Source organism: Colletotrichum gloeosporioides (assembly GCF_011800055.1).
Source record: "Colletotrichum gloeosporioides strain Lc1 chromosome Unknown consensus_89, whole genome shotgun sequence".
NCBI classification, from domain to species: domain Eukaryota; kingdom Fungi; phylum Ascomycota; class Sordariomycetes; order Glomerellales; family Glomerellaceae; genus Colletotrichum; species Colletotrichum gloeosporioides.
Genome location: NW_025544734.1, coordinates 328083 through 395974, shown reverse-complemented (window position 1 = coordinate 395974; position 67892 = coordinate 328083). Strand labels below are relative to the sequence as shown.

The 67892-nt window shown below is 53.5% G+C and overlaps 17 protein-coding genes across 17 annotated transcripts; 10 read left to right on the top strand and 7 right to left on the bottom strand.

Annotated features, from left to right (window-relative positions):
- Window positions 1–7413: 7413 nt before the first annotated feature.
- Window positions 7414–10068, top strand: GCG54_00010703 (uncharacterized protein; the record flags this gene model as incomplete). Its single annotated transcript, XM_045410622.1, has 6 exons — window positions 7414–7512; window positions 7567–7633; window positions 7707–7950; window positions 8009–8173; window positions 8232–8410; window positions 8468–10068. The coding sequence occupies 6 exons, from the start codon at window positions 7414–7416 to the stop codon at window positions 10066–10068; spliced, it is 2355 nt and encodes a 784-aa protein (XP_045258190.1).
- A 960-nt stretch (window positions 10069–11028) lies between these two features.
- On the bottom strand, window positions 11029–14824 carry GCG54_00010702 (Minor extracellular protease vpr; the record flags this gene model as incomplete). Its single annotated transcript, XM_045410621.1, has 10 exons — window positions 11029–11934; window positions 11988–12166; window positions 12222–12652; window positions 12705–12844; window positions 12894–13222; window positions 13274–13413; window positions 13464–13597; window positions 13650–13777; window positions 13833–14577; window positions 14636–14824. The coding sequence occupies 10 exons, from the start codon at window positions 14822–14824 to the stop codon at window positions 11029–11031; spliced, it is 3321 nt and encodes a 1106-aa protein (XP_045258189.1).
- A 4006-nt stretch (window positions 14825–18830) lies between these two features.
- Window positions 18831–19729, top strand: GCG54_00010701 (uncharacterized protein; the record flags this gene model as incomplete). Its single annotated transcript, XM_045410620.1, has 2 exons — window positions 18831–19101; window positions 19161–19729. The coding sequence occupies 2 exons, from the start codon at window positions 18831–18833 to the stop codon at window positions 19727–19729; spliced, it is 840 nt and encodes a 279-aa protein (XP_045258188.1).
- Window positions 19730–20485: 756 nt separating this feature from the next.
- GCG54_00010700 (uncharacterized protein) lies at window positions 20486–20896 on the top strand (the record flags this gene model as incomplete). Its single annotated transcript, XM_045410619.1, has 2 exons — window positions 20486–20544; window positions 20599–20896. 2 exons carry the CDS (start codon window positions 20486–20488, stop codon window positions 20894–20896), a joined length of 357 nt encoding a protein of 118 aa, XP_045258187.1.
- A 219-nt stretch (window positions 20897–21115) lies between these two features.
- Window positions 21116–22809, bottom strand: GCG54_00010699 (uncharacterized protein; the record flags this gene model as incomplete). Its single annotated transcript, XM_045410618.1, has 2 exons — window positions 21116–22634; window positions 22679–22809. 2 exons carry the CDS (start codon window positions 22807–22809, stop codon window positions 21116–21118), a joined length of 1650 nt encoding a protein of 549 aa, XP_045258186.1.
- A 1645-nt stretch (window positions 22810–24454) lies between these two features.
- GCG54_00010698 (uncharacterized protein) lies at window positions 24455–25665 on the top strand (the record flags this gene model as incomplete). Its single annotated transcript, XM_045410617.1, has 3 exons — window positions 24455–24679; window positions 24745–25409; window positions 25614–25665. 3 exons carry the CDS (start codon window positions 24455–24457, stop codon window positions 25663–25665), a joined length of 942 nt encoding a protein of 313 aa, XP_045258185.1.
- Window positions 25666–26660: 995 nt separating this feature from the next.
- On the top strand, window positions 26661–27575 carry GCG54_00010697 (uncharacterized protein; the record flags this gene model as incomplete). The annotated part of the gene is made up of 1 exon (XM_045410616.1): window positions 26661–27575. One exon carries the CDS (start codon window positions 26661–26663, stop codon window positions 27573–27575), a length of 915 nt encoding a protein of 304 aa, XP_045258184.1.
- A 2804-nt stretch (window positions 27576–30379) lies between these two features.
- On the top strand, window positions 30380–32082 carry GCG54_00010696 (uncharacterized protein; the record flags this gene model as incomplete). The annotated part of the gene is made up of 4 exons (XM_045410615.1): window positions 30380–30439; window positions 30501–31061; window positions 31163–31318; window positions 31369–32082. 4 exons carry the CDS (start codon window positions 30380–30382, stop codon window positions 32080–32082), a joined length of 1491 nt encoding a protein of 496 aa, XP_045258183.1.
- A 279-nt stretch (window positions 32083–32361) lies between these two features.
- GCG54_00010695 (putative dioxygenase) lies at window positions 32362–33544 on the bottom strand (the record flags this gene model as incomplete). Its single annotated transcript, XM_045410614.1, has 2 exons — window positions 32362–33374; window positions 33439–33544. The coding sequence occupies 2 exons, from the start codon at window positions 33542–33544 to the stop codon at window positions 32362–32364; spliced, it is 1119 nt and encodes a 372-aa protein (XP_045258182.1).
- A 530-nt stretch (window positions 33545–34074) lies between these two features.
- On the top strand, window positions 34075–38143 carry GCG54_00010694 (putative dioxygenase; the record flags this gene model as incomplete). The annotated part of the gene is made up of 6 exons (XM_045410613.1): window positions 34075–34494; window positions 34551–34764; window positions 34826–35034; window positions 35101–35407; window positions 36175–37505; window positions 37571–38143. The coding sequence occupies 6 exons, from the start codon at window positions 34075–34077 to the stop codon at window positions 38141–38143; spliced, it is 3054 nt and encodes a 1017-aa protein (XP_045258181.1).
- A 4053-nt stretch (window positions 38144–42196) lies between these two features.
- GCG54_00010693 (uncharacterized protein) lies at window positions 42197–43832 on the top strand (the record flags this gene model as incomplete). The annotated part of the gene is made up of 3 exons (XM_045410612.1): window positions 42197–42495; window positions 42554–42758; window positions 42807–43832. The coding sequence occupies 3 exons, from the start codon at window positions 42197–42199 to the stop codon at window positions 43830–43832; spliced, it is 1530 nt and encodes a 509-aa protein (XP_045258180.1).
- Window positions 43833–45646: 1814 nt separating this feature from the next.
- GCG54_00010692 (Nicotinamide/nicotinic acid mononucleotide adenylyltransferase 2) lies at window positions 45647–46772 on the bottom strand (the record flags this gene model as incomplete). The annotated part of the gene is made up of 2 exons (XM_045410611.1): window positions 45647–45751; window positions 45807–46772. Coding segments are annotated over 2 exons (1071 nt in total), but the record flags the coding sequence as incomplete, so codon positions are not given.
- A 3006-nt stretch (window positions 46773–49778) lies between these two features.
- Window positions 49779–51390, top strand: GCG54_00010691 (putative pectate lyase C; the record flags this gene model as incomplete). Its single annotated transcript, XM_045410610.1, has 5 exons — window positions 49779–49849; window positions 49937–50077; window positions 50140–50648; window positions 50710–50770; window positions 50841–51390. 5 exons carry the CDS (start codon window positions 49779–49781, stop codon window positions 51388–51390), a joined length of 1332 nt encoding a protein of 443 aa, XP_045258178.1.
- Window positions 51391–51777: 387 nt separating this feature from the next.
- GCG54_00010690 (Nitrogen assimilation transcription factor nirA) lies at window positions 51778–54344 on the bottom strand (the record flags this gene model as incomplete). Its single annotated transcript, XM_045410609.1, has 6 exons — window positions 51778–52699; window positions 52752–52906; window positions 52955–53164; window positions 53214–53635; window positions 53691–54096; window positions 54216–54344. Coding segments are annotated over 6 exons (2244 nt in total), but the record flags the coding sequence as incomplete, so codon positions are not given.
- Window positions 54345–57046: 2702 nt separating this feature from the next.
- Window positions 57047–57490, top strand: GCG54_00010689 (uncharacterized protein; the record flags this gene model as incomplete). Its single annotated transcript, XM_045410608.1, has 1 exon — window positions 57047–57490. The coding sequence occupies one exon, from the start codon at window positions 57047–57049 to the stop codon at window positions 57488–57490; it is 444 nt and encodes a 147-aa protein (XP_045258176.1).
- A 414-nt stretch (window positions 57491–57904) lies between these two features.
- Window positions 57905–58460, bottom strand: GCG54_00010688 (uncharacterized protein; the record flags this gene model as incomplete). The annotated part of the gene is made up of 2 exons (XM_045410607.1): window positions 57905–58224; window positions 58313–58460. Coding segments are annotated over 2 exons (468 nt in total), but the record flags the coding sequence as incomplete, so codon positions are not given.
- A 2656-nt stretch (window positions 58461–61116) lies between these two features.
- On the bottom strand, window positions 61117–61657 carry GCG54_00010687 (uncharacterized protein; the record flags this gene model as incomplete). The annotated part of the gene is made up of 2 exons (XM_045410606.1): window positions 61117–61285; window positions 61347–61657. 2 exons carry the CDS (start codon window positions 61655–61657, stop codon window positions 61117–61119), a joined length of 480 nt encoding a protein of 159 aa, XP_045258174.1.
- Between the last annotated feature and the right edge of the window lie 6235 nt (window positions 61658–67892).

The window sequence follows — 67892 nt, the reverse complement described above, 5'->3', positions numbered from 1 at the left end:
CTATGTTTTGCTTATGTATCTATACGGCTGAACTTATTGAACGTCCTTTGTGAACCACATATCTTATGGTGGCATGATGGCTATGGCGCCGTTAGTACTGTTCTCAGTTCCGGGTGTTGAGCGCCGGAGATTCGGGGCAGTGGGGCGACGGGATGAGGTTTCGGGTCAGTCACCGGCCCCGGGGACCGACGTTGCAGCGCTTATTTCGTGCCCGCCGTTGGGAGCTTTCGTTTCTTAACTAAATCAAACCCAGATTCCAACATCTAGACTCAGCTTGCTTGAGATGGTTCAGCTTGAGCACTGCCAGCTAATAGAGAGAGAGACAGTGCCAATACTTCACAGCTTTTGCAAAAGGACGTTACGTTACCTCTTCCGAAGACACTGTGAGCGCGGTGAGATCAACGACATGGTCTGAAACTGCGCCCTTGGGTATTCACCACACAATCATACGATAAGTAGCTAACATAAGGGCGCTGGCACCGATTGGAGCAAGTCGTCAGGCTGCGCTGTCATATGGGCAAGCGATGAAGACACGAAACTCAACTTCATGCGAAAGGACAGCGTCACGGGTATGCACTGGCCAGGGGATGAAAACCTTTGTGTTTGGAGCTGGTGTTGATGCGACTTCCGTTGTCTGGTGATTAAAGCCGCGACCTGAATAATGGCTGACAGCCTGTTGTATGTGCGCAATCGGAGCCTTGTTGATAGGCTCTATCCGTTCAGATGCTTGACGCTGTCTAGCGTCGACATCAATTTCGACGGACTGCAGTATCTTGAAACATTCGCTGAGACGTTCACGAATAATACTGAAGAGAACAGTGGTTCCCAAAGCCCAATACGGATAAAGAAATTATTACTCGGGTGTTGGGTGTCATGATATCTAGATGCCTTCGGTCGTCAACGAGGCAATACGAGGAAATTCGGTTTCGGACTCAAGCTCCATGCGCCAAGATATTAATAGTTGCGGCGCGGGGCCTCTTACGTCAGTGGTTCGGGATCTAATAGAACAAGCTTTTTCTGACGGCGCCCTATCGAGTTCGAGAAGGCTGACATACGTGCTCCTCGCCGTGAGCCTGAATCAAGAGCCAGAAGCCATGTGTCTGAACGACGTCAAAGGACTACGCGTGTCAGGGTATCCCAACAGCAGAGAGGTCTGTCGACGGCTTGACAGCTTCGGACAATAAGATTGTGAACGAAGTCCGCGCACTCGAGACTAGACTTTGTCATTTCCCCCGGCTTCTGGGGCTGGAGGAGTTGCCCGGATGACCGGTAACGCCCAAAGTAAGGTTTTAGGCCATAGGGTTGCTTATTTCCAGGCCCAAATGTCAGCAGATTTGCATCACAGCTCTGCTATATGAAACGGACCGGACCTTCAAAGAATGCGGAAATTGTTCGTATACACATTACGAACGAGTCAGGACAATCAGCCGCACCACAAAGCAAGAATTACTGCGGCGATCAGTCAACCTTATCCACTTTTCAGAAAGCTAAACCACATAGTGACCATTTCCGCCGACGCAATATTACAGAGGACCGCTTCATCATGTGTTGCTCACACTTGATCTTACAAGAGTATTTTCTTGATAGGAGAAGAAAGCTTCGTTACTTAGAGATCATAACTATTCAAGCGCGGCGTGCCGAATCTCCATGACATAAATGTAAATTTGTGATTTTGGTCAAGTGTGCCTACATGGAATTAAGTTACATTAGTGGCCCGCAACCCATATACTTCAGATGATAGCTTGCACTTTATTAAGAAGATCAGAGCCTAGCCAGGGCCCACAGTTCATGACATCCGGCAAACCGGCAACTAGTCACGATGGTAATGTTGACTGTGACTGTCAAGATCACACAAGTCTTGTCATGCCGGTTCATTCACGGAGACTTCCATGAGCTCCACTATGAAGGAATGGTCCTGGACAACCGATGTTGACCGTTCTAGGCATTACGAGCCTCGTTATAAATTTAAGCCAACAATTTTCCACCTCTGTTTCTATTGCTCATCTGTGCAACCATCCCATCTTTCCACTCAGTTTTACCCTTTGCCTTCAATAGTTCATCAACAACAGACTTTTCAGTAGTAAGTGGCTCGTCTGGACTCTTAACCTATATTGAACTAACTCCAGGACAGACAATGAAGCTGTCACTTATTCTCTCCGGTCTCTATGCTGCCGGCTTCGTCACAGCCATCACGAAGACCTGCCAACCTTTCACCCTGCACTCCAAGGGAACGGCTTGCACAAACGACGCTGGCGCTTGCATCATGGGCTCATGCAAGGATAAGTTCCTTTGGCTCAGGTGTACCTGCCCCGACGACCACCCTCACGTTGGCTGCACCTCCACCTGCGGCTGAGGATTGATCATCACAGTGGCCAAACGCCTTTGAAGGTCAGCCTGGAGCTCTTCAGCAACTAGTTCCGAGTGGGATGAATCTGGAGAAAAAGAATTGAATTGTACAAATATGGGACGAGGATACTGAACATACTCAGAGGCACGTACATAGAAACGCAAAATCAATCGACGCAACCTAATGTTGATACCCCTCTTCCACACCGGACTTGTCCTCCTGCCCCTTCTCTCATGAATCCCAGAGTGAGAGGAAGAAGTTGCGCTCGAAAAAGGAATGCAGAAGTTGCTTGTTGTGTCTGGTTCACTCTGTCGTTGTTAACGATGGCAATAACCGTAGAAATGGGTGCTCAAACTCTCGGCGTCTAGCCAAAGATTTTACTCTCTCCTGGGAGGTTTCAGAATAACACGCTTGGAGGTCTTGTAGTTGAGTTACCACTATATTTTGCGATCCATCCCGATGACTTTTATAGGAGTTGAATCCTTAGAATTTTGAGTACCTTACTAGATGACCAGCAGAAGAGCAATATGAGGTAGCTGAAATCGAGGGTGCAGTCTCATCCTACCGTCAAACATTCACCTATAGAGTTGTGTCGTCCGGGCGGATACTTCAAAGTAGCCAAGTGGAGAAGTACTCGTATTAGGTCTAATTGTCTATTCTATTCTAACAGTTTTGTTATCCCCGTCGTCCTCATCGTCCCTGTCGTCCCCGTTGTCTCTACCGTCTTTATTCCTTACCCTCTCACTATCTCTATTGTCGTTCGCATTTTTCCCGTTGGTGTCGTTGTTCTCGTCATTTTTTAATGTTCTTATCATTGTTGTTGTTCTAATCATTGTTGTCATTCTTATTATTGTTATTATTATTATTATTGTTGTTATTCTCATCATTGTCGTTGTTCTCGCTATTGTCGTCGTCGTCCCTGTTGTCGTCTATATCCACTACCCGCCCGGACAATTAGAGATATTCCCTCGGTTAGCAAAGCTCTACTCATAAGTCAACACATAATGAGAGGCAGGGTAAGTCGACTAATACTGCCCAGTGAAGGCTTTGACGGGGCGTGCTTCCTCAGTTCATCCTCATTAAGTATGGTTTGAATGAACAGCTTCTTAGTCTCAACTCATCAAGATGCATGTTGGAACTCTTCTCTAGAGATAATTAGATGACGGAGCACGGAGCGGCGTAGGTGTCTAGAGTTCGATCTAGAATACAGGGTCTTGTTGAATTGACGTTGTGGATCGATTCATCCCATGTATGTACCAAATATATCCACGTGAAGCCACTGCTGGGGGGCTGCGCAGTGATACTGGTCTGATCAATATCATGGTACACCAATCGACGCAACAGATCGAAAACTTTATCAATTTTACAGAAGCCTGAGATCTGTTTACTGGCTGATAGCTACTATTGCATTGGCGCCTCTCCGTCTCGTTCAGGCATCGACAGGCTAAGCTACCACCTCTTCACTGGCGTGCAATTTACTGGCCACAAAAACTTTCTATGAAGGAACGACTACCGTTGTTCCTGTCTTCTTGTAACTCTCGCAAATGAAAGGCTCATTGATTCTCGTCTCTGAGTTCAGAGGTCTCCTAGAACAGTATTAAACTGAAGGCCAACAGTATGCGTGCGTGATAATTTATGTACGTTGAGCAAGGGGATAGGTGCACGTGGACCTAACTTCAATGCAGGCCAACTGCGACTTTAGTAAAATTGATATTGCATTTGACACTGTAGTAAATAAAAGTAGCCGTTCATCACCTTCCTGGCCAAATTCCAGATTTTGCAGACGTCCGCCACGTAAGACCGAAGTGGTTAGAACCTTCTTCGAAAACTGTACCAATCAGAATGATGATTTCGGATTGCTCTCATAGGCTATCGGGCTGTCGTGCAATCCCTATGTAAGCCATTTCAGGGTATCAAGCCAGTTCAGTTGGTGGCTGACGACAGCTGTGAGAGAATGCGATTGATCGACGGGATTGCGTATTGTTAAGAAACGGGATTGTCAACTATGCCGAAGACGGGAAGATCAGTGACCACGTCATGCTGATGCCCTGAGTTCGGACCACGGGAGGGATCGTGCCAACAAAACTAATGCAGTCTTCCACATGCCGGTCTCCGACGATGATTTTCGATGGCAGGACCATCGGCAATTGAGACTCAAGTGGAAAGATTCGCCATCTTCATTTGAAGCATATGAAAGCCTGCATCTGTCTGGCAGTCAACCGATTTTAAATTCAGATGGCGTGTCACGAGATATTCAGGTAATGCTAAAAATATCCTCGGACTTTCCGATAAATTACTTGTCTGGAACTCGCAGTTAGAACATGCCTTGTCGAAACCTGACCTGCCATCCCGGAATATGCCGCGAGAGCTTCAACGTCAAAATAGCTCCATCAAGAGAGGTATTCTCCCTACGGTTCTTGAAATACTTCAACCGGGCCAAATCCTGATGTTGCTAGATCTGCAGGTGCATTCACGAACAAAACATGAAACGGTTTCAATGCCATGTCACCCGAGGCAAAGCCAAAGATCACACTGAAGGAGGACTTTGCGGGCACGGCGGCGGTGTGACCAATGAAGATTTATGAACAAACAGATCGCCCCATGAAGCTAATAGTATTGTTTTGCAGATCAAAGTTTTACATGGAGTCTCTGGCCCATTGAGTAATCGACGACAGCAGCGGAAGTTCTCCGGGACGAGTGTCTGCTACCAGACGAGGGTGCTTGTCAAGTTAGCAGGTAAAGCCGTTTAGGACAAAACGAAGATTTGAGTCATCTCCTTAAATTATCGATTGGTTGACGTGAACTTGGAACCAATTCATGGAATTGGAATTCGTATGTGACTACAGACATGACAATCACGGGAAGCCATCACTGTTGCACAATCTTCAAGGAGGGTCATGATGTATCGCACAGTAGGGTATGACGGCAAACCTCTCAGCCCCCACCTAGCAACCGCGAAACGTGTTGTGGGTATGAGAATGTGGCTGTGTCGTGATGCTTGCCAATATGGTCATGAATTCCCGATATCTCGAATCGAGATGGATCGACTGAAGCGTCGCAGCCAGCCCCAGAAACGCAGTGCAACCTCGGCCCAGTGCCAAGGCGGGTTGACTTCAGAATGGATAGCTGGGTTTATAGACCTTGCTTGTCTGCTTCCATTCTTCATGGGACACAATCCCGCGCATCTAGGGTCGTAATAGAGATAAACTGAATGCGACATGACCCAAGGAGTAGTTGAAGTAGAGAGCAAGCATTTTGACGGCCAACCCCATCTTCGGCCCACCGATTACCGTACTCGGAATCCGCGGCGGCTGCGGAGCTAAGCAGCGCCCTACCCTTGGAGGCTGTCACAGAATCGCGTGTAAATAGCCTAGCTCCAACATCGTCTTATCTCTCGAGTGAGCATGTTTGAGGTGTCCTCGAGGCCTCCATACGTATGGATAAAAGCGTTGAAGGTGGAGCTCATCTACCGCAAACCGGGAAAGATCGGCTTTCTCTCACAGACATCGATTGAGCACTGGCTACCCCAGTCTTCTGGCAGTCCTTCCAGCCAATGGTGATCGGTTTGTTCCTGGTTTGCATTGAAAGCTGCCATGGGGGACCCCTGACAACTTTTGTAAGAAGCTTATTTGGTCCTTCGGGGCCGTGTCTCTATCCGCCAAGGTGTCTCGGAAAATCGTGCCCCGGCCTGCCAGCGGCTTAGGATGACAGGTGACATGATGTCCTTTACCTTCTGTCAACCATACGACTGGAAACGAGCAAGATAATTCTTTGTATTCCAAGCCTGTCCATAGATGATTTCAGCGGCAAGCGGTCAGAATTTGCTGGACCGCCAAAATCTGAAACCTCGCTTGAACCATAGCGCGGTCGATGCTCGGTTTGAATCCATTCAGCCCTAACTACGTGCAGATCAACGAGCCTCAAACCGGCTGCTTGGGTCAAGAAGTCGAGGCTTGATCAGTAGCTGCACTGTCCTTACTTCCACTATCTGTGCACGCTCTCGTGTGATTCAATTCCGAGGACAATTTCGCTGGTATGCGCAGAGAATCAGTCCAGTGTGAGACATTTGCCAAGAATGAGCGCTGCGATGTCTATATCGCGTATCGTTCTGGGTTTCCAGAATCCCCAGGCTTCTGTGAGCCCCTTTCAATGGCTGCGACAGCTGCAGATAAATGGCTAACCAACTCGATCTGGACGCTGATGCGACGGCGCGTTGCATTAGCGGCTACCATGAAACGGTCGCTTACCTATTGCCCAGCTGTTTAGAGGTCGACTTTGGGTTCCTGATCGATAACAATCATGATCTACGGAACATGCGGAGAAGAACAACTTGAGCCCCAAGAGCTTGCGAGTCTGAGTAAGACGCCCCTGATTGTGACACAAGGAACCCTAGGCGAGTTCGTCAGGCACCCATAGCGTTATAAGGAGAGCCTAGGCACAGTAATGACTTGCGTCATTTCTTCACCATTCTTTTGTCTCAGTCTGATTCATCTCAACTCGATGGGTTGACACCTTACCACCTTGTCACAAGACGTCAGTTGTCACAGATGACATTTCTGGGCAAGTTCCACCTGCTCTGCCGCCCGCTTCTTTCGGACAACGTCCCCGACTTCAAACTACCGTACCTTACAAAGATAGCGACTTCCTTGCCATATTTCTGCGCATGCATCCCTGGGTCTTCCCGGGCTTCATGAACATGTTTGTTCATCAAGCCCACCCCCGCCCGGCCGTGGTGTGAGACCGGTTTCAACGAGAAATTCCCAGAGACCAGGAAAGCTCATCTGATGTTTCTTCACGTGTAACTAGTATCACAGCGAGGGGTCGAGTATCAACGCCAATTATCCCGCAGCCGGAGCTGGGGAAATCAATCCAAACATGAGTCCCACACGGAAAAGACGGTGCCGGGACGCGACGCAGGGGCTGATTAGTACTCAACTTCGCTTGCGTGTTTGGCCTTTTCAAAACATGAGCCGCACTTAATATCGACATGTTGGCACATCTCAAAAGCGTTTGGGTCTTGGTGGAAGACGTCAGATTCCAAATCCAGCGCACGATATTTTTGCACAATGTCGACCGCCAACAGAGACTCCGAGAGCCCGCAGAACAGCCCGGCACCCAAGACAGCGAGAGGAGTCATGAACTGCAGGCCGTGTCAGATCCGCAAGGTTGGTGATCATAGTTTGGTTGTTAAGCTTGTTTTCTGATCGACGTGCGGGTAGATCAAGTGTGACAGAGCACTACCTGCCTGCGGAGTCTGCCACCTCTACCAGCGGTCTTGCTTCTACGGTATGAAATGCACCTTCGTCCATTATTCACTAAACTATCACATTGATTGTTCTCAATTCTAATCGGAACGTAGAGGGAGTACCTAAGAAGCGAGGACCAAAGAAGGAGTCGTTGAGTGCACTCATCAAGAGGATCGATGGTCTCGAGGAGCTTCTCAAGTCAGACAAGACGCCAACACCACCAGGAACCGACATCATCAACACAGACTTTGCTGAGCCGCATGTCTTTGGAGGCGGCATTTCTGAGCCTTGCGGATCTGCATCATCAGATATCAGCCCGTTCAGTAATTTTAGAGGGAACAATTTTGAGGCCAGTTCGTGAGCATTTCCCTTCTTAGTCCTATGCTAAGCACTTCACATACTGACTGACCTTCAGAGATGTTTCGGCAACTATCAATGCTGATGGTCTTGTGGATGTCTACTTCACAAAATTTCATCGCAATCCTTACGACATCCTGGATGAGTTCACGACGAGGCAAAGGTTAAAAGCAAATCAACTACCTAGATCAGTCCTGTATGCAATTTGCGCTGTAGCCACGGGGTAGGTCATGATGCCATACATTCCAGCTAGGAGGGATTCCTAACTGACAGCTTCAAAGGTTCTCCGAACGACCTGGGAAAGGGCCAAGCAGTCATGTCTCTGGGGAGACGTATGCGGCATGGGCACAAAGGGAGATTGACCCTTGTGACGTATCACTTGACTCCTGCCAGGCCTTGTTGCTTCTAGTAGCAGCCTTTGCAGCTATGGGGGATGGCAAGAGAGCCTATGTTGTTCTATGTAAGCTGCGGATTGATTTGAAATGTGTACCACCCAGTCGCTAACCCAAACCTGAAGCACAAGCAGTCGGCATGGCAATGACGCTCGAGCTATACTCTCAGCCTAGCGACGGTGTCCATGATGACACTACCAAACGGGTCTTTTGGACATGTTACATCATGAACACATTTGTTTCCACGTGGCTGGAGCGCCCATCTTTAATGGATGATTCCTTGATCAAGGCCGACATTCAATCGTCAAGGCAACCTAGCCACAACGGTTGGGGAACAAGCAACGATTTCGTCACAATCCCCAACAACGACTTTCGAAGGTTTTCTGCCAGCCCGAAGGAGCCAATTGACGAAATTCAAAAGCTCGTCTGGATGGCTCAAATCTTGTCGGAAGCGAACAGGTATCTACTTTTGAGCGACACTTCATCGCAAGCAGCATACTGCCAGAGGCACAAGATCCTCCACGACCTGGACGTCTGGGCCTCCAGCATCGAATCGAGTGCGGATTTACCGACCGAGTCTCAGGGAGGACCTGGAACGAATCTCCCGTTTATTTCCCGCCTCGTTGTTCACCTCATCCAGTGCCTTATTCATAGGCCCATTCTACCGCTACGCTTGAACGAGCCCTCGAGTGTGAAGATGATACAACACTGGGTAGTTGAAGCTACTGAGACTGCCTTTCGTCATGCAACAGCGATTCTCGAGCTTGTTGGCCAGGCCAGAGAGACAAGCAACATGCCATTACCACCATTTGTTGGTTTCTGCATCTTCACTGCCGCAACAGTGCTCAATTACGGAATTCATTATGCGTCGGAACAGATTCCAGAAGCTTTGGCCGTCAATGTGGCCCCTTTTGCCGGTTCGCCAATCCCAGCAAGCTTCTTCGCTTCATCACGAGATCTGTACAGTCGCTCATTAGATGAGCTTTCTATCCTCAGCGACACATTTACATCAGCACGGCTTTACTTGCTCAGACTGGAAGAGCTAAAGTCGGAGCATGTTGCCCTATTGAATGGAAAAGTAGCCGGCTACGTTCCCAATTTCTCGAATCGATTCTTCCAGAGATATTCGCCGGCATTTTTACGAAGAGTCCAGGGGTTCCAGACAGGAGACTCTACTGCGATTCACTCAAAGATGAGCCTGTCTCAATCACCGTCTTCTACCACCCATGAAGAAAGGTTTCCGAGGGAGCCAAACCCATCAGTGGCCTGGAATGCACCACAACCCACCCACACCAGTAGGCCGTCGTTCACGGTACCGCGTACCAACAATATTGGGATTCCAAACAGCCACAACCCTGGGCACCATAGGTCTTTCTCGGATAGCTTGTCCATGAGCCAGTCCTATTCGTTTGATTCAAACGGCTCATTGTCTCACAAACAATTACCACTGTGGTCGGGCTTTCAAGACGCCACCCCGAGACGAGGAGACCCACGCAGCCCAACAATCTTGGGACCCTCAGAACAATTGACATCTCCAATTTGCCAACCAGAAGGTGTTGGAGGAGGTGGCTCAGACCACTGGGGAAACATGAAGAGCTTTCCAGGGGGCGAACAGATTCCATACCAGGTTCTTGGCGGATCTGTTGCAGCGGCCGGTCCAGCCTATCAGCCCCAGGAAGCGCTCGGAAGTTCGTTTGTGCCATTCCAAAATTTCTCTGTACCATAGTTGAAACATCTGTCTGCAATTCAAGATACCTCCAAGCTTCCAATTGCTGAAGTAACCCTACAAAACGGATCGAGATTCATCTGCGACACCGCTAAGCCCATGGCAACCCCGAGTAGTGGGCCCCTATCGCGGAAAGAAGGAAACCGTCGTGACGTCGTATAGTATCTCCACACCCTTTTCGTTTTCGCGATGAGTAAGTCTTTTTGCGATCGCCACAGGTGTACAAGCAAGCTTAGCCACGTTTGTTTACTACATGATAAAACAGCCGGCTCCATCTAGCGTGGCTTGTCAAGGTCTTGACAGAGATCAGCAAGGGATGTTCCCTGAGACTGATCGTCCTCTAGTACAGCCCTAATAGAATCCTTCTAGAACATCCAAGTCCGACCCGTTTGAGGTTTATCTGCTGTCCGGCCAAACCGTCGGAGTGACGGTCAGAATATCCTAGGGCGACCCACTTGGTTCTTCTGGACCAACTTCCGTGGGGTCCCTGGAATACTCAAGGTCATCCTTGGTCGCTTTTGCGGAAAACCCGAGTACAGAGAGGAGCGCTAGGTTTATATACAACAATGCTAGAAATCATTTCAAATAGTTGAGCTACTAGATTGTGCGGTCTGGGTGTTGAGTAACCCCACACTCAAGGCCCTGTCCCATGACATTGAACGTGGAGATCGGGGGCTCAATATTGCCCTGATTCAGGGGGGATAACGATTTCACGACGTGACGAAATGAGGAAATTGTGAGCTTATTCATAATAATGTACCCCGTGGTTAGAGAAAGATTACATCCAGCCTGACATAAACATATACATGAATACGATCGTTCGCGAAACAATCAAGAGCGTCCAGCAATAGGCGTCGAAAGGAGGCCTGATGCTGAGCGGAGCGTTCACCCGGTAGTAGTGGACTGTTTTTAGACAACAAGAGACTTGATACGTTCACGCACGCCGGAGGGATCAGATGCTCAAGACAAGGATGCAGTCCCCACGGCGGTTGAGAATGTAGTAGGCACTGCTGTTATCTCCGTCGCGCCGGCCGAAGTGGTGGCGGTGGCACAATTTGGGTTCTCTCGAGGGCCAACAGTCAATGTGACTGTTTGGCAGCCGTCCAATGGCTCAGTGCCATGGCGGAGTAGACCACTTCCACTGTCGCAAATATAAAGTGCCTTCTTGCCGTTAGACTCGCACTGCAAAGCGCCATCTACGGCGTCACATTCAAGGAACGAGTAAGCTCCGGACACTCTGCCCGCTGTGTATGTGTAGATCAGACTGTTGGTGTTGGTATGCACCGAGAAGAACTTGTAAGAAGAGTCGAGCCAGGTCTGAACATGTGTATCACTCGTCAGAGTGAAGTTCAAGGAGGTTTTGGTTCCAGCTAGATCGATGGCAGCGAAATCAGAGTAGAGGTAAAGGTTGTATGGACCCTCTCCGGAGGCAAGAGACGCTTGAATGCTGACGGGAGTTACTGTAGCGGCGCAGGGCTCGGGTACGCTGACTGTGGAAGTCGGCACCGGAGTAGCTTCAGCCGTTGTAGGAACGGGGGTCTCGGTGACCGGAGGCTTCTCCCTCGTTACCCGGAACCAGGGGGATACCTTGTACTGCCAGTCATTGAGGTTGTTGGGGTCTCCGAAGGTGCGAAGCGTGCGGCACAGGAGCTTGTATTCACCAGCAGGGATATCTACCCCGTGTGCAAACTTGTTCTGTGGCTTGGCGTAGACACCTCCACTGTTGCGAGGATAGTTCTTGAAGGGGAAGCTCGTGATGGTTTCGGAGAGGCCGGAGGGCTCAGTGATGAATGACCCGAGGTACTTATTCTGGCCTGGGACTGGGGGGTAAACCCAGTCTGACTCGTTCCAGTCCCGGGCAACATACTAAACGCATACAATTAGTTTGAGACAGATCAAAAAGAGGGTCTTTTACTTACATCGAAGCTGATCTCTCGAGTAGACCAGAGAACGTTGAAGTAGGGTTGCATGACATCTCCTCCCTCTTCGAACGTGTAGTTGTGACCCTCTTCCATGAGACCTCCGTATCCGCTGAGAAGCAGAGGAACACCACGTTCCATCTCCCAAATATCACTGGCATAGATGGATCCCTTGACGCCTGCGAACCAAGTCAGTGAACAGGACCACACGGTAGCACGGAGCAGAAGCAGTACCCATGTAAGTGACGCGAACAGCTTCTCCTTGAGATCCTACAATCAGGATAGAGCCACCGTAGACAGGAAGCTTGATAGCCTCAGACGCGGATGGCTCAGAAAAGGCGATAGAGAAAGTGCCACTCTCTCCTGGCCCCAAGATTAGCTCAGTAGCAGAGAAGTCGACAGTTGCAACATTGGACTCGTCAGTGGCGTATGGGGGAGACAGTGAGATCCATGCATCTCCTGCACCCTTGGAGAAAATTGTGGTCCCAGCCTCATGGTGAAACTGATATGTCACCGACTCGTTCCCAGAATTGGTAACCCTCACCTCATGAGTGCTTTGAAAGTGATCAGTGTCGTTGAGGTTGAGAGTAGCCGGGCTGACCGTAGTCGAGTAACCAACGACTTTGAAGGCGTCGACCAAGCCCGCACCCTGGTGTACAACCGAGCTAGTTACCAAGTAAGTTGAAGTTGTTGGATCTATAGAGCAGGTGGTCTTACGCCAAAGCATCTGTGCCGTCGTAGTGCCGGATTGGTTTGCCACTGGCGACAATCTTTTCGTGAGCCAGCTTGGCTCCTCCATCACCCAGGGCAGCTTTGCCACCATTGGCAGCAAAGAACAAAGCTGCAACGCCAGCAATCTAGGGTCCGTTAGAAATGAACGACATTCAACAGATGGTGAACCTTTACATAGGGAGTAGCCATGCTTGTGCCGGAAAACGTGGCCCAGCCACCTGAGCCAAGCGGGAAGGTTGAGAAGATAGAGCCGCCTAGGCATATTAGTTCAGGCTTCTTCACGCAGGTGTTAAACGGGGGCATACCCGGAGCGGAAATTTGAGGAGCCATCCGAGCATCCAATGTTGGACCCCAAGACGTGAATTGGTCGATTCTGCCTCCGGCGAATGATGGCCGATCAATCGCAGCGGGTCTGTTGTCGTTCACAAAGTCGAAAGCAACAGTGTGATTGTTCTCGTGTTGCTTCACGAGCCAATCTCCGTCCGTGTAGGTGATCAAGCTGTCTGTTACCTGGCATTAGACGCAGAATTCTTGGTATTTCAGCAATGACTTACATCCTTTGGGCTGTTCCTCAGCGTTGTAGCGAACACGAGCGGGAATCTCCCAATCGGAACCCTCGTAGTTGTAGATCAGGACCCAGTCAACCTTGCCCATTAATCCGCTGTCCGTTCTTTGCCATCCACAATCGGCGCGCCTGAATCTGTCAGGAATTTCACTAGAAGTGCATGAATCGGAGCTTCTCACGGAATGACCAGCACGTTCGTGTCTGGGATGGCAGAAGGGTATCCGCATGCGGTGTGGTCTCGAGGGTCCGAAGGCCACGACGCTGAGAATGAACCATTGACATTCCATTGCACTCCATTGTCCGCGAGATAGATCTGCAGTTGATGGTGAGGACAATGAATCATCGCGCTAAGAGCTTCGACTTACGATCTCTCTGGATTCGCCATTGCTAGAGCGTGCAACCAAGGTCCAGGCCACCAGCTCGTCATGTTCGACGCTGCCAACAGTAGTGCTGCCGATGCCGTTGCCACCACTGCTTGTGTACCAAGGTCCATCTCAAACTTTGTCAGCACGATAATCTCAGCGTGCTTGTTGAGTATGCAAACTTACTAGTTTCACCTGCATTCCCTGCTGCAATCGACACAAAGGTGCCAGCAGCTTGGATAGCCGTCGCCACCTCGGCAAGAGGAGTGTCTGTGAAGCCGCGATTGGATCCAAGAGAAGCGCTGACAATGTCAGCACCTTCTTCGTGCGCCCGCAAAAAGCCAGCGATGATGACATCCTCGTAAGTGCTGCCACCGCACCCAAAGACTTTGTAGGCGCGTAGTTTCGCAGATGGTGCAACGCCCGGGACAAACTCGTTGCTACTAGCAATAATACCAGCAACATGAGTGCCGTGGCCGTTGCAATCCATTGGGTCCTCGTCAGGGATATAGATATCGCCCGGTACGTAGTCGTCGCCAACGAAGTCGAAGCCGCTCTCAACTTTGAATCCAGAGCCTAAGCCACCGCCGAGAGCGGGATGGTTGTAATCAATTCCAGTGTCAACAACGGCCACAACGATATCTTTGCCGAGATACCCATTGGCATGTGCCAGCCTCACGTTGGTGTCGTTATGGGGATTCCAGGTAGGAAACTGAGACTCGACAACAGCTTCGCCGGAAACAGGGATGCTGAAGAGAGCAGCTGACCAGACTTTCTCAACCTCAGGCAAAGCTTGGATGTCCGCGACTGAATCGGCGGAGCCATTTTTGAGGTCGAACGAAGCGCCATGGAAAAGCTGAGAGTTGAAGCTCACAGCAGGCGAGGCGTCCTTGCCGGATTCCGCCAGGGTGGCGAAGAAGCCTTCGGAATCCTTGAGGTATGATTAGATGACATTTACAGCTACCGTTTGTATGATAAAGAGAACTCACCGGGGTACCGTCACGCTTCCTGAACTTCGCTGAACCGGCCCCGGAGAACTTGACGATGTATCTGCCGCTGTCTCCTGATACTGGGGAAACGCGTCCAAGGATAGTCTCGGGGTCAACGGAAGCGGTCTGCCCAAGGGCAACCCCAGAGAGGAGCAGTGAGCTCAAACCGAGCAGCGATCTGAATCCCATGTTGCATAGCCAAGACAAATGAGGCGTCTTGAAAGTCCGTGACGAAGCCTCAAGACCGAAGAGTGTAAATTCTTTGGAACTCAGCCGGTGGGATAAATGACATCCATTGGGGCCAAAGTTGGCCATTAAGTACGTCCATCGTGCCAGAAAACGCGGTAATTAATTGTGCAGAACTGTCTGCAGCCAAGAATGTTTGTTCCACTAGCAGATGTTTCCTTTGGTGTAAACATGGCTCAATGCAGGGGAGCTATCGTATTGAGTGGCTCAGTTGCATCGGAGTGGGCTAGATTGAATGTCACTGATTAGATTAGATGGCAGCTTCCTGCTCGGTGTTAGTCGGTGGTGGTTGTTTCTACCGAGGTGGTATCCAAGGGTAGCTCTTGGCAACAACCCGCGCCAATCGTACCAACAGAAAAGACAGGCCCCGAGGCGAGATGCGCCATGTAAGGATTCGAAGCAAGAACAGACGCGGTCGTTATGCCCCATATGGCCAAAGATGGCTCACAAAACGCGGGATATGAGATGTGAAGTGAACTGACTTTCGGGAAACATTACATCTCTACGTTCGAAGCCGGGCTGTGCTCCGATGCATCATGCAGGTCCGAACCTGTTTGTTGACTCCCCAGACATTTCCGAATGGAGCTCGGAAGAGAACCGAGAGGCGCTCCATGCTTTTTAATAACATGATCTTCAGGCAGGATTGGACTCGCTTAATCAACTTTATGAATGCTGCTTATTTCCTGAGGGCTAGAACTTGATATCACTAATCCTCTCCGGCCCCCCATCGCGGACCATATCTGGATACGCGACGTTTTCGTAATGTAGTCGTGCAATTATTTCCGGTACCGGACGCCATTTTCCACCGGGCTCGGAGGATGGTCCACCGACTCCGAGCCGTCTCCGACAGACGGTATGGTCCTCAAGATAGCCAGCCCGAGTTCATGGAGAATAACGGCGCATAACGTTGGCTCTTACAGGTGTCGGGTGACCCTGTAAGTCCCTTACATACAAAATTACACACAGAGTCTTCCGAAAAGAAATGCGTGGAAGATTTCTAACACCTCCAATGTGCTGCACACCAAGCCTGGCTTGGTTTTTCTTATGGATGGCGACAGTCTTGGACTCAATTTCTTTTAGAAGGAAGATGCCGCCATTCACGTTGTAGGAAGCAGTTTAGCCTGTTGGAAATCAGGGTTGCATTAAGCATGATCATAGTACCACCCCGAGAAGAAAGCCAAGGCCGAAGTGAGGGGACCCTGCATGCCGCGTGATATCCCCGTTGTGGTGTGATGAGGGGTAGTGAAATTTCAAGGTCAGGCCGGCGGGAACGGGGTTTTAGACTGCCTGTATCTTGCAATTCTTCGGGTCTTGATGTATCCGATTATTAGACCCAACTGTTTCGCAAAGAAAATATCCCGACTGGAACTATGAAATGGCGCAGCTTAGAGATTTGAGTTTGTTCGCCAGTGAGCAATAAGAAATTGATGGAAGGTGGCCGACAAAATTGTCAAGTTTCACATGGGAGCCTTATAGGGATTTTTTTTGATGTTCAAGCCCCTCTGACTTGTCTGAACGTGACCGATCAATGGGCATTAGTGTCATATTGTATGGAAATGTCTTACAAGGCCGTCGTCGCAAAGGTGGCCTGGTTAGTTATATTAGACGTGCTGTAATTCCAAACTGAAGGTCCATCCAGGCCCCAAGGTTTCAACGATGAGGATTTCTGAGAATCAAAAGAAGAAGAGAAAAAAAGAAAGAAAAACACATTTGTTGGCATGGATCTTTGATACCAAAACGTACTTGTTTTCGAGAAAGCCATCTCGCGCCTTCAAACAAACATAAGAAAACTGGGGGTTTGGAGCCTACAGGCAATGACCCTCCCCATTCAGGTCAATTGACTCACTTGGAACCCGGATATCGCATTCGCGAGAGTCATGCCAAGGCTTCTGATACTCGGATGGTCAAATCACGTCTTGGTGTTTTGAGTTAAGTCAATGAGGCTCTTGTCTCATAAAGCATAATCACCTGACATCACTCAAATCCGACAGCCATAGCATTGCAATTGCAGAATTTGGTGAGCAAAACATGCGATCAATAATACAGAGACACGGAATTTGTCATTTGATAATCGAGTCTTGCAGATACTCATCACGTAACACAACCGACACATCGGGATGCCAGATCCTGAGAAGATTCTCAGAAAAACAACGTGCTCAGCCACGTTGGGGGATCGACAGATGCGAAACAGGGCTCGACAGATGAACTTACAGGTACATCATATAGAGGGCAGAAAACTTGAGATGATGCCACCCAATCGTGGATGTCTGACATCAGACCGGTCACTTCATGGTGCCCAGCATTCTCGGTGTCAATGGGTTCATACCGTGGTTGACTCGAGCAGCGACGATCGGATTCGAGTCCGAGTGACAAGCTTGACAAAATCATGCCATTCGGATGACAGAACTTACATCAAGTTGATAGGCTGTCACAGGTCAAGTTCGTTCTCGAGATACCGGGCCTGCTCAGATCACGGGAAGGCGTCGTTCCAGTTCCAGACGTGGTGGCGCTAGCAGGCATGATGCCCCTTCGGCAACGAGTAATAAGCTTGTCATTGATAGGCTTCATTCCTTCCACAGCTATTTTCTACTAAATTTATCTGAGACGGTTGCTGACCCCAGTTCCAAGTTGGCGGACGGCAGTCTAGTTCCCGCGGCTAAACGGCCTTTGTTCCACAAATGCGGTTAACACGGGAACATTTAGACCACGTCAACGTCGAAAATGTCGGATGCTGTTGCCGCTGAAAACCTGCGATGTTGCACCATTCGATCCATGCATTAGGTTGATGCACCTAGCGTAATGAGACAACAGTCGGGCAGCTAATGCAGGAGCAGGAGCAAGAGCCAGAGCATTGAGAGATGGATGCGGTTTTCTCGCGATGTCCACAACTTCAGGCCACCTGCAGCGCTTAAACTTTAACTCTAAAAACCATCTCAAATCCGAAGTCGAGGGTGTTCCTTGAGACGGTCTGGCATGTCCCCGTCTCAAATCGCCGAAACAGGTATTTCACACGATCAATGTCCGCCTCATCCCTTAGCTTCCGTCAGAAGATGTCTGAACTTTTCAGCACGGGCCAAGACAAAACAGTCGAGGCTAACACGGCACCGTTGTTATGATTACCCCAACCGCTGGCCTCGGCCCCCGCGGATGGCTAGCCTACCCCGCGGGCACATTTTCGATCTCCGACGTGAGCTTGGCACCACGCCAAGTTTTCCATGGAAGTATTTGAAGCGAATGAGGCAGTGCCTGACCGGTCGGCACAGGCCTGCCGGTGGTCTCCACGTTGGTCCAAATGCTTGGGCTGAGGATCATATTGATCATAAGGCTATATGGAGACGGCTAGTATAGACGAGTTGGCCGGGGATGTATCCTGCACGCTCAGGCTACTTCCTCGTCTGAAATGTCAGTCCGGTACCGACTCCGAGCCGAGATGGCAGAGCCTGCCATTTGGTGGCAGACTTTGCAGCTGAATGGATGGCAGGATTCAACCTGACACCAGACGAACGCACCCATGCTGTCAATCTGCATTCCTGGAACTTGCACTGCCTATTTTCCCACGGGGTCTCAGATGGGAACTTGGCTGTTCTAGCAGATCCTCGGTTTCACCAATATGATGGTCATGTAAGGGGGATGCCGTAATTTGCCGCAAGGCCAATACTGTCTTGAAGGGACGCCGTATTGCCAGCATCTAGAGGCCGTCACTATACAAGGCCGCTGTATAAATCATCACATATCCTCTACTTCCGGCCTTGAAACTTGTCCACCACCTTCACCACAAGCTTTCATGCGCCGGGCGCCTTCACTTCTGTTCACTCCTTATTCCTTTAACTCTGGGTAAACCACCTGACATTGACTGTCATCACCTTCTTTCGTTGATCCGAGATCCGATACGCCCGTTTTCTTCCTCTCCTTCAAATTACTCGACACATCCGGCGTCTTTTCCATCACCATGAAGGCAGTTTCCGTTCTCTTCTGGGCCAGCCTTGCCGCTGCTGCCGTCACAGACTCCGGGCTCAACGCCGCCCGTGACGAAGTCGCTCGCGATCTCGATGCGATCACCGAGGGCGCGGCAATCTTTGAGAGAGATGAGGAGGATGCGCTACCGTTCTCTCTTGCCGCACGGGCCGAGGATGAGGAGGATGGTCTGACTACCCGGGACACCGAGGAGAGTAACCACTTTGGAGACCTTGTTGCCCGACAGGCGAATGGTACTGCTGGCGGTAAGAAGATTTGTAGTGCTTATAATATGATCATGATAGCCGGCTAACACGTTCCTCAGGGGCTGCCAAGAAGAACAACGGCAAAGACAACAACAATGCCAAGAAGAAGAACAACGCCAACTGCCAGTGCGCAAAGGGAAAGAAGAGAGGCAAGGACGCCAAGGGCAAGTCTTGCAGATGCCGCAATGGAAAGAAGAACAACGCCGCCAAGAACAATGGCAAGAAGAACAACGGCAAGAACAACAATAACAACAACAATAACGGCACTGCGACGGACAATGGCAAGAAGAACAACAACGGAAAGAAGAACGATGGCAAGAATAACAACAATGGCAAGGACAACGGCAAGAACAACGGCAAGAACAACGGAAAGGCCAACGGTAACGCCAACGCCAACGACGGCAAGGACAACAACAAGGGCAAAGACAACGGGAAGAACAACGGCAAGGATAACGGCAAGGGCAAGGACAACGGAAAGGACAATGGCAAGGGCAAGGGCGCAGCTGGAGGAAACAACAATGGCACCGCTGTTGACAATGGCAAGAAGAACGACGGAAACAAGGACAACGGAGGCAAGAAAGCCAACGCTTCCAGTGGCTCTGCTGCTGCCGCTGCTCGCCTGTTCTAAACGTCCGTTGGGGTTGTGTTGACGAAGGTGGAGACACGAGACTTGATCATCAGTTTATTTCAATCAGGCTGAGAAATTGCATCTGAGATTGCAACATGTTCATTCCATATGATCCATCTGACACTTATGTGTGCTTGCCCAGTGAGATCGTGCGCATTGGGAATAGCAGTCTTCAGAATGTCGTCCGAACTGGGTGACTTTTGGGAGAAGATCGGGCCATGGTGCTGTGATACCGATGGGATGACTGGCACTTTCACATGACCGGTGTCCGAACGTCCGTCGATCGTAGCTTCGGACGAAGATGAGCAAGATGTTTGATCAACCAAACTAGCTCATCCCATCGGCTCATAGATCCCCGTCGTCAGAACGTCACAAAATCGTTGCTTGCGTTGGAAAGCAACGAGTGAGATTTGTTTCCTTCAAGTAAATATACGAAGGCAACGTAACATCGCGTGAATGTAAATCTGCTTAGTGATTTCGTGGTTATTTTCTTGGTAAACAACTTGCAAGGTGCGAACAAAACTGTGGAGTCCGCAGAATGCGCATCGCGAGTCGCGAGTCGCGATCCCAAACGTCAGAAACACCCTCAAGAACTTTAAGCGGAGACTAAGGCGATCAGACAGGGATGGCCCCCCCAACTCGTCCGGAACAAATATTATTTAAGACGCCATCGAAAGCGCCCCCTAGCACAGATTGTCAGCTTAGCAACTAATAGCAGCCGGTCTGAATACCTAGAAGACTAATACTATTTTGAAAATGAAGTTCTCCATTGTTGCTGTGGCCTTGTCATTTGGCATTGCTTACGCCGCCCCCTTGTAAGTTAATTGCATTCCGTCTATCCCGTCTCTGTGTTCTAACGTATTACACAGTTCGCGACTGGAAGGTCGGGCTATTGAAGTTGAAACCGTTAGCCACGTCGAGAACAAGACACCCGCAACTGACGGTGATCCGTACGGGCCATTTAAGTCCAGAAGAGCCGTCGAAGACAAACCACCTGCGTCTGATGGTGATCCGAACGGTCCATTTAAGTCCAAGAGAGCTGTCGAAGAGGAAGAGAATGAAGCCCGCTCCCTAGACGACGCGTTGGAGGAGAGAGACCCGAAGGACAATCGCAATGGGGCAGCAAGAGCACCAATTTTCCATGGCGATCCAGCATTCGGCCAGTAAACAGCTTCTCATAACAAGCTAAAGAGAATATAAGTGGATCATGTTGCGGAGCTCAATGCTTGATGATGTGCATGCTTTTCTACAACCAGGGCCTCACATGGACCAAAAACATGTACAAACAAGCCCATTATCTATGAGTTATCTTATCCCCTCTTGCACAAAGTTCACTCGCGAGAAGACTTTATTAGTTGAGTGTGCCATCCCTCGCATTTCAATTGTCTAAACAATGCTGAACTTAATGCTCTTGTCGCTCCACTCTGACGTTGCGGGGTCCCAAAGTTGCCTCTGAAGTGTGACAGTGCTGTCGTCCCAGACAACGCAATCCACCACCGGACTTGGCATGTTCATAATTATTCCAGCCGAGGCGTTTCGCTCAACCCACTCCATGACTACCAAGAACGCCTGTGTATCCAGAAGACCGTCACGTCGCGGATACTGCTTGAATAGCTGAACAACCTCATTTTGCACATCAGGGGCTTTGCACACCCGATACGCGCAAGCCAGAGGCCACGTTGGACTGTCATCCATCGAAAATACTTCAACATCACCTTCTCCCGCCCTTGGTGGCGGTCGACTGGCCTCGGCGGCAAGGAGTTGCCGACTGAGGGCTACGATGTCGCGGAACGTGGCTGTTATCTTTTCTGCTTCGGTTTCGTCCGTCCAGCTCCCAGTACGCACACCAGCCCATAGATACAAGTACTGGATTCTCAGACTAAGCGCTCTCAGGTAATGATTCTCATCGTTATTGTGAGCTTTTATAGCGAGCGGACGGAAGGCGGCGTCCCATTGGTCGAGATACCGAGTGAAGCTGTGGATATATGCTAAGGTGCCTGGTGCGCCATCCTCTGGTGAAAGCATTGGATGATCCGTCACCGAGGAACCCTTGACTTGAAATTTGGTTCGTAAGGGTGCGTGGTGTTCGATATGATGTCTGACGATAGCCCACCAACGGCGTGCGACTTCCAAAGTCTCAAACACAGGGGGCATCTCGTCGATAGCGTACCGGGCTTTTCGTCCCCGACAGCACCAGGGTACCCTCTTTTCTGTTTCTTCAGGATGTAGACCGTTCAGAGCCCAAGCCTGGTGGCTGAACTTTTGAAAGCTGGAGGAAATACCGTCTAATAGGGCACTGCGTTCGGCTTCCAAGGATTGGTGACACTGGTCCAGGATCCGGAAGCCTTGGTTGATGTGGTTCAGCCCGGCAGCCCTGTTCCCTTGGAGACTCTCAAAAGTGATGAACATGAGGCATGCGAGCAACGTCCTCTCAGAAGACATCGGTGATGAGCAGAGCATATTGAGCGCTTTTCCGTAATGCACGAGGGCGTCTTTGTGGAACTTGCCCTTTCCGCAAATCCGCTGTTCTCGAGTGTTGCCACCGAGGGCCGCAGCGCCGATAGCTATGGCCAGATTCCTAATGACAGAGTCATCCCAGGAAAGTTGTGGAATGATTTGTGCGACGAAGTCTGAACGGAACAAACAGGAGGCTTGTGAGAATGCAAGCCAGTAGTCGAAGTGGTCCTTCTCGAGCTGATTAGAGAACGTGAGCGACGCGTAGTTCGGCTCCAGAGACAGCTTGGCTTTGGCCTGGCTGACCGCAAGCTTGGGGTAGACGAGACGTTGTGGTGGAGTTTTCGCGAGTGGTTTTGTCTTGGCTGGCGTGTATCCTGCACAAAAGCCCTGGTACTTCAGGCACGCTAGGCAAGCCGGCTTGGTTTCATCACACTTGAAATGGCGGCGTCTAGGAATTGAGATAGTTAGTACACGCTGTGAAAGTTGACGCACTGGTGTAACGGGAGGAAGATGAGATACCTGCAAGTAGTACACCCATTCCGCGACTTTGGTTTGCTGGTTCTTGTGAGTCGCGGCCTGTGCTCCAGAGCGAAGCTCATCACGAGCGCGTTGGTTTTGCTCATGTCGGGCTACCGTGAGTCGAATTTTCTGGTTGTCGCACACCACGCTATACTTGCGATGTAAGTTGGTTCAGGGTTCTCGGTAACATGCAGAGTGATCGCGGTTCCGTTGGGTGATGATAAAGAGTGAAAGGGACTTTGGTTGTTGGCAGCCTGCGCCTGCGGCTGATCGCGGCTACGTCCCCATCCGGCGATTTGACCCGCGTGTCGACAATGATGACCCGCACGTGATGGAGACAAGCGCTAGATCGATTGCAGTAGCACAGTGGTAGGATTAGACCCAGGTCGTCTCTTCAGCCAATGAATTAGCGTAATGGCGGACCTGCTACCCCTGTACCACCCATGAGCTGCTGCCTGGGAGGACCCTAGCTATCACGTTTTGACCACACAACTTCGTTAATCACCTCCAAGTTCCATGGTTCTTCATGTTGCCGCCTGTATTAGATGGTGATCAATCACACCTTCCGGTGGCTCAGCCCTGCGCTGAGAGTGTAGAGAGCTCGTTGGCTGATCTCGGCGGATTGGTTTGATGCATGGAGTGGGTCGAAATCGGTGACTACAGCTGCGATATCTGCAACAAATGGAAGTTGACAGTTGTATATTGCGACCAATAATGTTTGCGTCACTCTGACTTGGGAATCTCTTCTTCTTGGTTGAATCATGCACGCTCTGAAATGAACCTCGATACTTTGTGAAAGCTGGCGTTGCTACTCTGGTACGCGGTGGCGCCAGTGCATCAAGTGGATGCAACTTGTTGGTCGTCACTTTGACCGGTGGGCAGGCCACGTTCAGGCCTGGAAAAGGCTTCGCCTTTGGTTTTGAAAAGGTTGTACTGTCGACGCACTTACTGAAAGGATATGTAGAGAGTCTTGCTAGCCAGGCAGTGTTTACCACACATGTGTAATCCGTAAATCTGTATTTTCCTAGACTAAGTACCTTACCTACCTTCAAGCGACTACTTTCGTCGTCATTGTCGTCGTCCTCGTTGTCGTCGTCTTCGTTGTCATCCTCTTCGTTGTCGCCTTCATCATCATCACCTCCAATGGCCTGTATTATCGTCGTCCATCGTCGTCTTCTATCGTCGTCTTCTATCGTCGTCTTCTATCGTCGTCATCTATCGGCGTCATCGATTATCGTCATCCGTTATTGTCGTCCATGATCGCTGTTGTTACTACCACCCCTATCATCTTCTCTGCTATTATTGTCCTCATTGAAGTACTATTTATGCTGCGATTAAAACCATGGGGTTTACTGCTGCTCGGATAACCAGCCTTGGTCGGAACTGCTTGCCAAGTTTTGAGCTGGCTTCCTTCCCTACCAGAGCGTGCTATGGTTGCCAACTGCTTCGAGAGGGGGCCATTCCTGCCGTGAATGTCCTTTGCGAACGCAAGAAGCAGGCACATGGCCAAGTAACTGCCATCAGCCCTCTAAATATTGCCAACAAGGCAGGTACCACTTGTTGACGGACTCCTGCCACGGCGGCTTCCCACCCGAATGACTACATTCCAACCGCAGCCGTTCCTTAAATTCTGACTTCTACCTCTCCATCACGCTTCAACTACGCATCAAGCAAATATCTGCATCTTCCAGTATCGACATCAATCAAACTTTACGTTACCCAGAGTCCTTCCATCCTGCAAACGTTGCAATGGCGCCCGCCCCTCTCAAGCGCAAGATGTCGTTCGCGACGGTAGAAAGGTATGAGAATTTCGGCTGTCTCGAGGAAAGGTTTTCGAAGATACAGACCGACGAAGTTCTGGAGCAGGAGCTTCAAGAACCCTTGCTATGCAAGTACTCGGCCCTAGCCAAGTTCCTTGTGTCCAAGAACCCAATCACTATTGTCGATGCCCCGGCAGTACTTCGAGCCATCGAGGTATGTGCAGTCTGGAAGTCGTATGTACTTTACCCACAAGTCTCTGCTGACGTCGGTTCTTCCAGGATCAATGGCCCATCTTCCGAAGAAAAGCTCATTCCCAGTTTCTTGAACGCGTCATTGTCCAAATCTCTACGGCTCTGTGCAAACGCGGCGAACCTCAACCACTTACACTCCACGATCTCTTCCCCTTCCTGGTGGCCATCATCGCCGTAACCAAGCAAAAGAAAAGCATCGACGAGATCGATTGGGATTCTCATGTCAGAACACTCTTGCTGATTGCCTTTACCATGGTCAACGAAGTGAAACAACCCCTCAAAGCCAACCCGTGGCAACCCTGGTGCCAGGGTCCGCCTAACTGGGCTGAATCGCTGATCATTTTCGCTCGTCACGCGGCCGTCTTCTATGAGGAGAACCACGAATTCCTATGCATTTTCAGGACTTTGGACTTTCGAAGCTACGACATGCCAGACCTAAGGACTTGGTTGAGCGGGGGAATAACGGCGGCCAAAGTGTATAAATGCCGCAGTTACAAGGATGCGAAGGACTTCTTTTTCCCAATGCCCCCAAGGGTTCTTGACAAGTACAAAGAGGGGATTGAGTGCATGTGGGAGAAGACACATGCCGAGATCTTGTACGCGCAGAATTGGGATAATGGGTGCGACAGCAATGGGAAGACGTCTAGAGGCGCTAATGGCGAGACGTCTATCGACGAGAATGGAGCGATTTTGTAAGGGGCCGATCAGCTACTTGTTTCTGAAGAAGTGGCATATGACGCAGCGACTGTTCCCCCCATTAGATATTTTAGAAGTACAAACAGCGTAGTCAGGAATCCATTAATCGGTAACGCGGAGAGACCAATCCAAGTCGCGTTGTCTGATGCACCTCTAGAACGTTCACATTCTGTTACTTTGCTGTTCACTGACGACGACAGGAGCGACGACGACGACACCAGCGACAACGAACATAGCAGCGATGACAACTAAGGACGACAGCTAAGAACGACAGCTAAGGGCGGCAACTAAGGGCGACAACTAACGGTGACTTAAGACGACGGCTCAGGACGACGGCCTAGGACGACGACCCAAGACGACGACAACAACGACAACAACGACAACGACAGTAGCAGCAGAAACGACAACAATAGCGGCGATGATGGCATTGAAGTGGGATATATCACCATAGGACATATAAGCGGTCTCTTCCTAGATGTCTCGCTGAAAAACATCAGACGCTGGATTAACCTGTCTTTGCTACGGCACTCCTGTCCAAAGCATGGCCATTGAATATGTACGGCACTGAGCAGACCATCACGTCTCCACAGACCCTGAAAGTCAAGGATCCAAGTCCGAGAAAGGGTGCTCGTAAACCGGATCCCGCTTACGCTGCATGCGGTTCCACTTCGAACTGAGATCTCTCTCTTGCTGAAGGAATTCTTGGCGCAGTCTAGGTCTTACGTGAGACATTCTTCTCCCCCCCCCCCCCGGCCCGGGCNCCCCCCCCCCCCCCGGGCCGGGTCACCGGTGTCCTTTCTGCCTCCCGCTATTTGTGGATCGCGCACATGTACGACGCCGGGACCCGAGCGACGAAAAGCATGGAATCAAAGCGTGGCAAGGGAAGCTCGTACGAGATGTTGGTTGATGATAGGTGCCTGCAGGCAGCATCGAGCCCCGCCCTAGCAAGCATTACTTTTCCATGCCGAGGCTCGAAGTTTCGGGGTCTTGGCTATCGGCATCACGATTCGGGGTTCTTCCAGCTGTGCATAATCCCCCGGAGTTACCTCAACTTTTCCGTTGGGAGGGTGAGCCACAGTAGAACCTGCATGTCTCTGAAACGATGCTACTTACGCCCCAATGCACTATTCCCAAGACGAATATCGACCCGTCAATCGGATCGTCGTTAAAAAGGGACGTCCTTCACGTTGTGCCTCCCATATGCTCTCCCTCGCCCTTTGCCCAACCACCACATCCCCACCGCCAAGATGCCTCTCTTCTCCCGCAACCCCTCCGTGCCTATCTTCTACCTCGACCAGGGGCCCAAGGAGAACCCGCCCGCGACGGTCCTCCTCGTCCCGGGCCTCTCCTGCGACATGCACGACTGGTCCTGGCAGGTCCCCTTCCTCCTCGCCCACAACCTCCGCGTCATCTCCATCGACCCCCGCGGACAGGGCCGCTCCGCCGCCCCGCCTCCAACATCCCCGCACCGCCAACCACCCGGCTCCTGGCCCGGCCCCGACGGCTCCGCGGACCCGGCCGTCGTCGATTACTACCCGCAGTCCACGGCCCTCGACGCGATCGCCCTGCTGGCGCACCTCAACGTCACAAAGGACCTCGTCGTGATGTCCCACTCCCTCGGCGACGCGGCGGGCTACTTCATCGCTACGGCGCTCCCCGGCACCGTCGTCGCGTGCGTGGGCCTCGACCCGATCCACGCGTACCCTCGCTCCCCGCACGACAGCATGTTCTTTGACTCACCGAAAAACATCGTGCCCATGCTCGTGGACCACTTCGACAAGACCATGTACTCGCCCGCGTGCCCGGCGTGGCAGCGCACGTGGCACCTGCGCCGGATGCAGCAGCTCGACGACGATGTGGCGTTCGGGCTGTGCTGGGGCGGCTGGGGCGACGCGGGCGACTCGCCGGGGCGCCGCGAGGCGAGCGTCGCGGCGAACGCTGGCCGGCTGAAGTGTCCGCGGCTGACGGTCGGCAGCGTGGACTGGTACGTCGAGACGGACCGGACGCACATGCCCAAGGGCGACGAGGCGCTGGACGAGATCGTGCTGATGGAGGGTTGGGGGCACTGGTTTCATCAGCTCAAGAGCGAGGAGTTTAATGCGACGCTGGAGGCTTGGTTGGAGAAGATTGGTGTGTTGCAGAAGGTGAAGAGTGCCGCGTAAGGGGTCCCACACCCGATGGATTGAGTATCCTGCCGTGGTGCGGCCGGTGTGCGGTGGTGGTTGTCATAGTGGTGGTGTTGAGGCCAGGGACGAACATGTGCCGGCAGCGGCAGAGGAAGATTGTTACAGATGGTACATGTAGCAGTTCGGCCCTGTTTCTTTGTGGATTCATTTAACCTTAAGTGATTGATTCGTTGCCTCAAAGCAAAGCGCGGATCGATCCAACGAGAATGCATCTCTTGATGCTGAGGCTGGCAGGCTGTGATGCCCCAAGAGTCGTGAGTGTGTTTGATAAAGTTGGCATGGCACGGCAGTTGAGATGTCCCTCAGCAAGAAGAGACACCCGACGCCCTCGGGAGATCGGATGAATGAAAAACAACCTCCACGGGGCTGGGGTGGTGGTGGGAAGGCCAAGGCCACGATAGCCTTCAGCCCTGTCCGCAGCGCCGACGAACGCCGCCGCGACGGACGGCCGGCGGGTTGGCGTCCATCCGCAGCGGACGGCATTGAAGTTTCACGGGGGCGAGAACGCACCCGACTGTGCCGAGCGCAGGATGCTCATTTGCCGGGGAATGCCTCAAGAGTCAAGAGAGCAGAAACTAAACGCCGACGGAGCTGACACGTTGACAGGCGTTGGCGCGTGCGATAAGGTTCGTCGTGCGATGGCCGTTCATCGCAGCAGGTTCGGCAACGGACGAGCAAGGCTTCGATTGCCATGCGCAGAGCCAGCTTCACCAGTGTGTGTTCTTTCACCCCGCAATCTGTCTGGTCTGTGCCGTCGGCGGCGACGGCGACGGCGTTTGGGGTGAGGCAGAGGCGAGGTGGAGGGGGATGAGGGGGAGGGGCCGAGGAGCGCGGCAAGGTGCGGCAATGAAGATCAACGGCAAGGCGCCGGGCGGCGGTGCAGGAGCCATGCCGTGCCATCGTATCGTATACGTCGGCCATTGAAGGGCGCGTCTCGCAGGGTGGTCTTTGGTTCTACGCAGTATGTGTGCGGCGGCGGCAAGTGAAGTGTGGCGTTGGGCGAGACCGACGGTATGGGTGCCGTCCGAAATGCCGTCGTGAAGTTTGAAGAGTGCCGTCCGCCTTCTTCCGTGCCGCGCCTGAGGTCTTGGGACGTCTGAGCTTTCTTGGGGGCGACGAGGGTGAAGCCTGGAGAGTCGGCGATAGTTGTGGTAACCGGTTCGTCGTCGGATCCAAGCTCTTCCTCGTTGCCCCCCTTCCGATGCAACGGCATCTATCTTCCCCCACCAGAGCTCGGGGCATGAGGGGCTCCCTGACGTCAGGCCCATATGGGTACGGCGCATGCGATCGTGATGGTGGTGACGAAAAGGCGTCAGTGACGCGAGAGACGCCGCACGGCAGGAGTCGTGTTCGAGGTTTAACGAGAGGTTTGTGAATAAGGCAGACGGGCCAAATCCCAGCTGGGATGAAAAGAGCGCGGCAAGCCAGCAGATCTCGATGCTTTGCAGGTGAGTGAGGAGTAAGGTAGTTGTTCATCCATGAATTTAGCATGTGTCGGGGCTGGATGTAAGCTACCTATCTAACCTTCATCCTCTATCCTGAATTATCCCATGCATTGGAGCGCCTCTAGGCTTCCCGGGTCATATGATATCAAAAGGTTGGCGATTAGTGTGATCCAAAGCATAGATAGCCCTACCCGCCCAACGACAGGACGGGCTGTGTGTCTGCCAAGACCTGCTATCACAGTCAACTGAAGACAAGACATAAACCGTTCCGTGCTGCGGCGGTCCGCACGCCCCCCTGCCCCTTCCTCCGTGGCAACCGACGACACTGGACGCGGGGTTGGGGTTGTGTCCGTACTGTCAGGGGCCACGCAGACATCCAACGGCCGAAGGCAGGCATTGTTGGGGGCCATGCAGCAGCTGCGTGGGTTGACGGTAGATCTTCAGGGTCCAGCGCCATGCAGTGAGTGCCGGAGAACACGGGCCAAGAGGGGGAGCAGAAATGTGATGGCCGCGACATGCTCGAACCCTGAAAGGCGGGCAGAATTTATGGTGTCGTCTGTGCGAGTTAAGCCTCATGTCCGAGTCTGGGCCGCGAGTTTCAATCGCAAACTCAGCGCGAACGTCGCTCGTCTTCGGACTAGTTTGGGCGCTTCCAGTTGTTGCGTTTGGCTTGTCGATGAACCGGGACGGATAGTCTTCATGTTAGCTAGTAGCTTAAACGATTTGGATAGGTCTCAGCCTCGGGGGATGTTCCGTATGTGACGTAACGTATTTACTGGAATTGTCCCCCAAGAATACTGAGTAGACGAAATTGCATGGAAATAATTTCACCCATCGCGCTGTAGTTGGGACCGAATACGCGCGCGCTCAAAGGGATATGCCGCACGACATAGACGACTAGAGGCCGACGTGCTCGCGTTTTAGAGTTCACGCGGTCGCTGTCCAAAAGGTCCAAGTGACGTCTCACTCTCTGCCGCCACCGGAAGGACGTTCGGTCATTTAAGCTTTGTCCTAGCTTTCGAGCACCGAGGTTCCCTCTGCCTTGCCTTGCCGTGGGGTTGCCGCATGCGCCTAACATCCCTAGCTTAGCTCGTCGCGTACAACATGGAACATGCCATCTTGGGGGAGCTTCGAGGATCCTGAACTGGGATTAGCCCATTCACACTAGCCATTCTCCAAGTTTCTGCCGTGGGGGAAGGGGCAAGCTCCTACAATACATAGCTCCCGGAGCTGCCTCCTATCGATGATTGTGGCGTCTGTAGAGGAGGGTGATGAGTGTTGCGTCGCTCGAATGTCGGCCTCGTATCTTCGCAGTATTGACACGACCTAGCCGTTATGGCCAGTCCGGCCGGGCCAACTCAAGGCCAGGCGCGTGCTGATGAGAAGCGTGGAAGGGTATGCAGTCTTGGTTTGTTTCCCCCCTTTTGGGTACATTCTACTGATCCAATTACAACAGCGCGATACGCAAAAGTCGCGACGCGCGTTGTTCTCCGTCTCTCAAAGCCGAAAGTCGCCTGGATACCCGACATCATGGGCTTCGAGGTGGAAGCATCGCCAGCAGACCCCCGCGATACCGCGAATCGGCGGAGGTAGCCCAAGATGCGGAACGCCAACTAATACACCGCTTGCGCTTGTCCGGCAGCAGCAGGGGCTGATCACGCCAGACGATGAATCAGGGCCGGAAGTCGTTCTCCCCCGGACGATCCAGATTGGCCCCGAAGTTTACACGCTGAGCCGGTTCTATGCGAACTACGCGACGACCGCGAGCATCGTCTTCTTCAACCAACTACCCGACCACTACAAGAGCGACCTCTCCGAGGCCAGCCATACTCGACATGCCACACATGCGGTGGCACTAGCCAGCGCCGCACGCCAGTTGCACCAGCCAGGTCTGATGCTGGAAGCGCGGCAACACTATGGCAAAGCGATTGGAACGTTGAACCAGGCATTAAGGGATCCGGTGAGAGCTAGGGATGACGGCAACCTGGTAACAATGTTTCTTTTCGGAATGTTTGAGGTAAGTTGGGGCATTTTCTTGGAGGTTGGAGGTACTCGCAAGCCCATTGGGCACAGAGGTGTGAATTTTTTGCAGAATCTTCAGTCGCTAAGAGAGAATAGGTCATCGTCGGCAAACGAAGCCCAAAAGCTATTGATCTCGAGAACAATGTCTTCCCGCATGGCACCGGAGGCTTGCAACTGTTCAAGTTCCGTGCCGAGCAGGGACTCACAAATGAAGTTGACAGAGGCTGTTTTATGTTCTTCTGTCACGCTGCTGTAAGATGGCGCCCCCTTGACCGGAACCACTTCCACTAATAGTGAGATAGTTAATGGAAATATTTATTCAACGAGAGCACCTCACGGGAATCTGGTCAGTGCTGGAAGAAGTCGACACGCCATGGGGCAAGGGCCCTGTTCTGGAGCCTCTTGTTCGCCAGGTGGTCGACTTCAAGAAAGCGTTTGACTTCAAAATGCAGGTGCAAGGGGATGTATCAAAACTCACTGCAGAGCCAGCTGAGGACTTGGCGGAACTGGTGAAAAGTGGCATCAGCCTGAGCAACGACCTCGAGGCTGCTGTCACTCTCCTCGGCTTTTCGGGTGCCTCGTCATTTTCAGGACAACCACAGCGGGTTTTCAACGGCCTCTTCACCCTATCGAGCGATGTTTCAGTCGCACTTGCACGGAGCCATTACCGATGCCTGAAAATCTTCATGTTGGAAAGAATCCTTGATCTAAAAGGCATTTTAAAGGAGGCCCCGGTCAAGATCGATGTGGAGGTCGGAAAAATGCCCAGCTGGTCCGACGGAGTCGCTGTTGTCGAAGAGGTTCTCGACGACATTCGCGAAGTGTTCGGACTGGACGGAAAGGAAGCGCCGGCGGACGGACTTCCGTACCGCACGATGACGATGTTCTGGCCCATGGTGCTGGTCCGCACGTCGTGCTTTGCGGGTCCGCACAACGGGCGGTGGGTTGCGGAGAGGATGTTGGAGTTGACGTCTGAAGCAGGGTTTGGCCTGGGAGTCGAGGCGGCCAATCTCTGAAGCACTGGCACTGCCGACACGGGGCGGATAAATGTGCCGTTCCCTGGAAGTAAATAATCTCTGGATGGCAAAGGCAAATTGGAGATTGGTGGCGCCTATTTCTGGGCAAGGGCGGACTAGCTTATTACTGAGACCATGATGAGAGCCTTTGAAAGGGCCGAGGAAGAATTCGAAGATACCATGTTCGTAGGGCAATGCTTAAATTACAACCTTCAAACTACAAGTTTCAGAAGAGCTGCCTCAGTATAAAAAGACACCTAACCATTTTCAATTATTTCCCTAGCAGTCTGGTCCCTGAGGTGGTCTACTAGCCGCCATATTACACTGCCGAAAGAGACGGACCTCGTTCTCCGCAAAAGCTCCAACAATGGAGTGCATAACGCCGTGATTATTGAAAAGCACAAGATCGCCCTCCTCCCAATCATGGGGATACACATACTGAGGGCTGATAGCCGGTCTCTGCAGTCTGTAAATCAACTCCCGCACCTCTTTCAGGTCCTCCATCACTGTCCCGTCTTGGCGATGGATCCTTCGCGCAGGCGTCGGGTACACCATCATGGCAAACTTCCCTGTCACCGGGTTCTTCCACGCCATTGGGTACTTCCGAATCTTCTGCTTTTCGATCTCAGGCAGCTGGTCTTGGGATAGCTCCAGGCCTTCAGAAAAGAGCCCAAGCCCATTCGACCGCGCCTTGGCCTTGCTCATCCAGATGTAAGGATGCGGGCCATACTCGACGAAGCTGGTTTTGACAAATTCCTTATCCTCATCCGACAGTAACTCAAACATGCGATACCCACTGATGAAAGCCGTCGTCCCCAAAGGCACCTCGAGCTCGTCCCCGGTCCCGTCATCGTATCGACAGATCTGCCGCCGCCCCTTGGGCACCTTACACGCGAAAAGCGACGTCACGAGCGGCGGGTCCAAATCGTACATAGCAGAGTCGATGTGCCACCTGTAAAAGTGCGTAAAGTCACGGTCCTCCGCCTCCGGCACCGGGTGCTTGTGGAACGTCCTGTGGTGCGGGTGGGTGAGCCTGAGGTCCGTGAGCCCCTCGAACGCGGCGACGGCGCCGTGGCCGATGACCTGCACCTGCGGCTGGGACGGCAGCGTCGTGAGGTCTTTGTGGAGGACGCTGCGCTTGTCAATGCGGGCGCCGTGGCTGTATGTGCTGGCGTCCGGGTCGAAGCAGCGGGTGAGTTCGTATTGGGCTTTTGGGGAGAGGTTGTGCTGGTTTTTGATCAGGACGACGTTGTTGGTATAGAGGGCTTCTCTGATGACTTTGAAGCTTTCATCTAAGTTTTGTTATGATTAGCTTGGATGTTGAACTTCTGGTTGTAGGGGACAAGAGCGTGTTACCGTCAAGGTGTTCAAGGTCAATCCCAGAAAGTTCGGCGCCGAAATCGACTGCCGATTGCTCAAACGGCTTGGGAAGCGCTGTGACCTGGTACACGACGGCTGCCATGATGGGAAGAGATGAAGAGTAAACAATCTGTAAGTGAAAGAGTGAGAATGGCTACTTAGTAAATCGTTTGGGTCTCATTGCTGTATATATATACAGGCGCAAATGTTCATGCTGTAAGGTGCATCTGGGTAGTGCGGGTGAGTTGCATGAGCTGACCCGCGCCTCTGTGCGCCCGGAGATAATTGACGGGAACACTGTTTCGGCTGTTTCTATGAAGTGCGGGTGAGATGAAGAACTCGCCCGCATGCCCCTCCTCGCTTGCCCAATCAGGGACGGCGACAATCCGATTACTACGCGTCACTGCGTGTTACACGACAGGAGAAGCACAAACCTCCTGTTGCGGACGAGTGAGTCCAATTCACCCACTCCGAATTGGGAGTAAGGTCAATGTCGTCGATGTCAGGGCAAGCGTGATTGAGTATAAGTTCATGCAGTTACCCGGGGTAAAACAAGGCTCATCAACTCTCCTACTCAGCCAATTCAACTTGCTAGCCTTATTACTTTCCATATTCCCAGTTCTACACTTCACAATGGGCAGTCTCAACTCTTCATATCAGGGCCTCTCCTTTACAGAGCTCCCGACCTCTCTTCGCGAGTCTTCTCTCATTGGCGCCGAAGTCCATCTGCCATCGTCAATGAACGTCTTGGACACAGACGCCTTGTCGGAGGAAGACATTGCCACCTTCAGGAAAGCGCTGTTCGAGAATCAAGTCGTCGTTATCAAAAACCAGAGAGGCATCGCGCCCGAGACTCTGCCCAAGTTGACCAAGATCTTCGATCCGACAGCAACTGATATCCACTCCGCTGGCGAGAAGGCCGTCAGTGACCCGCGGAATATCCTCTCGGCATACAAGGCGGGGAGGATACCCAGGGCGCCGCAAGTGGGCATTATTGGGAGCGGCAAGTTCCAAAATTACGAAGGAGTTGACGAGTTGGAGGTTATTCATCTGGTATGCCCCTAGTCCAGCAAGTGCTATTGACCATTTGAACTGATGAATTCGACTAGGATCACACCTTGTTCCATGAGAAGCCTCTGACAGAGCAGGAGCTCAGCGATGGGTCCACCCGTCCGTACCGATGGCACATGGACACCCCCTTCTATCAGCGTTTGCCCGGCGAGGTCACGATCCTCCACGCAGTCAAGGTGCCGGACCTGCCTGATCAGAAGCTCAAGTTCCCAGACGGCAAAGAAAAGAGTATCGCTGCCGGAGCCACAGCCTGTAAGTCAGGGCTGTCTCAATTTTGGTGCTATGAAAACGTCTGACTAACGGTTTTCGCAAGTTTTTTCTGGCGCGCGGGCATTCCAGTTGCTTACCCCGGCCGAGCAAGAATTCGCTCTCAACACGACCGTAACATACGCTCCTCAGGCCTACGAATACATCAGGCAATGCAAAGCGACAGAAGACGGCTTGTCAATCCCCACAGTGGGCAAAGAAGTGCCGATCGAGCAGCTCTCCGAATGGTCTTGGGAAAACGTGGCCGAGCATCCTGTAAGTCCCACCCACCCCCTCCCCGTCCCGATTTTTCTTCTCCATGGTCTTCCTAACAAAGCCCAGATGGTCTGGCGCAACCCCCTCAACCCCGACCGCCCCTTCCTCCAAGTCCACGGCTGCTGCGTCTTCAAGCTGACAACCCGGGATCCGGCGACCGGCGCGGTGGTCTCAGTCGTAGACGACGTCGCCAAGGTCCGCGAGATCGTCTACGGCTTCCAGAAGCGGATCTGGGCGGCGGAGAACATCTACGCGCACCGGTGGGAGGAGGGCGACGTTGTGATCTTCCACAACCGCGGCGTGATGCACAGCATCACGGGGCAGCTGGCGCAGTATAAGGAGGACGAGGAGAAGAAGAGGCTGATGTGGCAGTGTACGATGACGAGCGGCACGGCGCCGCAGCCGTTTAGGAAAGTGCCTGGGGTTGTTGAGACTGGGTTCGCCAAGGTGGCGTGAGCGATGGGATTATCATACTATGTACTTCTGAACCACAACATCCTTTGGGCTGGAATTAGACTTCTTCAGCATCTCCGGTTCCTTTGCTTAGGATGTAAGCATCCCATTCCCAGTAAACATAGCAGGTTGCGGCGTCTACGCCTTACTTTGGGATCAAATACATCAAGATGCTTATAAATGTCCACCACGTTATGGGATTAGTCAAGACTCCTATGCAATCTGGTCTACAGATACATCTACCACGGAAAACTACGCTTCAAAGAATTCTCATTCTTTCTTATCAGCTGAGCGTTAAGGACTAGCTCGCTTATGTAATCTAGACAGTTCTTCTCTGCTATGTGCTATAGCTTAATCTAAGTTCCCTCAACTTTCATCTTAGATTTCACTCGGCCTAAACCACTCTGGTAACACGTGTACCGACAGGAAGTAAGGCCGTTGGAATCTATGCCCATTCAATAGTATCTGCCGGCCTGATTTGAATCTCAGATCATGTCTGCCCGCTTGTCGCGGTGAGTTTCCCAGACTGATCCTCGAACCCTTGCAGACCCTCAACTGACGTCCTACAAACACTCGCAGAGTGTACAAGAAAAAAGAGAAAATGTAACAAAACAATCCCATGCGCGAGATGCAACCGTCTCGGCCTCCACTGCGAGCGCGAAGTCGTCCATCTGAGGCGCGACGCAGTTCGCCACGGTGCCGAGATTGGGTTTCTCGAGACTCTGCGCAGCACGCTTCAGCAGAGTACCACTGACCCTGCCGCTACGGTGAGGAGAGCGGCCGATCTGGTGATGGCTAGACTAGATGCTCTACGATCTAGTCCGGGACAAGCAAGCGAGGGTGCTTCCCAGCCAACAACAAATCTCGACGAGTCTGAGAGTGCTGCCCGAGATGGCGATTCAGGGCAGGATGACGCGTCTACCTCGCATTCTAAAGCCCGTAACTCACTCACAGTGACTGCGTTAGAGCACATGGCCTGGGGCAGAAGCTACGGGAACTGTTACCCTCACTTACACTGCACTTGCCACCAAAGGCGGAACCTCACCAGCACATCCTCAATATCTCTGTCGGGAATACCCGCTTATCCCATCTCATCCCTCTCTCCCCTCCCCGAGCGAAGCACAGCCGAAGTTCTCATCTCATTCCACCAGGAGCACATCGCATGGCACCACAACTCCCTGCACTGCCCGACCTTCCTGCAGCAGTGCACTGCATTCTGGGACACCGGCGCATACGACCAGCCGACGTGGCTCGCACTCTACAGCGCGGTACTCTCCGCGTCGCTGCTGAGCTGGCAGAACAGCTGGAAGCACCGCGACGCGTTCCCGCTCACCCTGCCGACGAGGTGCTCGCCGCAGGAGCTGTTCAACTTCATGGTCGACACGCTCTACCAGGCCCACTTCCTCCAGAATGTGTCACTCTACTCTGTGCAGGCCATTGTGATCTCGACTGAAGTGGCTCACAACCTCGGCCTGAGCCAGCTGAACGCCACCTTGTTCAGCGCCGCGATCCGGATAGCGGAGTGCTTGGGCATACACAAGATTACAGACGGCAGTAGCCTCGACTTGCAGACACCAGAGGATATATGGGACGATACCCTGCAGAGAGAAATCGGTCGCAGGGTGTGGCTTCAGATGGTCATCCAAGACCACTTCGCGATCCCCTTTACCGACTCGTACGGCATCAACCCGTCTCAATATTCGACCTGCCTCCCGAGAAACGCCAACGACGCGGACTTGGTGGATACGCCGGAGACGACGCTGACGGTGAGCACGTACACGCGTGTGCTGGGCGGCATCGCGCAGCTGATGCCGGAGCTGGCGGACGGCATGGGCCCGTTGAGGGCGCAGAAGCCGGCGAGGGAGCAGTATGCCCATGTCCTCGGCATGGACCAGAAGATGAGAGAGCAGGTACAATCGATACCGCGTTTTCTTCTCCAGAAGGACGAGGTGCTGGAGGGCGATTGCGCGTGGCTCGGCGTTGCGCGGCAGAGTCTCGCCATCACTGCAGCCGAAAAGGTTTGAGCCATCAAAATTTCCACAAAGAATTCATGATATCGGGAACTGACTAAAATGCTACAAAGATTGTCATGATACACAGACCGTTCCTCTTCCTCTCATTCCAGTCAGACTACTATGTCCACACGCGCCGCACCTGCGTCGCAGCAGCAGTGACCATCCTCCGCGAACACAAAAGCATCTTGGAGTCAGGCGAAGTTTCCCTCTGGACACACGTCGCATTCAGCATCACTGCCGCCATTATCCTCTCCTTTGAGGTCATCTGCGACCAGAGCAAGGAACGAGACGCCCGGCAGGAAGGGTACCTCGACGCCATCCGCGGTGCGCGAGAGCATCTCCTAGGTCGGATGACGAACGATGTTCTAGCGCACCGCGGGGTGGTGCTGATTGATGCTATCTTCTCCGAGGTGGGAGGCATGGAGTCGTTCTCGGACCGGACGCTTGCTGCGCGGCCTGATGCGATCAATTTTGAGGAGATTGCGGCTAGGTTCAAGACGGATTGGTTTGTGCTTGATTCTACTGCGGCTAGTCTTGGGCAGTTTGATGTTGCGGAGGAGACCTTTGCCATGTCTGCGAATCTCTCTGAGGGTTTTGATGAATGGTTCCAGCAAATCTTTCACTCGGCCATAGCTGAATGAAAAAGTTGTTTCTCATCAGAGCTCGATCAATGACTGTTGAATTGCTGATCATTCTCCGACAATCTCGAATCACTCATTACCTCACCGTTGCTGAACTTATTAACCGACTAAGACCTGGTAAACTGTGCCAGGTGTTGATTGATACTGAGAAGCACTCGGCTCCTTGAATGCGCATCCATGGCAGTGGCTTCCACTGGGATGCTGTTCTTGAGTTGGTCGGCCGCAGCCCGGTGCAAACAACGTGGTGGAAAGAGGAAAGATGTGATCAAGTAATGTGACAGACCGAGATGAGCACACATTGGTTGCGACGAAATAGGCAACTGTTGAGGGATCTGTTGGTCGAGTTGCGGCCGTAACCCCCTGACAGCAAACGCCGCACGGTGGCCCGTTCGATGAAGTTGAGGACATGGCGTGAGATTGGTTCTGGATCTGGGGAGACCTTGTTCAACGTTCAAGGGACTGACAACTCCGATCACAATGATTGGTGGGTTGTTGGTTGCGAAGACCTGGACGATGGTGTTTGCTTGCCTGCATGGTGATCTTTGAATGGGTATTCGTGGACATTTGGGATCTCGGATCCAAAACAAGACAAGGTCTTGTCAGGAATGATCCCGGTGTTTGCTTCGGCACGGCATCCGACAATGAACTTGATGTCGAGTCCGATTTCTTCTTCAGACCGATTGCAGCTCTGCATGGCGCGAATGCCTCGATCAAAGCAGCTGTTTCCCTTGTTCTAAAATCGAGGCGTCAAGGGCTTGCTCGTCTCGATGTGATAACCCTGCTTGCTTCAGTCATTTCTACGGCCGAATTCATAAGTATCCTCATTGGCCGGCCTGACGAGCTGCACCTAGGCTGCCTGCATTCGCAAAGCTCACGGTGCGCTGCGTCGATTGGTTCGCTCCTCGTATGCGTGCCACAACATGGTGTTTCCGAGCCATGACTTTGAAATTGGCCCGAGGGCAAGAACGAGACACGGAAGTGTTAGTCTGTTGACGATAAAATGATTCGATGATACCCGACTGCCAAGGGGGTATTCTCTGCGGTTCTGGGAATCGTTTGGAGACTTCCCGAGGACTCAGTTGGTAGGGTACCGGCTTCTTCTTTTTGGCGTTTGAAGTTTGAGCTGGCAAAAATGGTATTGGAGTCATTGGAGGGGGCAAACAACGAAAAGGACGAATGTGATTCGCAGATGCAGCGTGACAAGCAGCATGACGGATTTAACACTGGGCCTGTTGGAAGGGCTCGCCATGTGTTTGCTTGCGCCGCTGTGCCGCTGTGCCGCCTTCTCGCTTTTCTCCAGATTCTCCGCGGATCAGAAGCTGTCGCCGCGGCTTGGTGGCGGCAGACAGTTTGCTGGTGTTGTCTTTTGTTGGGCAGTGGATAGTCGTTTCCCGCCCCGGTCCATCGCATCCTTCATCTCCACGCCGTCCCATTCGGTGCACAGTACAAGCAAGGCAAGACAATGCAGCCTTAGCCACCACGTTGGAGGCTTGCAACGGTAGTGGGGTGCATCGCATCTGCCAGGCTCTCATTTCTCATTTCGCAGCAGACTTGGCAGCCGCGACAGCTGACGAGACAAGGAGACGGGGATTCTGGGGATGTCGACACCGCTAGGTAGGGGGTCGATCGGTGCATGTTTCTTTTGCGCCGGGTTCCACGTCGTCTGCATCTCGATTATCGGGGCGGGTCGATCGTCGAGGACGGGTCGACTCCCCTTCGCATTTTTGCTGGTCCATCCGTCTTGGAGGTCCTCGTGTCGGCCTTACACCTTCGATCTGACCGACAAAGCGGCGGGTTGCGTCGTTGGAACGCAAGATGGAAAGGAGCATCAGGCATGCGGCAATACTTCAGCCATGATGATGACCGGAGAGAGAAAGAGGTCTTGGAACTGGCGGTCAGCGCAAACTGTTCATTGGATGATGGTCGTGGAGGCACACAACACCTCACCTCACCTCCAGCATTGTGGCGCTCCAAGTGAGGCAGTCCGGAGAAAGGCAAAGCTGGAGACATACCGAACGGTCGAGGCAAGAGGCAGGCCAAACGGAGCAGCTTCCACTTGTTGTGTGACGCCCCTGCCCTGCCCTGCCCTTTGGCTTGCACCTCCTGCAGTCGCGTCTCTCCCGGCCAAGTGTCGGTTGCATCCAGGTGCTCTTTCCCTTCCTCAACTGTTCTTTGACCCACACCCCAGGCTTTGTGTGGAAGTAGCACCTCCTCCTTCTCCTCCTCACCTCAGGTCCCGTCCTTCCCTAAAGTGCGGAAGATGTTGCCCGGTTCCTGCCTCCCGCCTTCACGGCCCCGCCGTCATCATCGTCATCTGAGGATACGGGAAGGGTCCCGTCAGCAGTCAGACGAAGCGCCACTTCTTCGTCTGTTACTCTCTTTCGTCTGATGGGGACATTCATCTCATCTGGATTGACATGGAGGAATTTGGCTACCTTCTATGACCTACACATTGTGAATGGGAAATACCTTGCCCATCCTTTATTTTTATCGAGGGCAGTTCCACAGCCATTTTCCTTCGGTCAGCCACAGTGTTTGTTTGCGCATTCTGTTCGTCCAAGGAGCAAGGGCCAAGGGTCAGTCAACAACCGTCGCCCAGCCCTGCCGAGCGCCCCCAGACAGGCCATGCATGGGATCTGCAGATGCAACAACGCAAATATCTGACCAGACTCGCCTTACAGTGCGGCTTTGATGCTCGAGATACCTCGCCTTTCTTTGCCCTGTCCAGCATTGGTTCTCCTGCGTGACTGCTGTGCCGCCTTTTCCAAGACCCTTTCCCCCTCTTCGTCCTTCCTTTCCGGCCTGTGACGTCGTGGTCCACCAGCTCTTTCCCTCGGGTCCGAGACTCGAGCAACAACCATCCTTCCTTCCTTCCTTCCCTCCCCGCGATATTCGCACCCAGCCTTACCATCTTGGGGTGGCAGTTGCGCCTCTCCGCCCCTCTCCTTCCCCATCCCATGGCACCGCCTGCCTCCCCTCGTCCCGTCTCCACGAGTCCACCTGCCCGCTCCTTCCCTCCTGGTCCACAGTGTCCTATTTTGACTTCATCTCTTGGCCATTGCCTCCTGGTGCCTGCCCCTGCCCAGCTGCCTCCTCCCATTTACATGGCAAGCATCATTCGGCCGTTGCCTCCTCGTGTTGAAATCTAGACCTTACCATATTCCACCCCGGATTGTTGCCAACGCCAGTCCCCAATTCAGAAAGTGTACTGCTCTTGAATCGACTCGAAGCCCTGGCACCTTCCTCTTCCTCCTTGCTGGCTTCATCTGCTTGCAACCTCCTGTACTTTCTCGCAACCATCTTTCTGCTTCTCCTCCACGTCGTCCACCACCACCACACTCCAGACGAACCCGCCTCCACCATCACGACCCATGCAACGTCTGCTTCACACCTTCTCGGCCGTGTAACCGCGCCGCAATTGGCCTCTCTCCAGCACCACGGTCTGTCATGCAGCTGCTCGATCCTATGTGGCTACCAGCCTGGGCTGCCTGAGATTAATACACGACCTCGCCTACCACCTGTCGATCTTATTTCGACCGCTCGTTCCTCGACCAGCTCGAAGCCGAAGATTTACAGCGCCCTCCGACTCACGCTTCTCCCTACTTCGCGTTGCAGTGGCCAGTGGATCGTCGCACAAAGCTGCCGTCCAGCAACACGGCATCTCGCTCGGGCTCCGAGCCATCGAGGCCTGCCACTTCGTTTCAACACACCTCTCCGTGGCCTGTCCATCCGGAGTGTCCAAGTTCTTTGTTCCGCCCGTGTTTCTTGTACCACAACTGTCATTACTTTCTTCTTTCCCTCGTGTTTCGGCCCTATCCGGCATACATCAGGGACCCTCGAGTCGCGACCATCCGGCTTGCATTTCAGCCTTCAGCATCCGGTTCCAGGTACGCCTGCCGCTCTGCTCAATATGCGTCCTGGCGTGGAGGACAGAAAAGACTCCCATGCTGACCACTTCACACAGGCGACTCGTCGACTCGTCAACTCGTTTCAAACATCTCACACTCATCAAAGGTTCAAGCCCAACTTCCATATTGAAGCCGACCAACGAGTATGGGAGACAGCCACGGCGCTCCCGTCGCAAGGGCGACTTCGGATTCCCTATCCCAAGAGCAAATCGACATCGTCATCGCCCTCGAAAGAGTCGGGGCTTCGTTGTCATTGGTCGGCGTCACCTTGATATTCATCACCTACTACGCCTTCAAGCGCCTTCGGACAGTCCCCAATCTCTTCATCCTCATGGCTTCAATCGCGAACGTTGGTGCAAGTGTTGCCTGTGCAATGGGATACGACGGCCTTCGTGCCGGCGAAACCTCCGCCTTGTGCCAGCTTCAGGGTTTCCTGCTTGAAATGTTGGTTTGCCCTCACGACATTCCCACGTGTTGTCACCACTAACACCCACTTTCACAGGTTCATGCAATCGGATCCTTGGTGGTCTTTTGCTATGGCCATCAACGTCTTCCTTGTTTTCTTCGCCGGCGCAAACCCTTCTTCATTCCGCAAACACCTCTGGGTTTACTGTCTTGTCTGTTTCGGCATTCCTCTAATTCCTGCTCTCTCTCTTCTTCTTCTGAGGCCCGACGGGCCAGACGACTTGATCTACGGCGATTCCACAGTAAGTTCGGGTTACGCGAGGTCAAATGGCATGTCTAACTTGGCTCAGCTATGGTGCTGGATCAACAACAAATGGAGTGTCCTTCGCATTTACACCTACTACATACCTATTTGGTGCTGCATCTTCGGCTCCTGTGTCATTTACTTTGCCGTCGGCTATCATGTATTCCATCAACGCAACCAGCTCCGAAACTTGACCTTCAGCAACCCGGCTAGAGACAACAAAGACCTCTCGTGCTCGGATGAACGAGACTCTGCAGAAAAGGTAGCTCAACTGTCACTAACTCCCAATGATTGGCCTCTCGTTGACACATATCAGAATCTCACAAGTCGCACCGAGTTCTACGGCACCGCTATGACGGAGATACAAATTACTACCGTCACCCCAAGACCTTGGACACCACCAGCGATCCCTCAATCGGCAATGACACCAGACTTGCCATCCAATCAGCAAACTCGACACGAGCGTTCATGGCGCACAAGTGACGAGCATGATGCCCCGCCGAGCAGTCCACAGTTCGAAACGACGTGTACTTCAAGTCCACCTCCACCGGAACCGAGACGCTCCATCTTCCATCGCGTTAATTCCGTCAATGAGAAGTTTTCGGCTCGTCTCCGAAGCCTCGACCCTGTCAAGCTCGCATACTTACGAACGAGTTTCATCTTTGCCATTTCGGTTTTCGTTACCTGGACGCCGAGCTCCATCAACCGGGTTTACAACCTCATCAAGCCTAACGACATCAGCTTCGGCCTGAGTGTCGCGAGCGCTACGGTTCTACCGCTTCAAGGTGTGTGGAATGCCGTCATTTTCTTCATGACCACCAAGTCTACTTTCAAAGAGGAGTGGGCGGACATGAGACACCGGCAACAGGCACGGCGACTCCACAGCAACTGCGACAGTCGTCTTGGCGGGAGGAGAATCGAGGTCCTGAGGACCGAACACCATGGCCGATTCATATGCAATCGATATGGTCATTCCAAAGCCCATGGGAGCGACCAGACTAGTGAGCTGGAGCTGACAGCACCACCGGCTGTTGGGACCGTTCGTGCCATGCGGGGATCGTTTAGTGTATGACTCGGCTGTTGGTGTATATTGAAGGCCCATGAGTCCTTTCAGGGACCCGGTCATTATTGAGGAGTCAGGATGTGTACATTGCTAATCTTTTGGGGGGTTGGGGTCAAGTCCAAAACAGAGCTGGAGGAAATACCCACAGCCATTATATTGGGGGATTTTGGAGGTTGCATATTATCCGGGCTGGCGGCGATCGAATCGCGGGGTCCATGTATTTGCTCATGAATTGGCGATGTCAACAATCCGTCGTACATAATATCAGATGCCTATATGTCTCATTCTTGTGTGTCTTCCAGTGCCCACTCGCTTTCTTTGACAAAACTACCAGACAGTAAACTAGTATTGACCGAAGAAAGACATCGTCGACACGAATTGCCTGGACATTCCCAAACAGTCGAGGCTTAACTCAAGATAGCCTCGACAATACCAAGTTTACTAAACTTGCATTGTCGACCAGAAGGTCAATACACGGCGAGTCTCGGTGTCTTTCTTGCCTAGGAAATCTAACAGAAAAAATATGTGAGTGTACAGCAGGACGTCATGGATCTTAATTGAAGGCCCTACTAAGGCATCAGATGCGGATTGGGCAATTCCTTTATTTGGGATTATTTCGTTATCAAGCTATGAGCTGCAAATGGCCAAAAGAAGAGTCACCCGTAGAAAGAGGTAGATGGAAGTGAGATTTATCTAAGGTGTCTGTTTTCTTATTGATATGCTTGCTTGGCTGTTCGTTTTTTATTAAATACAGCGAGCATTCCCTTACCGTTTGTGTAGTCTTGATCCTGGCTTTCTGTGGTGAAAACACAAGAAAACTAGTAACTAGGAGTAGGTAGGCTTTTATAGAAAGCTCTGCACGGTATCATTATAAGACTTTCCCGTTAGCAAACAATTTACCGCAACATGTGCATTTCCGTCAAACTTCTTCAGGGAAGAGAAGAGGTTTTCCATTTGTTCAGAGCAAGTGTTCTTAGCTGTTGAGTGAAAAAAGAAGAGAAAAAGGCAAAAATTGCACGCCTGCGTGTTCACACGCGGCGGATTCGAACCACAACCTCGTTCACCCCTGAGGGATGCGCTATACCACTACCCCAAGCCACCAAAGGCAATGAAAATTCAATGGGCGGACTGAGTACATGAGGTCTCGACTGGCGGGTCAAGGGTGGTGCGGTGGATATCTGATGGCGAGCACCAGAAGTGGTCGGCGACGATGGTGGAGACCCATACTTCGGGTTCCTCTAAGCTTTCTCTGTGGCCTGGAAAGAAGGTTAAATAGCAGGATAGGTTCTAGCCTTGGAGGTTATTGAGGGAATTCAATCTTTCTGGGAAACTAGAAATCTGAGTATTTCATGAGGGATGAAGAAAAAGACAAAAACCGGGTATCGAGAACCACAAGGTGACTCACACATTAGAGCTGTCGAACGACCTCAATTATGGAACCACGTGTCATACGAAGGCAGGAGAATTAGAGACAAAAGATGTAGTGACGGAACCAAACGAGGCCGTCGAAGATAACTTCTGATTGTGGATTGGGAGATGTCCCTGTAGTCGATATAGGAAAAGAAAACCAGCCTGCCCGATGCACCGTAAACCCATACAAAAAACAACAAGAAAACTAATCGTTCTCCGCTCTTCGGTCTCCTCTACGAGAGAAGACATATTCATGATAAATCCAAACGCTGATATCCACGCCATTTACAACACCCCTTTCTCTTTCCTCGGTCGCTGTCTTTCTGTCTGTCTTTCTCTCTCTTAGACCATATCTCGCTGTGACTCTTTCTCTAGAGAATCAAATTGCGCCCAGTGCTTTTTCTTCGGTGACATCATTGGGCTACCTCCTTGCCCTTGCCGGTCTCATTTGTTGTCGCGTCGTCTTCTGTGTAGAGACCGTGCTCCTCAATGTATTCGATAACTTGGGAGGGGATGAGCTGTCATGAGTCAGTTTATGCATTCTTCTCCAAAGGGGAAACGGGAGAAACGTACGTAGTCAATGCTCATATTCCTCCTCAACAACAGACGGATCTTAGTACTCGACACATCGTTGGGGACGACTTGGGGAATGTAGTAGATCTGGTCCTCCCACTCCTTCAGATTCGTCAGCGCCTCGTCGATGTTGACGCCCGCACGCTCGAGGACGAATGCGCCAAAATCGCCGAGAATGTGACGCAGGTCGGAGGGCGACCACACGCCGGGCTGGCTCATGGTGTTGATCAGATCAGCTCCGGCAAGGACGGCGATGCGCACGCGCTTGCCGTTGCAGCCGCCGCGCTTGACGTTGATCTCGTGCTCAAAGTGGTCGAGGACGACGGCGGTGGGCACGTAGGCCGTCTGCTCGGCCTCCCAGGGGTCGACCATGAGGAACTTGGACGTCTGTTCGGCCGCGATTTCACACATGCGGCGGCGGTGGCAGGCGGGGGCGAGGCCGCGCTTCTTGTAGGCGTCGGAGACGGGGGAGAGGTACGAGCCGACAAGCTCGTAGTTTGTGTTGTAGCGGACGTAGTCGGCGGCCATGACGGCCATGCGCAGGTGGAGGAAGGTGATGGGGGAGTAGGAGCCGGGGGCGACGAGGACGAGGGGCTCGCGGTCGGGTTCGGACTGGTTGAGGCGGAGACGGTGGTCGGGGAAGGAGTAGCCGGGAGGCGTCATGGCCTCGATGGTCTCGGGGCTGGCGACCATGGTTGCTGCGGGTTCCGGGGTCGAGGCAAAATTTTGCGAGAGGCGTACGGGGACGCCCGGTTGGAGGTGTTGTTGAGATGGGCGACGCGGACTCGGAGGTCTGGTTTGCGTCGTGTGTAGCGGGCGCGAGCGAAGGAGGGGTGGTGGTGGTGGTGGTAGTGTCTGGTGTCTCGGGGATGCGGCTATCGGTCGGTGCCTAGTGAGGTGCGGCGCGGGACAGGACGGAGGATGACGGGATCTGCTGGTAAGTCCAGGTGCTTGGTCAGCCTTGCGCTATCGACGTCATGCGGGAATGAAGAGTGCAGACGGAGCGGGAATACTTGAGGAAGAGACGCATTGAGGTGTGGAAGTACCTTGCTAACGATGGATGGCCGGTGTAGCGATTGATGATTGTCGGACGGCAAAATTATGTTGTTTACAGAGTTGAGTTGGTTTCGCCGAGGGATGGAGTTGGGGCGGTTGGGTTGGGTGAGAGGAAGAGCCGAGAGGGTTGGTTGTTTTGGTGTGTGTGTCGGCAAGTTAATACCTTGACGGGACGGTAGCAGACGCAGAGCAGAGCAGAGCAAAGCAGGTTGGGGCGGCGGGCGGGAATTGCGTGACTAAGGTTCTAGATGACACTGAGACAGAAGGTGCAAGGTGCTAAACTCCGGTGCGGCGGCGGTTGCCTTCACGGGCGGGCACTTCTGCCAGTCACGGAGTATTCGCATCGAGGGCAAGAGGGGTCGGTGGGGCCTTCCTCCTGTTGCAGCTGGTGACTAAGCAGGTGTCCCACCGCGGGACGGTCTGTGATTGGAGGGGGTGAAGGGGTCGACAAGGTGCGCGGTCTGGTCGCTGTCGGGGCGCCTCTCTGATCGCCGCCTTTGGCATGTTTAAGCCATGTGCATTAAACGGCGCGTTTGCTATTTTGTTTCACCCTGCACATGTCCTGGCTGGATTCAGCGGTCAGAACAAGCCGGAACTCGCCATGCTTTTCCTAGCTATGGGCGGTTGTTGAGTCTCTGCCATCGGGACTTCATTCCATGTGTGGCCTACCTAACCTAAGGTATGTTGAGGGCATCGTGGCCCGCGGACCACGCGGAAGTCGAAAGCCGAACCGCCGGCTTTGGCCCGATCCATCATGTGTTCAATCGCGCATAGCCTTCGACGTTCCGCGGTCATTCATTAGCCCGGATACTTTGAGGAATGATGGGCGAGACTGGACAGTTGTGCACATTTGACAAGGCAGCCCAACTTCGTGCCATGTACTACAGCAAGGCACCGAGTTGCGGGTGACTCAAACAGCTTCATCCCGACTGAAGGCAACTCCATTCAATTCAATGAGAACCGACTCTGCACCACCCAAGCTGTTTCTCGGTCCCTTCATCCATTCTCCGATTTTTCCAGACGTTTCTGCTACTGCTCGCTGTCTGAAGAAGAGGGGTAGCAATCCCCGGCCAGACCCTGGGAATGACTTGCCGAAGACACCTCATTCGCTGCCGGTCGCATTCTTTTTTGGCTCTGAACTCTGTCTCAGCAACAAGAACGAGCAAAAAGAAAACACTGAGAGGCCTCATTAGCCTGGCGGCCACGTGACTGAGTCTCCAAAACTCAATCGCCTCGTGACCTGCCAGACTGGAAGGGAAAAAAAGCTTTGCAGCTCCCAGCGGCCCCCCTGCTCCGACATCGCCCCTCGTTTGGGAATTCGTTAGCGCTCGTCGGCGCTCTCCTCTTTTCGCCGTGCCATCCAGACTGGACCGGCCGCCGCCGTGCCCCATCAAAGACGCGTGCGCTCCAAGCTCTCTTCGGCACCGTCGTCCGTCTTGTGTTGCTCCAACTGCCGGGCCCCTTCCTACTCCTCATCCAAAGACTGATGACAAAGATGCTCTCAACATCCTCCGTCTCAGCCACACCGGGGGCTGTTTGTTGCTACTGGCCACAGCGTCTCAAATGAGATCGGATGGCAGGTGAAGCGCGATTGACGACCGATCTGAGGCTCATCGGTTGAGATGCCGGTTGGGACTCTACCTTGACCACTCATACCAATAGACGCTTTTGAAGAAGTTACAAGAAGGACAGACACCGGAGCATACAGGGGCCATGTTGCTCGAGTTACATGGAAGGACGATTGACACCGCTGCCAGTCACGATAGAAAGATGTATCCGTAGGTCAGGTTGGGGAGAACGAAGCTAACAAACATCATCAAATGACATGATTGATACAAGAATTCCACATCAATAAGACTGTAGAATATCGCTCTCTGAGTAAACACGAATTACCTGCCACTTGTGTCGCGGAACAGGCTGCCAGAACATGCATATTTTCATCCGCTCTGAGAATAGCCATGTGTCACATCACAATAGACTTTCAATACTCAATATCGACAATGACGTCCGACAGGTGGGAAGAAACTCATCCGCCATGCTTCGCCCATCAACCTTAACCGCATCCCAAGAGATTTTCTCCCCCTCCCCTCCCTCTTCTCGCTCGTATTTCCAGCTCCCATGTCACCCAAACACCACCTTCCGGCGCCCTCATCAATCTGAAAACCTCCGTGGCCCCGTGTCCCCGGCCCCGACAGGCCCCGTCGCTGCCCCTTCAATATCACCCAAACAGCACAAAACCGCAGGGATTCCCCACACCAGCGCTGCCAAAACGGGCACACATCCTGCCTGTCTCTGGCCCCGAAAGACCGCTGAAGTGCCTCCGAACCATTGCCATTCCCACCAATCGCCCTAGGATCGTTCCGACATGCGCATTTCCTCCTGTCTGAGCTGGGCGCTACTGCACGGAATCTGGAAACCTGTGGGCACTTTGGCTCCAGTCCCACGAGGCCTGAGAAACGTTCTGACAGGAGAAGCAATGCCTGCTGTACTTGTATGTTAGCCCATGAACGGCTTGTGTATTGCGTTGAGATCCCGGTCGTTCGCTTCCCCGAACAAGCAACCACGACCGTCATGCCAGATCCAGCCGTCGCCTGTCACCCTCCAATGTCCCGTCTCGTCACGGCCAGATGACCCTTCCCGTCCTGCCGCGCCCCTGAGCGCCTCCATCCAACATGCCTCCCTTGGTGGACAGTAAATAGCCCATCGCCGTTGCAACGCGGCAACGACCTACAAAACCAAACCGAGGACCCACGGTTCTTCAGGTCGTGTTCTGCCTTTTCCTCGCTTTGCTTCGTCCTGCTTGCCGAAAACACCTCCTTCCCAGCAGTCCCGTTGGTTTCATTCGCTATCCTTCGTATATCCCTCCTGTTTTAAGCTGTCTGGTACACTCTTTGTTTCGATTCTTCCCCAACAACCATGAAGGCTTCCATCTCTCTCCTGGCCGCCGCGGCCACCCTCGCCGCCGCTCTCCCGTGCCAGGACCCATCGTAAGCAGCAACAGAGACCCCTAAATGCGACATCGTCTGATGTTGCGCAAACGTTTCCGACGCGCAGAGTGCTGATCAAACCCACAGCGCCGGGTGCGGTGTCACCGGCTGGACCGGCTCCAGAATCGCCGCCCGCGCCGACGTCCTCGCGTTCCCCGGCGCCGAGGGCTTCGGCCGCTACTCCGTCGGCGGCCGCACCGGCTCCGTCTACAAGGTCACGAACCTAAAGTGCGTCGGCTCCACCCTCACCTATCAGTCCTTCCGTCCCCCGACTAACACGGCACCCACAGCGACTCCGGCACCGGCTCCCTGCGCGATGCCGTCTCCCAAGCCAACCGCATCGTCGTCTTCGACGTCGGCGGCGTCATCAAGATCAGCTCGCGCATCGTCGTCTCCAAGAACATCTACATCGCCGGCCAGACGGCGCCCGGCGGCGGCATCACCGTCTACGGCAACGGCTTCAGCTGGAGCAACGCCAACAACGCCATCGTGCGCTACATCCGCATCCGCATGGGCAAAGGCGGCGACTCGGGCAAAGACGCCATCACCATCGCCGACGGCAACACCATGATTTTTGATCATGTCTCCGTCTCGTGGGGCCGCGACGAGACCTTCTCCATCAACGGCGACGTGTCCAACATCACCATCTCCGACTCGATCATCGCGCAGGGCCTGGAGACGCACTCGTGCGGCGGCCTGATGCAGACCAACACCGGAGGTATTTCACTGTTCAGGAACGCTTATATCGACAACAAGACTCGCAACCCGAAGGTCAAGGGCGTCAACGATTTCCAGAACAGTAAGTTGCTTGGTGTTTTCATCACACGTCCTGGAAGCTCTGATACTAATTCGATGAATAGACGTCGTTTACAACTGGGGCGGCGGTGGTGGCTACATCGCCGGAGACAGCGACGGTGCAAGGTGAGTCTCCTTGAAACCAATCCCCTCTCCAGCCTCTTCACCGAATCATCAAGACTGACACCTACCCCAGCTACGCCAACATCATCAACAACTACTTCATCTCCGGCCCCTCCACCTCCGTCACCGCCTTCACCCGCGGCAACGCCAACTTCCGCGGCTACGTCAAGAACAACTTCTACGACTCCAACAAGGACGGCGTCCTCAACGGCGCCGCCCTCTGCGAGTCCACCACCTGCTACTCCAACATGGCCATCCAGACCACCGCCTTCGCCTACCCCGCCCCCGCCAAGCTGCTCTCCCCCGCCGACGCCGTCACCCACGTCTCCGCCAAGGTCGGCGCCTCCATCGCCCGCGACGCCGTCGACGCCGCCCTCGTCAAGCAGATCGCCTCCTACGGCAAGTCCGGCGCCCTCATCTCCGACGAGGCCACCATGGGCGGCGTCGGCACCATCGAGGCCGGCACGGCCAAGAAGGACACTGATGGCGATGGTATCCCTGACGAGTACGAGACTGCGAACGGGCTGAACGCCAACGACAAGTCTGATGGTATGAAGATTGGGGCGGGCGGATACACCAACCTCGAGATCTACGTCAACTCTCTCGCTCCGGCTGTTTACTGAGCTGGGGAATGAAGATGTTTGACGAGTCGTTTGGTGGTGGTGAAGGGACTGTGATGATGAAACCCCTTGGCTGTACATAGCACGCTCACTTATTTCTTCTTTGTGTATACTGCCCATCGTCGGTCTGCGACGAGGTACATATTCTTTTCAATGGACATACCATTAATCTTCCTGAAATTTGACTTCATCATAAGCACTAGACTTGGTGTAACGTCGATGTCACTTTTCACACCGTAAACCGCTTTGCTACTCCTGTTGCTCCCGAGTAGGAAAAATACTCATCACAGCCAGGTTGGTTTTCATCCGTACGACATGGCAATATGCAAGGCACTAGTCAACGGCTTATAAGAACGCTTTTGTTTATTCCACAAGCTCTCTCTGCCTGTACTAGGACTGCGCCTCATAGCTGAAGTCGAAATTCACCCCAGCCCAGAACGCATCATCCATCAGATTCTGCCCACCATCCTCGACATCCATGATCGAATCCGCCAGCGCAAACTGCGTGTTGTAAACAGACTCGGACGCATCGCTGAACGGAGCCGTCTGCGGCGCCTGGTTGACAGCCTCCCAGCTGAAATCCGCATCCAACATATTCATCAACGGACACAGATTCTGCTCCAGCGTAGGATGCGTCTGCAACGGGTGTGTCTGCGCCGCCGCCGCCGCCGAAGCCTTCTCCCTCGTCGCCCCAACACACGCCGCCGCCGCCGCCGCCGCGCAGCTCTTGTCCGGGGCGCACTGCTGCAGCAGCGAGTGCGGGATGCGCTCCGGGTACTTCTGGTACAGCAGCTTGATCAGGTCCGACCGCATCCGCCCCGCCGGGTTCCACGACGTCGACAGCTCGCCGAGGACCTCGAGGCACATCTCGATGTACGGCGTGCAGCACGGCCGCCCGCTGTTGCTCATGTCCGGGTCCGGGCTCGCGTACTGGATGAGCACCAGCGACGCTGTGAGGATGCAGTGCGTCGCGGAGATGGGGCTTCTGCGGAAGCCGCCAAAGACCTGGCGGTACTTCTTGCTGGCGAGGCAGATGCGCTTCGCGGACTCGATGCAGAGGGTTTCTGCGCGCTTGATGGCGTCCGTCTTGGGCGTGGTGGTGGTCTGCTTCGGGCGTAGGAGGAACGGTTTGAAGAGGAGGATGCAGCAGGTGTGGTAGACCATGTTGAGCGTGTAGACCTGGGGGATGTCGTTGGGGCGGTCGATGCGCAGGTCGGCTGGGAGTTCGTAGAACCACGTCTTGAGCTCGAGGGTGCACGAGTGGAGGAAGGATATCCTTTGGGGCCCTTTGTATAGTGGTTTTGGAGCGTAGCTGTGAAGGTTAGTCCTATTGCTCATAGTGAGGCTGAAATTACGGATCTTACAGGGCCAGCAGGATGTTTTCGAGAATGCGGCAGAGGCCGATGAGTGCTCGGTGAACAAGGATGTGCTTCGTACATCGAGTCATTTCGTTGGCGTCTGTGGTACCGTCACTCATCCGTTCTGGGACTGAAGGGAGATTGACTGCTCCTTGGACGTCCTGTGATATGTCAACTGGGGTTCATCTGAAATGAGTTGTTGCACGCACCAAGAAGTTGCAAACACGGCCGGTGTAAATAGCCGCGAGCTTGTCATCACAGTACAGTGCCCAATACATCTGCCGTCTCAGTTCAATCTCTTCGGTGGGAATGAGATTTGAGCCAGCCAGAGATGTAGCGTCAACATTAAGGCCCATGTCGAGAGCCAACCGATTTGCCATCCCTTGATGTAGCCAACCGGCAGCATCGCAACCATAGGACTGTCTATATTAGCATCCAATGATACAGACGGTGAGTGAGATAACTTACAACGTAAACCCCAACCAGAATTGACATTGATTGAATGGTTGTAATGGACGGGCGCTTCATGTCTTTGTGGAGGAGCACCTCTGCCTTTTGCAAAAACGGCTTGCCGGCCGAATTCTGGTCTTCGGGCCGCAAGCGTACGTCGATCCTGTCTGTGTATCGTGACCCTAGAGCGAGAATGCAGTTGAGGAGGCAAGGGCTGTAATACCGCCCTTTGGTCTTCATGCTCTGTCTGAACAGCTTCTCGTCGACGATCTGGCACCATGGGTTTTGGTACTCAAAGAACAAGTCAATCAGCTCATTTGTAAGGTCTTCTGGATAGTTTTCACTCTCAAGTCTCTCGAGTGGGAGAATATAGCAGTTCGAATCCACAGATTTCATTGTTGCAGGACTGCTTTCTTGATCTTCAGCTTCGGGCGTGGTTTCTTCGTACATGTGAATACCGCAATTTCAAATCAGCATAGGTCGAATGAAACTCACCAGTCTGAAACTCCAACCGCCCACTTGACGGTCCAAAGTATCGCATCTCTCCATCTTGGTCGTAATTCACCGACTCATCCAGCGACAACGCGCCTTCGAACGTTGTGCAGAGGTCGTCAAACGCCGAAGGACTAAGACCAGCCAGCGCCGGGTCGCTGCTCCCGGACGCCAACGCGGTCGAGACGGGATTCAGCTGTGGGGTGGTCCCCGCCGCGGTGAGTTGCGCGACGGAGGCCTCGATGTCGATGGAGTGAGACTGCAGAACGGCCTCCAGCAGGTCGATCCTATTCCTCAAGAGCTGCACATACGACTTTGAGGCAGGCTTGCGGCCGTCTTCCTCGCTCCTGTACATGCAGTTGATGTTGCGCTCGGAGCAGCGGGTACACACCGGGCGTTGTCCATCGCACTAACAAACCGGGGCAAGGTATGATGTCAACATACTTTCTTATGTCACCAGAAGAGGAAACACAACGAGCAGACATGGGTGATGAGACAATCTAGAAAGACAGAGGAGAATCCACCCACCTTTGCCCTGCGACGTCTGCACTCTTCGCAGGCCTTCGAGGTGTACCTGCGCTTCGGTTGGCTCGCGGCCCGCTCCGTTGACGGTTGAGGCATAGCGGCCAAGATGACGGACGGAGGCGGAGATTCAAGCTGGCCGATGGGGGTTTGCAAGGGTGTGATCACAGAATCGGTTGAATGGTCTGGAGCACGCGGAGAGAGAGCGGAATACAGATTCCTCTGGTTGCGACGAGGGAAGAGTCCAGCAACGAGATGACCCCCTTCTGCCCTTCGCCGTGGCTTGTGTCTGTCGTCTGACGAACCCGCTCTTTCACTGAGAAGCAAACGTGCGGGGCCAATCACATGGAGCTTGGAGAAAGGTTACTAAGCTGAGCGGAATATGTATCCCGCGGACCCCCCGCCGCTTGCCCTCTACGTCACGGGTGAAGGTTTATGATTGGTTGGGATGTAAGACTGTCATTGCCGGGAATAAGGCACTTCGGAGTGTACGCAGTAGAAGAGAAGAACATTGGAGAGTAATTGAGAAGCATCGCTTGACCAGATGTTGAGCATTTTCCGGAAACATTTTCTGACACATATCGGCTTACAAGACTGCTCAAATACCTAGAGGGATGTTTACCGCTTTGTTTGGGAAGATACTCAGCCGTTGCAATCAAAAGCAACCAGCAATGCCGGCTTAACGAGGACCTAGTTGCTTCAAACGAATGAGGGATCGTCATGCCATTTATCTACCAATTTGCAAACAATGATGGGCTGGGAACGCTCCAGTAAAGCTCTCGACCAAGGTCTCTCAGCTCGGGGCTCTCATCGGAAGCAAAACCCAAAATAGAACTCTAACAGGACGTCACTCCGCGGCCTAGCGCCGAGACAGTTCATCCTATCCTGTCGCCAAGAACCACTCAGCTCCTCGCAACGACCACAGCCAACTTCAACAAATCAGCATGGGAACATAGCAGCACCTTTCACGTTGATACACTGCTCGAGACCAAGTGCTACGACTCAGTCATCCACGACCGCCAAGGCAATCGACGCTCTCATTCACACAGCAGGGTCAAATTCGTTCATGTCGCCCCGGAGCATTTTCATCCTTCCCAATCCTTCCCCTGGACCCCTATCTCAGAATCGCATGTTTTCCAAGGCACCGCAGATCCTCCCCGCGCCCAACATCTCAACCGCGAAGCCCCGAGATTGACATCCCGCTCCGTCATAAACAGAGGCGGGCGCGACGCCATGGGCCGAGAGGGACACGGACAGACAGCGGTTCCTGCGTGCTGCGTGCTGCCTCTGGCCTGCCTCGTTTTAGCGCCACGCATCTAAAAAAGCAAACGCACCGACGACCACCCCCAAAGCCAAGTCCGGTGCCATGCCGATCGCTGCCTCCCGTCTGGCCCTATGCAAGGACACACTCAGACCTGTGTGTTTGAGGAGATTGAGAATGATGCTGTTTTGGAGGGTGCAGCGGTTCATTGGACGTGTTTCCATCTGCCGGATGCGACGCGAGCTTACGCGGAGGAAGTCAGCCAACAAATCTCGGCCCGCGATGATGTTGATAAGCGGACTGATCCATCTTCACCGGATCTAAGACATTATGCGGGGGTCCCACGAAGAGGGATGATTATGCCGAGCATCTTGATCAAACGGCCTTGGTTGAGCCTCAACTGGCCGCCAAAATCGGGGGACCGGACTAGCTGACCCAGCACAGATCTGCGCCATCGCCCTACTCCTCCCTCACTCCCTCCGTCAAGACTCAATCGCACTTGAGATGAAATTAGGGGTTCAAAGAGCTGCAGACAGTTCAAAGCTTCCCACAGATGCCAAGGCCCGTTTGGGCCCTCTCGAAATGGCCAGGGCCGCGTCAAGTCTCTGCGGAGAGGAGCGACACGCGTGTGAGGTGGTTTCTTGGCTGCATTTCTCGGACGAACTCTGCCTTGATTGGCACAGTTGACATCGTTCTGTGAACATGTTTGGTCACATTTGGGGATCTTGGGACTGCGGCCGACGGTCCTTTGGCACGCACACCACCACCGGGTCACAAAGAAACCATGTTTCTGGGGTTGAAACACTCTGATCAAAGACCACGTCAAACACAATGAATCTACCGTGGCAAACCAACAGAATTGTCTTCCATGTTTGCTTCGACTGGTATCTCCCATCGCTGTCTCCCCTTTTCCCCTGAATCCTGCGGCTGGTGAGAGAGACATCCCGCACTCACGGACGGACTTCTCCACGGATGCCCGCCGACCTATTTTCACACAACCCCAACAGCCCAAGAAAAGAAACAGCCCGCCGCGCCGCGCTAGCGCCGCAAGCCTCACGTCTGCTTAGCTCCATGCCCCAACGTCCGGCTCGGCGGGAGCACGGCCGGGGCACGGCCGGCCCGGTGCCAGTTTAGCCTCCTTGCTTGCGTCTCCTGCAACTCGCGGGCATTGGCCCCCTTCCCATCTCTCCTTACCCCCCACCACCACCGTGAACGAGCGAACACGGCGACCTCAAACCGTCAGCGGCGTAACGGTGCGCGTCGTTCTTGTCTTGTCTGCATTAGGGAGATGGTCCGGCGTGGATGTGAAGGGTGATGGTCAGGGGAGACAGACGTGCCGGAGGAGCAAAAGGCACCGTAGCCTCTCAGTCGTCTGAAGATACCACGAGACACGAACGCCCGGCCTGAGCGACGGCATGGAGAGACATCTATAAGAACCTTCCCGGGGCAATGTTTGGTCATCGTGCATCTCCAGCTTCACTCTCCACCACTTTCAACAATACCCACACACACTCACTCATTCTCTTCCTTCACTCATCTTCCCTCCCCGGACAATAAACACCTCACAACCGCAAAAATGCCTTCCACCGTCGTCTCCACCCCCGTCCCCGCCGGTGTCGACCGCAACCAGGTCCTCGCCGCCATGCATAACCACGACCTGATGGTCAAGACGCTCTGCCCGGCCCTCGTCTCCTACAAGCTCGAGTCCGGCTCCGTCGGCCTCGGCCAGTCCGCCACCTACTCCGTCACCGACAAGAAGCCCATCGGCCAGACCACCTACCAGCTGACCATCAGCAACCTCGAGGACGGCGTCGACACCCTCGTGAACGCCAAGCCCCCCGTCGGCACCCTCGTCATCCAGGGCAAGTGGCGCGTCGTCAACGAGGGCGCCAACCTCATTCTCCGCGAGGAGGTCGACATCGAGGCCAACATGCTCATGAAGAAGATGGCCAAGGGCAACGTCGAGAAGACCCACCCCGAGCAGCACGCCGCCCTCCTCGTCCAGGCCGGCAAGGCATAAGAGACCTGCCTGTGTATGAGGGCAAGGTAGTTGCATGCGGATATACCCTTCAAACTTTGTACAGTTGAGAGAACTTCCGCCTATTCCATTGAAGCGAAAATGGTTGCGAATTCGGCGTTTTAATACGGGGGAACTTTGAGGGGATCTTGTCATATAGATGAGACTAGACGTTTAATGGAAACATGAATCGGAGACTCACAGCCATGACGATCACTATTTGGTTTATGTGCGTGCGTTGGTGCTTTCCAACTCGAGATGGTAGTCGCCGGTGAGATTGATTCAGACACTGTAGACAAGATCATCTCTAATGTACGTAAAGCCAGGACGGTTCATCTGATGCAAAATCGACCTCATCCTTTTTATCTCACTCATTGCCTTCAAAAAAACTCTCATGATTCATATTTCTCCTTATCACTACACCGACCCAGCCTTCGCAGCTCCCTCCGGATCATGCGCCACAACCTCAATCTCAACCCTCATATCATCCTCCCCAAGCCTCGTGACGCCCACACACGTCCAGATGGGCTTATGATTCGGCATCCACTTGTTGAAGTTCCGCACCATCGCCGCCAGCGCCTCGTCGTTGATGGGCACGTGGTAGGAGTTGACGCGGTACACCTGCTCCCACCCTTTGCCGCCGGCGTCTTTCAGGTTCAGCTCGACATTCTCAAAGGCCCGGTCGATCTGCGCGTTGATCTCCTTGAAGAACTCGCCCGTCTTGGGGTCCCAGCCGCCTGTTGCGTCGTTAGTTAACGTTACGTGGTATAAGGTGACATGGTCGGGCAGGAAAGGGAGGCAAGAAGGGGATGGATGACGTCGTACCCTGGCCTGCGCACTCAATCTTGTCGCCCACTCTCACAGCCTGGTTGTAGCTAAAGTTCTTCAGGTTCCGTTCGCCGACCCCCTCGTAGGCGTAGTACTTGAGGTGAGACATCGTGATGGCGTCGGCTTCGGTTCGGCTTTTCTTCTTCTTCTTGTGTCAGAGCGGTATCTGCCGTGGGCGTGGTGGTGCGATGGGCTGATCTTTGGAAGACAAAATAAGTCTAATTATCTACTCTGGAATGAAGAAATAGATGGACATGACTTGGAAGGACCCCCCTTTATACACCACTTCCGAGACCCTTTTCAGGGTCGGGAGTGCGTCATGTCGCCGGAACATATATTCCATGTGCGGGGCTTGGGCCTATGTAGTTTTGAAATCACCGCGCTGAAGACCGTAGAAGAAGAGAGAAATTGCGCAAGCCAGTCTGTTGTTGTTCGCGTCGGCTGTCAACTTCATGACAGTCTCACAGGGCAAGACAAGAAGAAAATCCTCGCGATTTGACATCTTGAATGCCTTGCCGTGTCAGACCCGTGCCACGATGGTACGATGTCCCTTCCTCTCCCTTGAGTGCTTTTGGCGATTCATGCCCGACGAAAGTTACGCCACAGCTTAAATCCACGTGCAAAAAAAGGAACCAACAAGAGAGTCAGAGAAGAATGTGTCGCTCGATCTCTGGCAAACGTCATTTGCCCGCACTCATCGACGACAGGGAGTGAAAGAAACCAACAAAAGGGAGTAAGGTATTCTAGACACGAAGGTCAAAAAATGAGAATGACCGTTTCTTCTTGCCCGCTAACGCTCCCGACTCAAGGTTGGTTGCGGCCTAAAAAACGGCACTAGGTCGAGTCCGGTAGGACCCTTTCGAAATTCGGCCCCGGCCGAAAAGCCTAGGCATCGCGATGAACCCCGTCCGGACCTGGCTCCGATGAGGAGCTGCTCGATCGGAAATGCTACTCGGGCGCGGGACGTCGACCGCTTCACAGTACCGGCGGACGGTTGCCGACCGGCCATCAAGGCCGACCTGCAGCGCGCACACTCGCCGTACAAGATGGCGTCTTAGATTCAGCGGCACTGCGACACAAAACCTGCAAGCCTTCCCAATCACCGGCAGGACATCTTCTTGCATGCGCCGCCAAGGACAAATAAATCACCACACACCCCTCAAACAGAAGCGAACGGGATGATTTACGAAAAGCCATGCCGGCATACTTCTCATCCTGCCTCCCCGCACCAGACTCAAACAACATGAAGCCACCATCACATGATGATGACAATTCGCATGCGCTCCCCGTACAAATCACCAGCAGATGCCATTTGCATCCGACACGGCATCAGGGTCCTCAAGCCCCTCAACAACCAAACACTCTTCAAACCTCGCCGAGCATCCCCCGCGCCGACGATCAGCTGTGGACAACCCCGACCGGGCCCTCAAACGCCAGCCCGCAAGCCCCCAGCCCAACCATCCCGCCCCCCGGGGCCCCGATCACAACCGCTTTCTGACAGATCGCCGCCTCCCCTCAACATGTCGTCATCAGCCCTCTTCGCCCCCTGAGCAAATAAGCATCGTACAACAGCAGTTCGGTCCGTGGTTCGTCGGCTGTTGCCCCAAAAATGGTGAATTGACTTTCCACCCAAAAACCTCCCCGTCGGCGGCGCGTAGACTGAACGCATGTAATCCAGTAGACTTCCCACACTTCTCTGTCCATCATGTACACAGCGCCCAATCTCCAGTCACGCCTGATGTCAGTCGTGTCGCACCGTCAGCCATCCAAACGACGTCGACGTCGTGCGACCGATGCTCCCTGGTGTACCCCCGTTAGTCGCGTGGAACGGTCGTTAGCGGCAGTCGGTGTCGTGTCGTAGAGCTGTAGCCGCAGATCAAGTTTCCTCCTGTCCCGTGCTGATACCATCTCGGCAAAACCCGAGAGCCTCTTGTCCTGTGTTCCCCCATTTCGTGTTCCATCGTTCGTGTTCCGTCGGGTGGCTGGTGGTCGGGTCGCGACGTGACTGGTACCCGGGGTGGCGAATGACGTCGTTGCAGCCTTGGGGATCGTAAGCGGTGGATCGTCGCGTGGCGGCGGTAAAATTTCTGACAGCCGCAAAGTATGCGTGAACGCCGGCAAACTGGGTATGGAAGATTGAGCACTCAGACCCGCTGGGTGACCTCGTGTTCTACGTTGCTCTGTACATTGCTGTTGTCGCATGTCTCGGTTGCACGAACCACACCACTCACGGTGTCTGCCACAAAACTTTGGTTGAATTGAAGGTCGACGCCTTCTCCGCCTACAGCAGGTATATACACAAAAATGCGAGCGTAATGTAATAATTCCCAAGGCCCGAAGCCTTTTACCAGTAACCGTGACGCCAAATGCTACCCAATGCCCAGTGTGTCATTTGATGGTGTTGAGAACCCCAATGATGATGATCGTTAGTGTACAAGTCGCGAACCGATGCAAGTTTTTGTTATCCACTCCAATACCGTAACCGTGCCGAAGCCGTAGACGAAATGATGAATATAACGCTGCAGGCCAACTCGGCCACAAGGGGTATCATGCCCTCGAATCCTGAGAGCTGTGTCCGATTATGCTGTGTAGCGAGTGCCCCGGGGTAATTTGCCCGGGTAGTGGGATATCCATGGTTAGCAAGAAAGCCGTGCCGTGTGCTCGGTTGGCCAGGCTGATGATGACCTCAATCTTGTGGTCGAATAAGTGTATCTCGCGTCCCGATCATTCGTCGATGTGTCAACGCGGACCAGACTATGCTGGGTGTCTTCCTCCTCTTCCTCCGCTGTCCTGCCAACAGCTTATTTCTTGCCCTTGCTTGGTGGCGCGGTGATCTTGCTGGTGGTCATAAGATCGCCAATGTACTTTTGGAGGAACTTGTTGTTGCTGTCGAGCTTGTCGTGCTCTTCGCGGACGGCTTCGATGCGGTTGAAGATGGTGAGAAGAGACTCTTGGAGTGCCTTCGCATGTCTGGAAAGTGTTGGTCAGCGTTCAGGTCCACAAGATGCCGCGTGGTGGTTCAAATCCTTACCTCTTCAACTCTTCCCTGGCTTCTCTTCCCAGAGCCTCGATGTCTTCGCTCGTCCTCCTCGGGCTCATTGCCCTCACATCGTCCGGCCCAAACTCGGTATCAATTGGCCCAACAGCTGAGCTATCCCTCGGCACGACTAGCGGTCCACTGCTCTTCCGGCTTGGTAGGCGAGGGCGAATCGGGGTAGGCTGGTGGATCTGGGGCTCGTCGTGCTCGTGGTCGACCGATGACGAGGAAGAGCTCGAGTGGGAGCGCTCAATGTGAGGAGGCAGGTGCGATTCGCCGTGCTGTTCTTGGTGTTCGTTGTCCATGATGCTGAATTATCGTCGTCACGATGCTATGACTTGTTTCGGGGTGCCGATTGTCGGTGAAGATTATCGTGGGATCAATGGAGGTGGGATTCGGTTGAGTAGGTATGCAGAAACTGAATGTCTGCAGGAATTGGAGTGCGAGAGGGCGGCTCAAAAGGCAAATGTGGTTGAATTGAATGGTACTCCGTCACCAGGTCCAAGTTGGGAAACGGGGTCTTGCCACCATGCAAGCAGGGTCAGGGCTTGGTATAGTGAGCGAACAGTGGCGGAGGGGGGGTAGTCGAGGATGAAGGAAGAAAGAGTCAGGTGGTTGCAAAGGTGGTAGCGGTGATGGTGGTGGTGGTGGTGTATATGGGGCGTGAGGTATTATGGAATGTAGGGGTAGTGGTGGTTGTATTCCGGAAGCAAGTAGGGTCCTACCGGTCTCTCAAACAGGGACAGGAGCCGGAGGGCGGGAGAGGTAGGGAAGAAGAGCAGATGAAAAAGAAGGCAACCCAAGAAGACGGGCAAGAGTGAGAGAAAAAAACGCGCGGTGGGCCGCAGAAGGGTATGAATGGGGGACGAGGTCTCGTGGGTGTGGGTGGGTTTTTGGGTTGGGCAGAGTTGTCGAGGAGTCGCTTTGAATTTTTCCCCTTCCCCTTGTCTTCCTTGTCGCCAGGTGGTGGAATATGGGTCTCTCTTGATGCTCGTGGAGTGCTCGCAGGTTCGCCTCGCGCCGGGTGGTCCTCTCTGCGAAGTACCCTTCCTACCAAGTAGAGGTGTGCCTAGGTACTGCGTAGTACGGACACTGGTTCGGTTTGCTGGCTTTTGCTTGTTGGCAAATGCTGGCCCTTGATGGGTGGGGGTCCTGAAATGGCTATCGGAATTTGAGGAGCGAGAGAAAAGAGAAGAGAGCCCCAGAGAATAGGTGATCCGAGAGTGGGAATGTCGTGGGAGTAATACGGGATTGCGACCGAGAGTCAAGGCGGTTGCGTCGACGTCGTGTGTGTCGGTAGTGTACGTAGTGTGTTCGTTCTAGGTACAGATACTCTGCACAGGAATCGGGGGTACAATGAAAAAGAATGGGAATAGGAATTGCCAATGGCGAATGGCAGAGAGCAGGAGAAAATGGACGACGATGGCTGGCTTGGCTGGGTGTGGGTTTGGGTCGACAGTTGACGTCTACAGGCGAGCAGGAGGCCGCGATCTGCGGTACTTGGGGGGGACAAGCGCTGCTCTGAGTGATGACTGCCCGCTGCTGGGCTTGTGGTGTCGATCAGAGAGCTGGTGCCTTCGTGCCTTTCGCCCAATGTCGTAGGTAGGACGAGCGGTATGATGGTCGTTACTGAGAAGAGGGTAGGACGGGGGTGATCCCCAAGGGTTGTCGAAGGCTTGGGAGCCTTGGATTGCTTGGGTTCAGTCAGGGTGGAGGAGGGTGAGGGATGGACGCGACAGGGGTAGCCAAGTAAGTACCCTGCACACGTACTAGGAAGTATGGGAGAGACAGGACCAGCGCGCAGGGGATCCGTAACGGGTTGGCGACTGGCTTAAGCGGCGGTGTGGAGCAGGATGATGTTATCGCAACCGTTTTGTTGTATTCGTATCGTCTCTGCAACTCTGTTGTTGTGTTGCGCCTCTCTACGTAGCCAGGTGTTTATTTGGAGAGAGAGAGAGAGAGAGAGAGAGAGAGAGAGAGAGAGAGAGAGAGAGAGCGAGGCTCTTTGCAGCTTCGGTTGGTCGGTGCGCCTCAAAGCGGTGGTGGGCGGACTGCGGATCGTGTGGTAGTGCTGAGGTTGTCTGTCTCCCGGGTACTCGAGCGCGAGAGAGGAGCTGAAGCGGAAGCTCGACGTTGACATTGACGATGGGCAGAAGATATGCTCCAACGGCTGTGCGGTGTGCGATGTTGAGTGGTGCTTCGTTGACCGGTGTGGATGGCGACCGGTAGGTGGGAATGATGGGGCCGGCTTCTGAACCTGAACCTCAGACCCGTGGAAGTATCGCAACGATTCAAAGTAACTTCTGGGTTCCAGTTGTCTGGCTTGTCTTGTGTGGCGTGAAATGGAGGTCAAGACGACGATGAGATGCGCGCCTGTTTCCTCTGCGTTTGAGCAACTCGAGGGGGTATTATCGCAGTCAGGTATTCATCGGCGGCGACACACACGGTTGCGATGATGCAGGCGGTACGGAAAGAAGGCGTGCCTTATGCAAGCAGGAGAGATGCCGGGTCTCGGGGTCTCGTGGTGTTGTTGATCTGCTGAATCGAGAAACTGAGAATGCAGCACCCACCCACGATGGTGGTGGTGCCTGATGCCGCGGTGTGCTGGCCCCAGCTGGCTTCTGCCGGTGTTATTCTGCTCGCGGGTGCAGGGGAGAGACACACCGACACTGGAATTGAGATTGACGAGGGCTTCAGCTCGATGCCATTCAAAACCATGCGTAGACGGCGTGTTTGTGATGTTTGCGCTTGAGACGGACGGATGCTAGCTCTCTCCCCCACCTGCATGTCTGTGCAGCCACTGCAGCGGTCTTTCCTTTGCTTCCATTGCTTTGCTTTGCTTTCCTTCCTCTCCCAGCCCCGATTGAACATGGCACTTGTCGTTGTGGAAGGCACGAGTCGGTACGTACCTGCCTAACTAATTAAAAGTTAAGACTCGGGCAGTTCCTTCCTCGGCGAGGTTGGCAGCAAGAAGGATGGAAGGCAGGCACGATGACGGAGGAATCAGGGAAGGTGCTTCCAGGAGATACCGTACCTCAGGACTTCCTTCCCTCACTGGTCCCAATGGAAGCTGCTAAAAACAGGGGACTGTTGCTTCCCTTTCTTTCTTGCACCCTGACTGGTCTCTTTTTGCTGGGTTCCTGGAAGCCACACAGTACGTACCGCTACGTACCGCAACGGCGGGTCCTTTAATTCGGTGTCCCGGGCCTAATTTGGCCTTGAACCTCAGGCATATTTTTCTGCCCATATGTCACTCTGCTCTTTCCCCACACATTGTGACGCTGAACGGTGTGAAGCTAAGGTGCTCGCATCTTGACTCGATACGTGCCTTTTTTTTTTTTTTTTTTTTTTTCTCCCCCTCCATTCTGCTTCATCCGCCGCCTGTCCCTCGCCGCCCCTCCTCTGTCCGCTCATCTCCTCCGCATCCGCCGTCCTTCACCTTGAAACTCACGATACTTCGACCTCTTCCGAATTCTTCTACCTACACTAGTCCACGGCACTAACGTGTGTGACACGGAGTCTTGCCGACACATTGTCTCCATCAACCAGCCATCTGTCACTTCGAGAAGAAGAGTTTTATTTTGTTTTGTCCTCTCCTCCCTGCCCTCTATCGCCTTTGCTTCTGCCTTACCTCCACGGACGTATCCTTCCTCACCGCATTCTAATTTCTGATCGTTCACCTCTCGATCGTCACTTTCGGCGTTGTGCGACCGTTGACGGCCCCCCTACTCCTGCCGTGTCAGCCCCCTGCAAACCGCTGCAGCATGAATGACCTCTGCTATGATGGCAAAAGCAAAGCCCCTGGCGGGACAGAAGCAGCAATTTTGTTTTTCTTGCGCTGACCTCACCTCCGCTGGCTGCTGACCTACTTTCCACGTGTACAGATACCGCAAGCTCCCCTCTCGTCATCGAGGGACCCCTGAATCTACACACGCACCGCACCGCCCTGCAGAGCGAAGACGCACACGCAGTGCAAGGCAGCCAGTACCTTGCCGCAGCGGCACGAAAGACGCAGTACTCCCACTGTACTTACAATTGTCTTTCACCCTCTACTGTGCAGTACACCTCGGCCGCGGCCAACCAGCTGCAGCAACGGCAACCCTTTGGACCACCCCTGCCGCCGAAAAATTGGCTGATCAGCGCCTGTGACGCCATACCCTCCACGGTCAAGACTGGGATCCCCCCTTCTCCACCCGCCGCGACGAAGCAGAGCGGGAACTTGGGAAACTTGAGGTGAACTCGGGAACTTGGAGGAATCGCAACCTGTCGCCAAGTCTAGCGCGAGCCTTTTGACTGGCGCGCGCCCTTCTCCGCCGCCCACTCTCCGGCAGACACCAGCCGGTTTGGCGGCCTTGCCGCAAGAGGGGCACATCAAGCACATCAGAAACTACACGCCAACCAAAGGCCCGTCGTGATATTATGCCCAGCCTACAGCGGATTCCGATTGCCATGCTGCCTTCCATCTTGAATCACCGCCCCTCACTTTCCAACACCACCCGTCGCTTGTTTCGCCAACCATATCAGGGGCCTTGAGCTACCTCACGCACTTGTTATGGGGGCACGGGGGGCCGCACAGGGTTGCTGTGGGGGTGTCTCTTTGCCCTCTGACCCCTTCATGATCGATCAACCGTCCCGTCCAACCGTTTCTTCCGCTCCTTCTCGTGTTATCGTCAACAAGCCGTCAGATCAGATACGACGGATTCACCTTGGCTAGACATCACCATACCGTGATCATAAGACGATGCCTCGTCGTCTCTCTCTCGTTAATTCAACCAGCTAAACCAGCCCTTATCAACCGTCATGTCGAATTCGTTTCTCCCGCCGGAGACCGGCGGAGCAGGGCATCCATGGCTGACTTACTCGTGGCGGGGGATTGGGCAGCCACGATGGCTTCGTCGAAACACTGCGGCAGCAACGTCCACAGGCGCCACGGCCCCTTCCTGTCACATCTCGGGATACCGCCGTCCGCAAATATGACAGGATCCCTATCCCACTGGCTGCGCGCTGAGGTAGCGGTAGGCCCCCAATGCCCAAAACCCTCAGCCGTCACTTGACTGCCCACATCCACCCCAAGACCCTCTCGGCCCCGTTCCTACATTAGAACAGCCGCCCGACCCAAGTCATATTCAACGCGACCTTTTACGGGTACTATAGTACACGAATGTTCCTCGCGCACACTTCATTAGCTCGGCCAGCGCCACGGGTCGACTGGGACCAGAGACGGGGACGGGACAGGGACATGCAAGGCAGCACACGAACAAGTCAAGGAAAGGCATGCCGGGCAGAAAACCGAAGGCGCCGAAGTGACAGGAGGGCAGCCTGCGATGCCTTTCCTAATCTGCCTGCTGCACATTCACCGGTTACGCTTACGGATAGCTGCTGCTGCAAGAGAAGGAAATCAACCGTCGGAATCGCGAAAGAAGCATAACGCTGTGTGTCTCCGATGCAGGGACCCTGGAAACAACAGCTTCGATCTCAAGAGCCTTTTCTTCGCTTCGCTTCGCGCAGAGCCCCCTCCCCTTGTCCTCCCTTCCCCTCGGGCCTTCATATCTGGCACTTGTCCAATCCCCTCAACTGTCAGCAACAAACTTCCTGTTGGCCCCTTGAACTTTGCATCGGAGGCCTGAACCCCCCATCTTGTTACTTGAACCATCCATTTTCTTCTTTTCGGTTCCTCCATTTCCGACGCAGTCCTGCGGCTGCAGCTGACTGAACGGCAAACCGGCCCTCAACACGCAATTATCTGCCTGCGCCCCTCCGAGTGACTTCAGCGCCACAACCGTCGGATCTTTCCTGTTGCTGCAAGCTCAACAGCCAACCTGACACACCGAGGGGGTCCCCGGACAAGGTACCCCGGAGCCCCTGACACCGGCCGAGTGATGTCATCGGATCGACGGCTCAAACCTGTCCCTCGTTCGCCTTCAGCCTCTCAGATCTATGTTCCGTTCAACCAGTGCCATCTTAGCAGGCGCTTCCCTGCCTCACAACACAGCTCCGTCCAGTCACGAGTCAACCTCAGCCTTCTTCTTTGCCGCCATCCCCACTTCCATCTTCGTCACCCTTCAAGCGACGTCTCCCCCGCCTTATCGCGCAGTTCACTATCGTTCACCGTTCCGTCCAACCGTGCGGTCCAAGTATCTGTCATTCTGCCGCCGGTGTTGTTTCACCAACTCATCAAAATAGCCAACGTCTGGGGAAGAGCCTTGGGGGCTACATCGCTGACAGAAATCCGTCAGCTTCGCCAGGGAACACACGCTAACTAACATGGACACCACACCATCGCCTCAACTTTTGCATTATCAAAAAAGACGATCTCCATGCCCAACTTCAAGCATCACCAAAGGCTGTTTGCACCGTCCCATGGTTCGCCTTGCTACGATGCGAGGCAGGCTGGATGAAAACGCAAAAACAGGGAAGCCTAATACAGCACCGACTCGGTTCAGATAACATTTGCCTCACCGTCTCACCAGAAACAAACCATCCCTCAGGACCGCCGTTGCCCCTCGACCATCGTTCGTCGAGTCATCGTGTGTTTCCCAG